The following is a 72,089-nucleotide window of genomic DNA, read 5'->3' on the forward strand; positions in this document are numbered from 1 at the left end:
TTTTGATATATGAGAAACTTGTAAAAATTGATGTTCAGAGAGACTCAGGAACACAGCAAGTTAATATGCCGATTCAGCAAGTAATTCGGGAGCCAAATGGCATATTGATCCTTATTGCAAGGGAATTTGAGTACAAATATAGGAAGTATTGTTACATCTATCCAGCATTTAGTGAGACCACATCTGGAATACTGTGTGCAATTCTGGTTTCCACATTCAAGGAAAACAATATTGTATTGAAGGTAGTTTAATACAGTGAACAATCACTAAAGTGATTCCCGGGATGAGGGTGTTGTCCAATGATGTGAGGGTGAATAAATTTGATTTGTATTATCTGAAGTTAATCAGAATGAGAAGTGATTCCATTGAGTTGTCCATGATTCTGGAAGAAATGGGAGTGTAAGCAATGAGAGCTTGTTTGCTTCTAACTGTGGAACGTAAAACATGAGGAAACTGTGTGAGTGTAGGTGGATAAATATTTATGATTGACAGTGTTGTGAATGTTTGAAATTCTCTATCCCAGGCAGTTAAAACCTATTTAATGTTGGGGTAGCCACGATTTTGGTCTCTTGGGGAATTGAGAGATATTGAGAACAAGTAGGAAAGTGGAAGTACAGGCCAAAATCAGCCATGATCGCATTAAATGGTGGAGCAGGCTCACCAGGAAGTATAGTACATGCTTAGTCCAATTCCGTAGCTCTTGGATAGCAGTGTTTGATACCCCATCAATGTCTTTTCAGGCAGGGATCTTAAATTAGAAATGTAGAAAATAGATGGAGGAGTAAGTCATTTGACCCTTTGAGCCTGCACCACCATTCAATCTGACCATAGTTGATGATGTAATTTCAGTATCACACTCTCGCTTTCTCTCCATACCCCTTGATCCTTTCAGTCACAAGGGCCGAGTCAAACTCCCTCTTGAATATATCTAATGAATTGGCCCCAACAACTTTCTGTAGTAGAGAATTCGACAGGTTCATGACTCTCTAAGTAAAGAAATTCTTCCTCATTTCAGGCCTGATTGGCTTACTACTTACTCTTAGTCTGTGACCCCTGGTTGTGGACTTACCCAATGTTGGGCACATTCTTCCCACATCCAGCCTGTCCAGTCCAATTACAATGTTATAAGTTTCTATGAGATCCCCACTTGTTCTTCTAAATTCCAGTGAGTACAAGCCTAGTCGATCCAATCTTTCTTCCTATGCCAATGCAGGAATCAGTCAGGTGAATCTTTGCTAGATTCCCTCAATGGCAAGAATGTCCTTCCTCAGACTAGGAGACCTAAACTGCACACAATGCTCAAGGTGTAGCCTCACCAAGACACTGTATAACTGCAGCAAGACATCCGTACTCCTGTACTCGAATCATCTCACTAAGAAAGCCAGCATGCCATGAACTTTCCTTACTGCCTGCTGTACCTGCATGTCAACTTTCAGTGACTATTCCAACGTGACACCCAAGTTTCATTGAACTTCATCTTTCCCTAAACTGCCATTATTCAAATAATAATCTGCCTTGATGTTTTTGCCACCAAAGTGGATAGCCTCACATTTATCTACATTATATTGCATTTGCCAGCCTGTTCAAGTCACCCTGCATTCTCTTACCATCTTCCTTATAGCATACACCACCACCTAGCTCAGTGTCTTCTGCAAATTTGGAGATAATTCATTAAATTCCTTTGTCCAAATCATTAGTATATATTGTGAACAGCTGGGGTTCCAGCACTGAATTTTGAGCACTTTACTCATTACTGCCTGCCACTCTGAAAAGAACCCATTTATTCCGATTGTCTGCTTCCTGTCTGCAAACCAGTTCTCTATCCATCCCAATACAGTACCTCTGACATCATGAGCTTTGATTTAGCTTACTAATATCTGGTGTGGGACCTTGTCAAAAAGAACTTTTGAAATTCAAATACACATCATCCACGGATTGACCCTTGTTCACTTGAGTGGTCATATCCTCAATAAATTCCAAGAGATTCGTAAGCATGATTTCCCTTTAGCGAATCCATGCTGACTGGATCAATCCTGTCACCACTTTCTGAATGCTCATTTGCATCCTTAATAATTGACTCCAGCATTACCACACCATTGATGTCAGGCTAACTGGCCTATAATTCCCCATTTTCTCTGTCCCTCTCATTTTACAAAGTGGGGCTACATTAGCTACTCTACAGTCCATTGGAACACTTCCAGAGTGTGTAAAATTGTGGAAAATGATCATCAATGTGTCCACTATTCCTGGAGCCACCTCCTTAAGTACTTTGGAATGCAGAGCATCAGGCCCTGGGGACTTATCAGGTTTTAAACCCCTCAATATACCAAATACCATGTCCTGGCTAATAACGATTTCCTTCAGCTCCTTCTTCATGCTTGACCCTCTGCCCCCTAACACTTCTGGAAGGTTATTCGTGTCCTCCTTAGTGAAGACAGATCCAAAATATTTAATCTGATCTACAATTTCTCTGTTGCCCGTTATGAATTCACCTGATTCTAACTGTAAGCGATCTACATTTGCCTTCATCAGTCTTTTTTGTCTTCATATATCTATAGAAGCTTTTGCAGTCAGATTCTTTGTTTTCCACAAGATTACTCTTGTATTCTATTTTCCCCTTCCAGATTAAACCGTTCGTCCTCCTCTGCTAAATTTTAAATTTCTCCCAGCCCTGAGGTTTGCTGCTTTCTCTGGCCAATTTATATGCCTCCTCGTTGGCTTTAACACTGTCCCTGACTTCCCTTGTTAGCCATCATTGAACCACCTTCACAGTTTTACTCCTATGTCAGAAAAAGATGTACAATTGTTGAAGTTCAAATATGTTTTCTTTAAATGTCAGCCATTGCCTATCTGCCATCAACCCTTTAAGCATCCTTGACCAGATTATCCTAGCCGATGCAAGCCTCATGCCATCAAAGTTAGCTTTTTTAAGCTCAGGGCCCTAATGTCAACTTAATTGTGTCACTCTCCATCTTGATGAAGAATTCTACCATATTAATTATTACTATCTCCCACTAACATTTATTTTCTTTGGTTTTCCACAGTTCCTCCCTTACTAGTTCAACATCATCCAAGCTAATGTCCTTCTGTACTGTTGATCTCCTCCTTAAGCAGCAATGCTACACCACCTCCCTTTCCTTTCCTTCTAACTTTCCAGAAAATTGAATAGCCCTGGATGTTGAGTTCCCAACCTTGGTCACCCTGGAGCCAGGTCTCCATGATCTCAGTTGTATCATATCCATTAATGACTGTTTGTGCAGTTAATTCATTTACTTTAATACAAATGCTCCCTGCATTGAAACACAGAGCTTCCAGGCTCATTTTTTGACATTTAAAGCCCTTTTAGAATTATAATGTAATGTGGCCCTTTTTGATATTTGTCTTTGGTTTCTCTACCTTTCACTTTCACTTTCCCCCTAACTGCCTTTTGATTCTGTCCCCACTTTTCTTCCCTATGACTTCCTGCATTGGTTCCCAATTCCCTGCCATACTAGTTTAAAACCTCCTCAACACCACTGGTAAACTCTTCCCCAAGGACATTCACTCCTAGGTGCAGACTGTCTGGTGTGTACTGGTCCCCCAAAACCCCCAAAACGATATCCAATGTCCTAGGACTTTGAATGTCTCCCTTTTGCACCATCTCTCAAGCTATATATTCATAATAGCTATCCTACCATTCCTACTCTGACTAGCAAATGGAACTGGTAGCAATCCCGAGGTTACTATCTTTGAGGTCCTACTTTTTACTTTAACTCCTATCTCCCTACATTCATGTGGAGGATCTCTTTGAGCTTTTTACCTATATATTTAGTGCTTACATGCATCAGCCTCCCTTTTGAGTATCCTCCAGCCACTCTGAGATATCCTTGACCCTTGCAGCAGGGAGGCAATATATCATCCTGGATTCATGTTTGTGGCAGTAGAAATGCCTATCTATTCCCCTTACAATTGAATCCCCTATCCCTATACTCAGCCACTCTTTTTCCTGCCTTCCCGTGCAGCACAGCAAGCCACAGTGCCATGAACCTGGCTGTTTCACCTTCCTCTGGTGGTAATCTCCCCCAACAGTATCCAAAACAGTATATCTGTTTTGGAGGGAGTTGACCACAGGGTTTTCCCTGTACTGCCTTCCTACTCTTCCTCTGTCTGTTGGTCACCCATTCCATTTCTTCCTCAGTAATTTTTACCTATGGTGTGACCAACTTACTGAACATGGTATGCATGATGCCCCCAGTCTTTTGGAAGCTTCAAAGTGAATCCAGCCATCAAGTCAGACAGGAGCTGGATACACTTCTTGCATCTGAAGGAGTCAGGGACATTAGAAGAGTCCCTGCAATCCCACATCACATGGGAGGAATACACAGGTGTGGGGTCTCCTGCCATGACCAAACCCTTAGGTTAACTTAACAACAACATGAACAACGTGAACAGAAAATAAGAGAAAAGATAAATCACTTACTAGCCACTAGCCACTCAATTACTGGCTGGCTGTGATGTTATGCTTCAATTTCTTTCCAATTCTCCTTTGCCCTGGTGTCTTCCGCAGCTGCAATATCTCATTCTTCCTCTGACTGCTGTTCCACCTAGCTCATTCACACCTTTTCGTCTGAGCCTCAATCTCCTAACTCCACTCCTCCTCTGATTCCTCCCCCACTTCTCTATACTCCCACAGTTAGTTTGACTCTCAGTGCTTCATTCTATGCTGTCAGCACTTTAGGACAGACTTTTGTACACTTGGACTGAGCTGCTCCTCTCAACTTCTCCCAGAATCCAGTGCAGTTGTGTCTCACTTGTGCCCAATGTTGAATGTTCTCTTCCTTGAGCACCAAATCCTCCTTGATCTCCATCATAGTTGTAGTGAGTGGGCTGGTTTCTCTCTACAAAGGTAAATCTGCTGTCATCCCAATTGAGGCCTGAAATGGTGAATTATAAGTCATTTACAGTCAGTTCTGGCCCAGTTTCAATTTGAGACTAACAGGAGGTGTTTGTGGGTGAGCAGGAAGTCCAAGTGTTCATTCTCCTTATGCTTCAGGTGGGAAGTAATCAACATTTCTCTCAAGATACCTTTTTCTACCTCGGGAGATCCGGCCCTGGTCTACCTTTAAAGTTCTCTGGAACATCCTCCATTGAGAGCAGTTGGTAAGATTTTTGCAGATTTTCCTACTACCTCCATTGTCAAATCCTTAGAAACCTGGGAAGTGGGCCATTTGGAACCTGTAATGTATGTGCTCTGAGCATACCCAACATTTCCACTATGCCCAGCCTCTGATTTTTCACCCCATTCATTACCTTGACTGCCTCTCCCACACCCCGCACCCCAACATCTGATATTTTACCCACACTTTTTCCTAAGTAAACCCTGGCACAAAGAACTTATTGAGTATTTCAGCTTTCCCTTTGCCTGTTAAGATATCTCATCTGCTTTACCTTAATGAACCTGACTCTACCTCTTGCTAGCTATTTAATATTTGCCAGTATTTCCTGTTTAACTGTAAACATTATTTTCTTTTATTTTTCCATATTTTTAATGAGAACAGAAATGGAAAAATAATGTCGATTTTACAGGAAGAGATTGAAGGAGAAAATTTGTGCTTTTAAAACGAAAATTACTGAAACACATTGCAAGTTGTGTTTACACTGCTGTTTTGTTCAATCTGTAGAGGAGAGTATATTTTTGAATGGCCGGCACAAAGGGTTGCATACAAACTGAGATACAGCTAGCAACAGATTACTGACTGGTTGTGGTATTGTAACTAGTTCTGATTGACAAAGATCCATCAGCCTGATAACCATCTGGTTGGCTCCTGTGTAAGTGAAAAGCTTGTGGATATGCATGATACTGACAGAAACCTTTAGACTTCTGCAAGGGGATATTTTATGTCTTTCTCTCCAATAAAATATCTAAAACCTGAAGCAAGCTAAGTTATTTTTCCTCATTAGTCAATATAAGTTGTTGCCTTTAATCAGCAACTAAAAAACTTTATGTATTAAAGTACCATTCATTTAAGCCTTCCGGCAAGAAGTAAAGAGGACCTGGAGAATAGAGATTGAAAATCAGAAGATCTTGCCTTGTAAAATGATCATCTTAGCCAACTGTGAATTAAGTTTATTTAACTGCTTATGTTTTTTTTACCCTCTACCTATAATACCAAATTATGATTGTCTGTGTCTGTCTAAGTGTAAGTGTGATGAGGGGGTGACATTGTTGGGGAGTGTGAGTTTCAACTAATATAGTTCTGCATCAACAGTTCATAATTGCTTACCTGTGGTTAGAATCTATTCATTTGTAACACTTGTTTTTTTTCTACACAAAGCAACTTGGTCTATGCTTTCTTTTAGCTTTGGACTATTTGACAAGTAAATTGTGAACTTTGGGTACTTAGATAAAGATTATAACTTTTGTAGATCTAGATAATGTGACAAGTTGGGTACCTATTTGGGAGCTAGTGCAAACACAAAGGTTAAATGGCCTCTTTATGTACTGTAAAATTCTATGTTTCAGCAGTTCTCTGATTGTATTGTAGGTTCATTAGAAATGTTTCATTCCTCCGAATTGAATGCAGGTACAAGGATTACAAGTAATGGAATTTCTGGTTGTTTGGTATCTGGTGCACAACATATCCAAAGATAGGCACAAGATAGGTCTCAGAATATTCTGATCCCTGGAAAACTGTGCACTTTTCATTATCATTCCATTTTAGTTCTGCTCTAGATTACACAATTCAATCTGTAACTTTTGATAAATGCAGCGAATTGTATTTCCTTCCAGCCATTCCCACTCAGTGCAAAAACGTTGCAAAAATCAAATAGCGAATGCTGGAAACGTGAAATAAAGTCAGAATTTATAGAAATAGTCAGCAGGTTAGGCAACATCTATGGAGGCAGAAAACTCGTCACTTGCTAATACAGTTAGGGTTTCGGCAGAAGAATTAAATGCAGCTCACAGAGAACACCAATATTATGGAAGAATGTGATTCTTCAAACTCATGCAAGAGAATAAGCTCTTTAAGAGCTTCATATGTAGTTTCAGCTTCTAATCTTCATATCCTGTGAAAATTACTTGGCTTAACTCTTTTTGAAATGTAATATTGATTTTCCCAGGTGATTTCTGTAAATTTTGAATATTTTCCTATATGTCTCATAACTAACTCTTATGTAGTCAATGTAGTTCTCTTACAGCACCATAATTTCTAGAAATCTTCTCTGATCTTGAAGCATGAATCTCCAGTGTTTAACCTGTCAACCTACTCTATATGAGCAAAATTCAGTCTAGCCTTCTAAATTCATCAGTTTCAAATATATATCAGCTCTCTTTTGAAAGCTCCTGTGTTGTCAGTCTCCAATAGTCTGCCAGTGTAGTGCATTCCAAATCCTAACAACTCACTGAGGATCTTTGTTTCTCTTCACTTTACTGCTTGATCTCTTGCTGACAATCTTGAAGTTGTGACCCCTTAGCTACTGACATGCCAACTAGAGGAAACGGAATATCCTTCTTTACCCTGTCAAAATTGTTATAATTTTGAAAACCTCAATGAAGTCACCTCTTAATATTCATTGCTCAAAGGAGAATAAGCCAATTTCTCTAATCTTTCCTAGTATCTAAAATCCCTCAATCCTGGTATTATTCTAGTAAGTCTCCTTTGTAATCTCTCCAGAGCTTTAACATCCTTCCTTAAATAAGAACTGGACACAACACTCCAAATGGTGGTGAAGGAATGATTTATAGATGTTTAGCATCACTTCCTTACTATGCCTCAATTTACGAACCCAAGGATCCCACAAGCCGGCTTAACAACTATTTCAACTTGCCTGGGCACATTCAGAAAATAATGTACATAAACCTGGAGGTCCCTCTGCTCCTATACTCTCTCAAACTTGTACCATTGAACCTGTATTGTTTTTCACTGTTTCTTCTACCAAATGCATTATCTCATGTTTCTGCGCGTTGAAGTTCATCTTCCAGGTGTCTACCCAACCAAGTTGTTAATGCCCTTCTAAAGTCTTGCAGCATCATCCTCATATTCCACAATTCTCCCTAGCTTTGTACCATCTGCAAATTTAGAGATCTTGCTCTCAACACCTAACTCTAAACCATCTATATTTATCAGAAAAAGCAAGGGTCCAAACACTGGTCCCTGGGGAGCCTCTCTTTCAACAAGTCTCCAATTTGAGAAATGCCTATCTATACCAACCCTCTGTTTTCTTTTAATTTGCCAATTTCTAATCCATGCTGCGAAGAACCCTTCAATCCCCAACAGTTCTAATTTGTAAACAACCTTCCATAAGATAGCCTATCAAATCCTTTCTGAAATTCCAAATATACATCATTCATAGCATTACCCTTATCCACTACATGTGTCACCTCATCAAATAACTCAATTTAATTTGTCAGATATGACTTACTCTTGACAAAATCATGTTGACCATCCAGTATTAACATAATTTTGTCAAGTGTACGTTTACTTTATCCTGCACTATGGCCTTCAACTGTTTCCTATTATTGGTGTTAAAATTAAAGATCTGTAGTTTCCTAGGTTACACTTTGGTCCTTTCTTAAACAACAGTGTCACATTTGGAACACTCCAGTCATCCAGGACTAATCCTGTGTTCATAAAGGCCTGGAAAATGTCTGTCAATGACTCTGTAATTTGCTCCCCTACTTCTCTCAGAAATTTAGGATGCATCTCATCCGAGCATAGTGGCTTCTCTACATGGAGTACTGCCAGCCTTCTGGAATTTTTCTCTATCTATCACTTTACTGCTCAGTTGCTCAACACACACATTTTCAACTAGGCCGTTGTCACCGTTTGGCATTTACAGGAACAAAGTACTTATTTTGTTCCTCGGCCATACGCTTTGCTTCAGTCGAATCTGCTTCAGTTCAAATTTTAGTGAACAAAAATCTACCCTTTTCCAGCATGAGATCTTAATCCTTGGCTGATTTTTATCCTTGTTCTACTTAGTATTGAATATTATTGTATTATGATTGTTATTTCCCAAATTCTACCCAACTCAGTCATTCTCCACTTGGCCTACCTCATTTCCTTGGACCAGGTCCAACACAGCTCCATCTCTGGTAGGATTGGAAATATACTGTTTCAAAAAGTTCGCATGCACACATTGCAGGAATTTCTCCCCTTCCCTATCCCACACTCTACCTTTTACCCAGTCTACCCTAGGGTGATTGAAATCATTAACTATCACAATCCTAACTGTTCTGCAGATTGCCACAGTATATCAACAAATTATCTCTTCTACTCCCTCTCCATGATTTGGAAGTTTATAATAAATAACCAACAAAGTCATTACTCCCTTCCTGTTTACCAATTCCAACCATATAGATTCTAATTCAGGAACTGTATCTCATTCATGAGCAATGATACTATCTTTGGTTCAAGACTGCTACACCTCCTCCTTTTTAACCATCCCTGCAATACTATTTACTTCTGTAGGCAGGAAATTAGTTTACACTAGCGAGTTTTGAGAAGATTCGTAGCTCAGGTTGAGTTTCTGGATGTGAATTTGCTCGCTGAGCTGAAAGGTTAGTTTTCAGACATTTTGTCATCATTCTAGGTAACATCATCAGTGAGCCAAACAGAGACATGCATGAGAATTTCTAGAAGCATGGCATTCCAACCGGAACTCCTTCAACAAACACATTGATCTGGAGCCAATCTACCATTCTCTGAGAAAAAGAACAGGAAATGACATCACCAACGTGGAAAATGACATCACCAACCCAAGAAAACTTAAACAGATAAATAGAAAGCGGGACATAACACCAGCGCTTCACCGGAGGCTCACTGATGATGTTACCTAGAATGGTGACGAAACATCTGAAAACTACCCTTCCAGGTCAGCGAGCAAACTCACATCCATTAGTTTACATTTTTTGCTCAGGTGAAGCCTATCACTCCTGAACAGCTTTCTCCATTCCCTTTCCCAAAGTGATCCGAAAGCCCCAAAAATCTGAATTTCGCCTTTCTAAATCAGCCTTAAAGCCATGCATTTCCATTCCTGATCTGCCTTTGCAAAAATGGTGAAGCTTGTGTCAGACAGTACTTCTGAGAGTACTGTACTGGAGGGCCTGCCTTTCAACTTAATCCCTAACTCATGAAACTGATCCTGCAAGTCCTCCAAGCTGTCTCTACCTATGCTGGTTCCCACATGATCCACAACTACTGGTTGTTCATCATCCTTTTCCAGAAGGTTATCCAGCTGTTCCTTTATGTCCCAAACTCTTGTATCTGGTAGGGACTGCACCAAATGGGACTCATGACCTCGGCTGCAAGCTAGACTGTCTGTTCTTCAAATACCCAGTCACCCAGTGGTAACAACTTTTAACCTGCCTACCAGCCTCCCTCTTTTCCCAGAGTAGCTTTGGATACCATGATATTGTGATTTTCGCTTAAGGCATCCATCTCTGACTCAGTCATGTTTCTCACCGAATAGGCATCCAAAATTTCATTTCTGTTAAACAGCTCCAAGGAGCCATGAATTTCTTGGACCTGCTGTCTCCTTTCCTTGCAGTGAATAATCATGTGCTCACCTGTCATTTCTACACTCCTCCCCGCCTGTCTATCATAATGGGGAAAGACTACTCTCTGGTATGACATGTTCAGGAGTAACAACAAGCTTCCCAGAGTTCCTGCCAATTTCTACCACCACTATTGGGTCTTTTATATCCCCCTTCTCAATCCAATTCAATTGTCAGATTTATTTCAGTACGCCAAAGAGTGATTTTGATCATGAGAGACTTTGGCACCATTTTTTCACTAGGTAACTGAGGTCAATACAAATAAATTCCAGCCATTTTCTTGAAAGAGTATGGATCCAAACAGCTCCTGTCTGGGTATTATTCAAAAGCCTCTGAAGTCAAACTTTAACTCACAATCTTAGCCAGTATCAGGAAAAGTGCCAATTATTATCCATGCAGGTAAACATACTGAAAGTAATGAACTGGTTGCAAGTTAAAATATTGGAATATTGCAATATACCTTGAATAGAGGGCCACGTTTCAGAAGTTAAAGTTCAGAAACCACCATTGTTTAGACAGGAGTGTAGTGGGTCATATTGGGGATGCATTGAGTTATGCATCACCCAAATCCAAATATACATGAAATGACATTAAATGGAGCAAAAACTTGACCAACTCAACACTTTTCTTGATTTACCAAGAACTTGTTAAATGGTAGAGTGGTCCAAAAGGCTGAATGCCTCTCTTCTGCTCCTATTTCTTATGATCTCAGTATAAAGAGATCCCAGAATAAAAGCAGGCTTGTTTTCCACAACCTTTATAAGTCTGTTATTGTTGAGCGAACTGACCGTGTTTCTTAAATTACAAATTGAACATGATGGGTGACAGATAGATTTGGAAATGTGCCCTTACTTTTGGATGCATTCATTTTTACTTAACAGTTAGGTGTTCTTCATCCAAACAAAGGGTACTTTTCAACTAGAAGGAAATCTGTCACTATTGGTGGGTTCAGATTTGAATTCTACTTTGTATCGTTTTCCCAGCTGACCACAATCTGCATTCTTCTCAGATTCAAAAGAATGGGGGGAATGTGAGAACAAAGATTGTCAATAGTTACAAAGAAAGGTTGGGAACTGAGATGACAGGTCACAGCAGAATTAAGGAATTAGCATCAATACATTTTAAGACCCATTATTTGCCTATGATTCATTCACAAGCTACATCTTCAGAGAGTGTCAGTAGGATATCGTGACATTCTCTTGGTGATAAAAAATTCACAAACTTTCACCTTTGTCTCTAACACTCATGAATTGGACTTTATCAAAGTTGTGAATGGTGATTTTCATGTCATTTCATTCTAATCATTATTACCTCCTTATCCATTGCTGTTCTTTACTAAATATAACAGGACAATGTTGCTTTGTTCTGATGAGTTTGCTTCATGAATACTCTCTACTGACAGATATCTCGATGTTGCAGTTTGAATAACAATGTGTATCTTTTCTCAGTCAAATTGCTTCTTTTCCCAATATTCCTTCCTGTATTAAGTGTCTGGATTTGCTTGTCATTGGCTAGCCCAAACTTTATAACCCATCTCTAATTATTCTGAAGATTATTGTGGTGAGCTGCTATCTTCAGCAGCAGTTCCAGGTTGGTAAAGCCATCCGCAGTGCTGTTGGAAGGAAGTTCTTGGAATTTGACAAGCAACAGTGAAGAGACGAAAATATATGTCCAAATCAAAATGGTGAATATCTTGGAGAGGAACTTGAGGGTGATGGCATTCCTGTAATGATTGACTGAGTTTGTCCACTGGATAGATGATTGTGGAAGTTTAGAAGGTCTGGCCATGCATAAGCATGGAGATTACACCCGTTTGTACACGTAAGATTAATGGTCTACAATTTATTATTGTCAGTGGCATCAGCCTGTATCTCTAAGTCGGTGTGATGCTCCATGAAGGATTCCTTGAGAGAATGCTCTGCCCTGTTAAGGAATGTTTAGTGCTCCCTCCTACCATAGTACTATAGAATCGCTACTGTGCAAGTAGAGACTATTTGGCCCATCGAGTCTGCACTGACTCTCTGAAGGGCATCCCACCCTATCCCCATACTTATCATAGTTACCACGCCTAGCCTGCGTGCCCTTCAACGCTACGGCGAAACTTAGCATGGTCAGTCTACATAACCTATACATTTTTTTGAATCCAGAGCACCTGGACGAAACCCGTGCAGACACCGGGTGAATGTACACGCATTTACGTGAGCCAGTGAGGAGGAACTTGAGAAATAGATTGCGGAAGCGGCTTGAGTGCTGAGTGCTGATAAATATATTAAAGCAGCAGTATTTGTTATTTACAGGTCGGCGTGTTTTGACGTGAAGCCGATCAGCCCGAATGGATTCTGTCGTGTTTATAGATAGTGACGCCAGGGAGCGCTAAAATAAACCACTTTATTTATCGTAACACAAGGCAAGGCAGAAAGTCTTGTCACTGTTAGTGTGCAGTGATAATGGCCCGGGAAGTTAATGAAATGTTAAACTATGAGAGGGGCCTCTGGTCATTGGAATCGTCTCAAAAGGAAAGGAATGGTCGAAATGAATCGCTTATCCATTAAATGGACATTACTTCAGAGTCACAGACAATGAGGCTCCGCGCTTGGAGTCGTTACGGTTTGCATACGGCTGGGAAAATTCTGAACTTTGACATTGAGACAGTGCGGAACACGGTCAGGAATACGACATCAACCTCATGTATTGAAGAGTGGACCAAGGGAATGGCACCTTCAAACAGGTGATACAAGCACAGATTTGCCGGCTGCATCAGTTTCGTCACCACTGATTTTCCTGATCTATATTAATGACCGAGACCTTTCTGTACAGCAGAAGGTTTCAAATTGCACGAGAAACAGAATTTAGAAGCACTGTGAACTGTGAGAAGGGTCGTGTAGAAGTTCAAAAACGACAGAGATAGTTTGGTGCAATTCACAGACATGTTGCAAAGCGAAGTTAATGGAATAAAATGTGAAGTGATTCAGTTTGGTAGGATTAACAAGGAGAGACAGTATAAAATAAAGCGTATAACTTTAAAGGGGCAACAGGAGCAGGGACACCTGGGAACTTGGATGAACAAATCTTTGAAGAAGGCTGGGCAGACGAAGAGAGCGCTTTATTATGCATCCAGTAAACTCGTCAATGCATAAATCACAAACATAATCACAGTGTACCAGAGAAACGAGATGATGTTGAAATTAGACACGACATTAGTACAGCATCAGTTGGAGCAGAGTCCAGCGCTAGAGCTGCGCTGCAGGAGGCTTGTGAAGGTGTTATGGAGAGTGCAGTCACGAATCTTCGAAATGGTTCAATAAGTGAGCGACCTGGTTTCTGAAGTGAAGTCAAAACTGTTTTCTTTAGAGAAGGGACATTTGAATCACAGAAGTGTCTCAGCACAGAGCCCATTCTTCCCATTTCGTTTGCACTAGCACTTTCACAGAGCATCATGCCCTCCAGCCAAACTCTTTTTGAATCCTTGCACGTTATTTATATCTAAAAGAAATCACACTAAACATGATCCTATCATTTTCTTGGGCTCCTCCACACACTTTCGAAATTGTCTTCCTATCTCTGAAACAATTTTAACCCAACTGTGAAGCCTCTTCTAAGGATGCCTACCCTGAAGAAGTTACCCTCTTTCCTCCGGAAAGACCTCAGTGGATATCTGTCTCACTGCAACTCTCTCGTCCATCCCCGCCTCTTTGACCTGTCTGTCTCCTCTCCACCTATCTTCTCCTCTATCCGTCTTCTATCCATCTCCCCCCTCTCCCTATTTGTTTCAGAAGCCCTTTTCCCTCCCCCGTTTCTGAAGAAGGGTCTAGGCCCGAAACATCAGCTTCCCTGCTCCTCTGGTGCTGTTTGGCCTGCTCTACACTATTATCACACAATCTGAGTGAAGTTCTTTTTTCTCTCACATCTCAATTACTCCTGTTACAACTCAAATGAAAACTATGTCCTACGTTTTTTGATTCTTTTCTATGTTGGGAATGCTTCTCCTGATCTAATTTATCCAGTCAGCTCATGCTTAGCCTTCTCCCAAAATTCTTCATTTCATTCTCCTAATTCTATTCTCATCCCTGGAACCATTCTTGTAAATTGCTTTTACAGTCTCCCTCCAATGCATTCATGCCCTTCTTATAACGTTGTGCCCAAAACTGTGCACAAAATTCCAGCTGATATATAACAAGTGTTTCTTGTGACACATTGGTTGAGGTGTTCAAACTCATGATGGATTTGGACAGGGCGGACAGCAAAAGACTGTTCCCATTGGTGAAAGAATTGAAAATGATGTGCTACAGATTTAAAGTACTTGGTAAATGAAGCAACTATAACTTATTTCCAAAACAAATTGCTGATACCTGCAACGCACAGTCTGAGAGTATGTTAAAGCTGAGTTAACGGCTTTCAACTGGGAATTAGATGATTGTTTGAAAATGAACAATGAGCAAAATCACGGCAGAAGGTGGGAAATTGGTACTGAGTGAGATTCTCTTTAGGAGAATCTGGGAGACAAAATGGGAATGACATCACTTGAACTCTCGTTGCCATATCAATTCATCCGGAAAAGTGGATAGTTTCTTTCTTAGTTTAACAGTATAGCCTAAACCAAGTCTCTGACATCAATTTAACTCACTTGGCATGAAACTTCCTTTTCCACACCGCATAAGCGGTGTTTATGGAGGGAACATCGTGAGGTGAGTGGGCTAGGGTCGGGGAGTGTGTGTGAGTCAAGTGGCGAGGAGGGGGCTTGTAGTCTCCGCTAACCACTGCTAAAAGCCTAAAGGCAATAGGGGCCATTCGAAAACGTGAACACACCTCACTCGCACACAGATTCTTATTAAACAATCTCTCTAACCACAGTTCAAGGGTCTGCTGGCCCAATCTTTACACAACTGAATGATCCCGAGATAGAAAGGTGAAAGATACCGATGGATGTTTCCACTTATGAAGGAGACAGTAACTCTCGGCAACGGTTTTAAGAGTGAAGTCACCATTTTAAAGCTGAGGTGGGAGATTTCAGAGGGTCGTTAGTCCTTGTGCATCTTCAGAAGTAGCACAGACTGCTTCATTGAAATGAATCAAGGCAGAATTCGATAGATTTCTGATAGACAAGGCAGTCTAAGGCTAAAGAGCCAGCAAAGTGAAACTGGACCACAGCTAGTTCAGCCTGAATTTTAAGAAATGGATGTGAAGGGAGAGAGGCAGAAGAGCTGATTCCTGCTCCTAAATCGTTCGCTGCTGAATCGGATTGGGTGAGAATGTGAAGACAGAGACGAATTTAGGCAGAGTAAAGGATTGTTTCCTGGGGAGAAAGTTGTGTGGCATTGTGTGATATTACCTCCGTGATTTTTGTGAGCTTGAACATTTCCATTCTAATACGTTTTTACTCAAAACTAGCACCAAACTCAGTGGACGTTGGGTTTAACTTAACTTTTGCAACCAACCGCCACTGGTTTGGTGGTTAGTAGAGATTTACAACATAATCCTTCGTCATTTTAATAATATCGCCATCGTGATCGCTACAAACAATATCAAATATCTATATCTGCGCGAACAGAAGAAAGTAAACAGCATCAGCACCAGGCTGGCCATTAAGTGTACCATCATCCGGAGAAATACTTCCTTGTTTACATGAACAAGCCAAACTGATTAACTAGGAAAGATTTCTCGGAGAATTCAAATCAAGGAAACAAACAACTCAGGCTTCATAGTTCATTAATTATATCTGATAATGGATTTATTATTTTGAGCGTGAATTTTTGGTTTTGTGTGAATATAGGTGAATGACAGAAGGAGATTGCACAATCATTGGAGGTATCCAGAAATAATGCATGGGAATCAAGGATTGGTGGGAACAGATGGAAAAGTGGAATTCAAAACACGAACAGATCAGCCATGATGTTATTTAACACAATGGATGTTGTCAAACTGGAAAGAACTGAGTGATGTCGTTCTGCTCCTATTTGATATGTTCAAACCTACTGGTCACGAGGTCAGAGTGAATGAGTCCGCAGATCTTTGAAGTTCAATCTGTTATAATGCAGCATCCAGTTGTGACAAGGAAACACCCCACAAACAGCAAATGAATTAATATCTAGTGCAATTGATTTTAGATACGATCGTTCAGAATATGCCGAAAAAACTCGATTGGTAGCGTCTTAGACTCATACGGCATGAAAACAGACCTTTCAATCTAATTTGTCCATGCTGACCAGCTATTCCAAACTTAACCAGTCCCATTTTCCTGCATTTGCTTCATATCCCTCTAAGTCCTTCCTATTCATGTACCAGTTGAGATGCCTTCTATATGTTGTAATTGTACTTGCCTCGACCACTTCCTCTGGCAAATCATTCCAATCATGCGCCACAATCTGTGTGAAAAAGTTACGCTTCAGGTGCTTTTAAAATCTTGTTCCTCTCACCTAAAACCTATAACCTCTAGTTTTGGACCCCTATCACCGGAAAAAGGTGTTGGCTATTTATCCTAACGTTCTCTTATAGACCTCTATGTGTGACCCGTCAGCTTCTGACTCTCCAGTGAATCCCACCCGCTCCTTGTAACGGAAATCCTCCAGACCGGGCCAAATCCTTGTAATCTTTTTCTGCACCCTTTCCAGTTTGACAACATCCTTCCCACATTACGGAGTACAGAATTGCCCGCAGTATTCCAATCGTGGCCTCGCCAATGTCCTATACAGCTGCAAGATGATGTCCTGACTCCTGAACTCAATTCTCTAGCCAACGAAAGCAAGTGTACCAAACACCTTCTTCAACACCCTGCCTGCATGCGATACTACTTTCAAGGAACAATGAACCTACACTACAAGGTCCTCCCTCGCCTTCTTCCACTGGTGATGTGACAGTTTAATGTTGAGCTGAGCGGACAGAAAGATTACACCAATGACAATATATTGTTGCCCCAGTACTGTGTGGAATTATCATCTCTAGTGCCCCAAAACTAAAATCTCTGTAAGGCCACAATCTCTGGATTCTCGGGATAACACATTTCACCAGGTTGTTGGAAATATATGAAAGCATTTTTACCAGACAGAAACTGTAGCATAATCTTCGAATGTGGAACTATTTTTATTACACTCTATTTAAAGAGTTGCAAAATGACTTTGAGTACAATTGCAAAACCGAAAGTAAAGAATGCGTTCAAATGTGTAGATGAAACTAAAGATTCAGTTGTGCTACAGATTAGTTGCAAATATTTTCGGATTAGAGTGGGAAGAGTCAGTGTGATGCAGAGGAGTACAGAGCATGGTAGTAGTTACGGTTGGTTACAGTGAAGTACTGTCGGGTAACAGTGTTATTAAAATGAGGTACAATACCATAGATTACAAACGAAAAGAACTGCGGATGCTGTAAATCAGAAATAAAAACAGAAGTTGCCGGAAAAGCTCAGCAGGTCCGGCAGCATCTTTGAAGGGAAATCAGAGCTGAAGTTTCGGGTCTGTGACCTCGAGACACCGGACCCGAAGAGTTAACTTTGATTCCTCTCTACAGACGCTGCCGGGTTCGCTCGGCTTTTTACAGCAACTTCTGTTTATAACTTAGAATAAAATGGAATACAGTGGGAAGACGTCATTTGTTATAGCAAGGCGAAGTGCGCAGTGAAATGTAATTCAGTGTAAAAATTTGCAGTGTGATGTAGTGTGATAGAGTAGAGGGGCTCAGTGCAGTACAGTGGAGTACAATGCATGAGCGTATTTCGTAGCTTTTCCAGGCTTTCCACAATCTCATTCCCATATGACGATGCTGGAGTTTCATCGGAATTGGGCGGCACGGTGGCTCAGTAGTTAACACTGCAGCCGCGCAGCGCCAGGGACCCGGGTTCGATTCCAGCCTCGGGCGACTGTCCGTGTTTGCACATTCTCCCCAAGTCTGCGTGGGTTTCCTCCCACAGTCCAAAGGTGTGTAGGCTAGGTGGATTGGCCATGCTAAATTGCCCACAGTGTTCAGGGGTGCGTCAGTTATAGGAGGATGGGTCTGGGTGGGATGCTTCAAGGAGTGATGTGGACTTGTTGGACCTAAGGGCCTGTTTCCACACTGTAGGGAATCTAATCTAATCTAATCTTGTATTCCGTTGTAGCCTCAGCTTCAGATGATTCCACTTCCATAGTGTCATTGTTTACATACGCAACCATCTGTAGAAGCTGAATCATTGTGGCGGATTACAATTCTTCTCACTGAATTAATGTCCACAGTTTATCTTTGCCACTGGCATCAGTCTGCACACATTCGTTACTTCCGTGTGTTGCACCATGAAGGATTGCGAGAGAGAATGATTTGCCATTTTAAGGAACGTGAGGTGCTGCCTTCCCTAACACAGTATTACAGAATCCCTACAGTGCAAATAAAGACTATCGAGTCTGCACGGGGCCTCTGAAGAGCATCCCAACCTGTCCCCATAGTTATCCCACATAAACTGCGCATCTCAGTACACTACGGGGAAATCTAGAATCAGAATCATGGAATCATAGAATCCCTACTGTGTGGGAACTGGCCCTTCAGCCCAACAAGTCCACACCGACTCACACAGCATCCAAGCAGACCTATCCTCCGAATCTACACATCACTGAACATTACGGGCAATTTAACATGACCAATCTACCCAGCATGCACATTTTTGGACTGTGGAAGAATGGGCAAACTCCGCACAGACCGTAGCTGGAAGTGACCCGGGACCCTCGGCACTGTGAGACAATAGCGCCAATTAGTCTTCCACCACCCCTCCACAGGGTATCATTGATAGTGGTAATTTACCGTTAGTCTCTACACTCTGACCGGTCCGATGTGGTGCAGCATGAGAGATTGCTAGAGACAGTCATTTTCCTTCTTAAAGACTGTTTTGTTCTCCCTCCTACAAGAATCAGTTGTGCTACAGCATGTATGCTGGTCTGATGCTGCATTTTAAATCCGCGCTCGTGTACATTCTATCTCTTCGCTTCCCTCCCCCCCCCCCCAACCCCCACTCCCAGGCCTCCTCCTGCCTCTGTACAATAGAGTAAAACAGTGATTGATTGGTTAAGATAAGAAGTGGGTGATTGCATGATCTGAAATTTCCTAAACTCAGGAATATGAAGTTGTAGATTCCCTAGGACAAGACCCCAAACACAACATCTCACATTGATCCGGATGGTAGCGTGCTGCTGCTGGGACAGAAACACCCTTAGCAAAATCTGTTAGCAGTTGTTATTCTCTAAGTGGAACGATGCCGGGCAGTTGCGTGCAGAGTGTGTGATAGCTTTCCTGGCCAGCAGCCCTCCCGTGGCCAGTCTGAAATTTAGGATTGCGATTACAGGTATCTTGTGGTCATTCGCTGCATGGGCACTTTGCTGATTTGACCAAACGATATTTTTCATTTCCCGAATCCTGTTAGGAATGTCCCCCTACTCCCCACCCCACTCCGGACCACTTCACCACCGCCTCCAACACTAGCCCCAGCTGGAACACTATGTCTCCCTCCAGCTACAGCACTGAGATTGGGCAATAAATGACTCAAAAACAAATGGCAGGTTTTAAGAGAACCCAAGTTTGAAATGGAAAACTGGATGCCAGTTTGGAGAATGTTTGTGCATTGTTGGCTTTAGTGAAGCAGTTGGGCCCTGAGGCCTGCACTGAGGGTTTTCTCCTATGCAGCTTCTAACAGGCACAATGCGCACGAAGATCTGGGGTAAAAACCCTTTCATATAGATAAGGCTGATTCTCATTGCCTCTTGGACACAGAGCAAGTTAAACACACAAACCAGATTCTGGCAATAGGACTCGAAACTAATTCCACCAGCTGATGGTCACATTGTTCTAACAGTGGACGCTTAATTCCGCGCAGTGTACCTTCCCAGAATGATTGGGCGTTGCAAAAACTTGATTTGTTTCTGCCTATTCGGGTATGTTGACAGCAGCTTCCGCCACACAAAACGCGAACACAGTAATCCACCTTGAAACAGAGATTTTATTTCAATGAGGAAGAGTCTCTTACTGATTGTACCTCGTCACAATGAGGATTGGTCTGCTTTTGGCGAATTTAAACTTAAACTCTAGTGTCAAATAAATCAAATCAAATCATCAGTTACATTATTTAATTTATAGTTCTGGTGCTGCCACATCTGACCGAACGTGAATGAAGTGAAGCAGACGGTTATTCCTGAGAATCAGGGAGTTAACACTTGGCGAAGTTAACGCAGTCCGTATCAGTCGATCTTGGTGCGACTGGTGGATTCTGAACGTTGCTCCGCTTCTCTGGCAAATCCTGCCCATCCAAGGTTTCGTTCTCGTCGTGGCCCAGCTCCGAGATCAAGTGGATAAGATTGTTTTTGGACAGTTCCTAAAGTAAAGAAGAGGGGCAATTAGGGCAGAGAAATCATCTGAGTTGGCGCTAATGTAATAACCAGCTGCTGGCTTTGAAAGCGTAGTTTGGTAATTTTGTCCCAATTAAAACCAAAAGAACTGCAGATGCTGTAAATCAGGAACAAAAACAAATTGCTAGAAAAGCTCAGCAGGTCTGGCAGCATCTGCGAAGGAGAAAACAGAGTTAATGTTTCGGGTCCGATGACCTTCCTCAGAATCTCCTTCCTGAGACCTGCTGAGCTTTCCCAGCAACTTTGTTATAGTCCCTGCGTCCCACCCGGTGATATTACACTCATTTCCCTTTTGTCCACTCCAACAGGAAGGGAACATCACAATTCACAATTTAATCACAAAACAACAAATACATCGTGCAACATCGTTCATATCTCGTGTGGTCATTTCAGGGGCTCAGTTAATCACAGTTGAGGTGGAATTTGGCAAAATAGAGGAAACCCTAGATCAGAGTAGAAGCACATTTTTCATTCGGGCAGCTCTAGTAGTTCTGAGGGCTGTGAATTTCCCGCTAACAGACAGAATACCTAAACCTGTTATGTTAACATCATTTCTTTGAACAGAAATTGCTGGGGGAATAGTTCCGATGAAAAGTCACTGGTTTTGAAATGTTAACTCTGTTTCCATCTCACAGGTGCTGCCAGACCTGCTGAGGTTGCTCAACAATTTCTGGTATTGTTTCAAATCTCCAGCACCCTCAGTTCTTTGTTTTGCTATCACTTACACCAATATCTCCTTCAACCAAAGGTGACTTTGTCACGAGGTTTGGATCATGCTAAGTAAGCGATTGTAAGTTCCTGAGACATCATCGATTCGATCCGAGGGAATGTGCCTGAACCAGAGATGGGAGGGGCGGGAACCCGGGAACTCCGGCAAGTTACAAGTCGTTTGTTTCCAGTCTTCTCGAAGTGGCGATATCAACTCGAAATAAGGAGGAGAACTGTCGCCCTGGGCCGGGGCAGCTCGGTGATCTCTCACGGTCAAATCAAGGCGCTCAGTGCCCTCTCCAAAACCGAGAGATCTGTGAAACTCAAATATAACTCACTCGTCGCTATTGTCATTTGTGAGCATTAAGTCCTCCTAAGCAGGTTTAAAACTGAACAATTATTCTCTCCCCTTATTCGGCTCTATTTCAATTAAACGGTATAGCCAGATTATCCGCTGTATTACATGGGGGTTTCACGTTGCAGGATTCTTACCGCTTTACTCCGGGGCTCTGCGGCAGCCACGGATGTCTGGAGGAGTTCGCGGTACCTGTCGGCTGTGGAAGCGGCGCCCGCACTCAGCATTGCCAGAGCGATGGAGAGCAGGGCGAGGGCGCACTGAGCTCGGCTGCACCACATCACTGCACAAAGTGAGGTACCTCGTCGAGGTAAGGTAGAAAACGAGCTTTACAGCGTTTGAAACTTTGCTGAGTTTCAGAACCAGCTCAGTGGACAGCTCCGCTCCTACTGAATCCTGCAAGGGGCAGTTAGAACATGGAACATAGAACAGTACAGCACAGAACAGGCCCTTCAGCCCACGATGTTGTGCTGACCATTGATCCTCATGTATGCACCCTCAAATTTCTGTGACCATATGCATGTCCAGCAGTCTCTTAAATGACCCCAGTGACCTTGCTTCCACAACTGCTGCTGGCAACGCATTCCATGCTCTCACAACTCTGTGTAAAGAACCTGCCTCTGACATTCCCTCTATACTTTCCTCAAACCAGCTTAAAACTGTGACCCCTCGTGTTCGCCATTTCTGCCCTGGGAAATAGTCTCTGGCTATCAACTCTATCTATGCCTCTCATTATCTTGTATACCTCAATTAGGTCCCCTCTCCTCCTCCTTTTCTCCAATGAAAAAAGTCCGAGCTCAGTCAACCACTCTTCATAAGATAAACCCTCCAGTCCAGGCAGCATCCTGGTAAACCTCCTCTGAACCCTCTCCAAAGCATCCACATCTTTCCTATAATAGGGCGACCAGAACTGGACACAGTATTCCAAGTGCGGTCTAACCAAAGTTTTATAGAGCTGCAACAAGATCTCATGACTCTTAAACTCAATCCCCCGCTAATGAAAGCCAAAACGCCATATGCTTTCTTAACAACCCTGTCTACTTGGGTGGCCATTTTAAGGGATCTATGTATCTGCACACCAAGATCCCTCTGTTCCTCCACACTGCCAAGAATCCTATCCTTAATCCTGTACTCAGCTTTCAAATTCGACCTTCCAAAATGCATCACCTCGCATTTATCCAGGTTGAACTCCATCTGCCACCTCTCAGCCCATCTCTGCCTCCTGTCAATGTCCCACTGCAGCCTACAACAGCCCTCATTACTGTCAATGGCACCTCCAACCTTCGTGTCATCTGCAAACTTGCTGACCCATCCTTCAGTCCCCTCATCCAAGTCATTAATAAAAATTACAAACAGTAGAGGCCCAAGGACAGAGCCCTGTGGAACACCACTCACCACTGACTTCCAGGCACAATATTTTCCTTCTACTACCACTTGCTGTCTTCTGTTGGCCAGCCAATTCTGTATCCAGACAGCTAAGTTCCCCTGTATCCCATTCCTCCTGACCTTCTGAATGAGTCTACCATGGGGAACCTTATCAAATGCCTTGCTGAAGTCCATATACACCACATCCACAGCTCAACCCTCATCAACTTTTCTAGTCACATCCTCAAAGAACTCGATAAGGCTTTTGAGGCATGAAATGCCCCTCACAAAGCCGTGTTGACTGCATTTAATCAAGCCATGCACTTCCAGATGGTCACAAATCCTATCCCTCAGAATCCTTTCTAACACCTTGCAGATGACAGATGTGAGACTTATTGGTCTGTAATTGCGGGGATTTCCCTATTTCCTTTCTTGAAGAGAGGAATTACATTTGCCTCTCTCCAGTCCTCAGGTATGACTCCAGTGGAGAGCGAGGTTGCAAAGATCTTCGCAAGTGGCGAAGCAATTGCATTTCTCGTTTTCCAAAGCAGCCGAGAACAAATCTAGTCCAGGCCTGGCGACTTGTCGATCCTAATGTTTGACAAAATTATCAGCAGATCAGCTTCCTCTATCTCTATCCATTCCAGCATGCACACCTGCTCTTCAAAGGTTTCATTCACTACAAAGTTCATTTCTTTCATAAAGACAGAAGCAACAAACTCATTTAGGGCTTCCCCTACCTCCTCAGACTCCACACACAAGCTCCCTATGCTATCCCTGATCGACCCTACTCTTTCTTTGACCATTCTCTTATTCCTCACATAAGTGTAAAATGCCTTTGTGTTCTCCCTAATCCGTTCTGCCAAGCCTCTCTCGTGCCCCCTCCTGGCTCTCCTCAGACCATTTTTGAGCTCCTTCCTCGCCTGCCTGTAATCCTCTAGAGCTGATCTTGACCCTAGCTTCCTCCACCTTATGTAAGCTACCTTCTTCCTTTTGACAAGAAGCTCCACCGCTCTCGTCATCCAAGGTTCCTTTATCTTACCCCTTCTTGCCTGTCTCAGAAGGACATATTTATTCATCACTCGCAACAACTGTTCCTTAAACAGTCTCCACATGTCTATAGTGCCTTTACCATGGAACAATAGCTCCCAGTCCATGCTTCCTAACTCATGTCTAATCGCATCATTGTTTCCTCTTCCCCAATTAAATATCCTCCCATTTTGGTAATCATCTCCTTCTCCATAGCTATGTAGAATGTGAGGCAGTTATGGTCACTATCACCAAAATGCTCTCCCACCACAAGATCTGATAACTTCACCGGCTCATTTCCGAGCACCAAGTCTAGAATGGCCTCTCCCCTCGTCGGCCTGTCAACATACTGAGTTAGGAAACCCTCCTGAACACACCTTACAAAAACAGCTCCATTCAAATCTTCTCCTCGAAGGAGGTTCCAATCAATAGGAAAGTTAAAGTCACCCATTACAACAACCCTACTACGTCCGCACTTTTCCAAAATCTGCCAACCTATGCTTTCTTCAATCTCCCTGCTGCTATTGGGGGGCCTGTAGTAAACCCCTAACGAGGTGACAACTCCCTTGCTGTTCCTAATTTCCACCCATACTGACTCAGTAGGCAGATCTTCCTCGACAATGGAAGCTTCTGTAGCTGTGATACCCTCTCTGATTAGTAGTGCTACACCCCCTCCTCTTTTTCCCCCCCTCCTTATTCTTTTTAAATGCTCTAAACCCTGGAACATCCAGCAACCATTCCTGCCCATGAGAAACCCATGTCTCTGTTATGGCCACAACATCATAGCACCAGGTACTGATCCATGCTCTAAGTTCATCACTTTTATTCCTGATACTCCTTGTGTTAAAGCAAACACACTTTAACTGATCCCTTGGTTCCTTCCCAGGAAAATCCTTCCCACTAGCTGGTCTACCCCTTGCTACTGCCTCACCTGCATCAACTCTCACCTCCGGTATACAGCTCAGGTTCCCAACCCCCCGTTTAAAAGTTCCTTTTAAAAAATCTCTCCCAACCGGAGCAAACGTCAGGAGAGCAGCTCCCAAGAGATTTACAAGTTTTTACGCACAAACCTGGCAGCACAGGAGTTGTCACTGCCACCTCACACCACCGGGGACCAATGGGACTGTCTGTGTACAGATTGCACATTCCCCCCCCCCGCCCCCCCCCCCCCCCCCCCCCCGTGTCTGCGTGGGTTTCCGCCGGCTGCTCTGGTTTTCTCCCACAGTTCAAAGATGTGCAGTTAGGTGGATTGACCTTCGTAAGTTGTCATGGTAAATTGCTCATAGTGTCTTGGGCAATTCATCAGAGATACAGCTTTACTGGTTAGGGTAGACCGTTTGGCCTGGGTAGGTCGTTTTCGGTGTGGGCTCGATGGGCTGAATGGCCTGTTTCCACATTCTAGGGACTTTGGGGCTCGATATCTCTCACGAATGAATGCAGTCATTTCAGTCAAATCTTGAATGGTTCCATTTCCTGTAACTTCATGATCTGGAGTTTCGTTGTTAGCATTTCAATACTGCGGCACTCGAGGGATGCGGACTTATGATGCTACGTTACACGGATGGCTCTTTGAGGAGATAGCCCATCCTGTATCTCCGCTTCCAACTTCAGCGTTCTGTTTTGGGGGTCTTTTCCGAGGTGTGAGGATGTAATGATTTTAATCAGATGCTTCGGTGTGTATGAAGGGGACATCGTGAGGGGAGTGGGGTGGGGTTGGCAGGTGTGTGGAAGCGGTGGGGTGAGGAGGGGGCTTGTGGTCTCCGCTAACCACTGCTAAAGGCTGGGTTGGCAATAGGGCCCATTCGGAAACGTGAACACACCTCTCTCGCACACAGACTCATATTAAAGCATCTCTCTAACCACAGTTCAATAGTCTGCTGGCCCATCCGTTACACAACTGAATGATACCGAGATAGAAAGGTGAAAGATACTGATACATACACTTATGAAGGAGACAGTAACTCTCGGAAACGGTTTAAGAGTGAAGTCACCATTTTAAGGCTGAGGTGGGAGATGTCAGAGGGTTGTTTGTCGTTGTACATTTTTTTTCCTCAGAAAGTAGCACAGACTGCGTCATTGAAATGAATCAAGGCAAAATTCGATAGATTTCTGATAGACAAGGCAGTCTAAGGCTAAAGAGACCGGAAAAGAGACAGAAACTGGGCCGCAGCTAGTTCAGCCTGAATTTTAAGAAGTGGATATCAGGGGAGAAATGCAGAAGAGCTGATTCCTGCTCCTAAATCGTTTGCTGCTGAATCGGATTGTGTGAGAATATGAAGACAGAGACAAATTTAGGCAGAGTAAAGGATTGTTTTCTGGGAAAGACTCTTTATTTCCGAATAGTTGTGCGGAAGTATGTTGCCTTATCACCGTGATTTATGTGTGCTTTAATAATCCCATTCTGATACGTATTTACCTCAAAACTCGCACCAAACTCAATGGATGTTGAGTTTAACGTATGCTTTGCAACCAACCGCCACTGAATTGGTGATTAGTAGAGATTTGCAACATATGATCCTTCATCTTTTTAATGATATCGCCATCCCTGATCGCTTCAAACGATACCAAATATCTGTAGAGATCGCAAGAACTGCAGATGCTGGAGTCAGAGACAACACAGTATGGAGCTGGAGGAACATAGGCAGCATCAGAGGAGCAGGAAAGTTGGCGTTTCGGATTGGGACCCTTCTTCAGAAAAAGAGGTTTTTTTTAATGAAGAAAGTTCTCAACCCGTAACGTCAACTTTCCTGCTACTCTGATGCTACCTGGCCTGCTGTGATCCTCCAGTTCCACACTTTGTTATCACCAAATATCTAGCACCAGGCTGACTATTAAATGTACCATCATCCGGGGAAATACTTCCTTATTTATATGAACAATTCAAACTGATTAACGGGTAAAAATTTCTCGGAGATTTCAAATTTATTGTGATGAAGCCTGAATTGTTTGTTATATTAATTTTTCCAATTGACACCCATCCCATTTGATGCTAGCCCGATTCGACAAATCAGTATTCACAGGAAATCTCATTACTGCCAGGATTTCACAGAATACCCTGGCATCTGTGCAATCTTTAAATCCTTTTGAGCTATTGGAAAAGCGCTTTCAGTCTGTACCTACTCTGCACGGTGACCAACATTTGTTGTCATCATGATAGAGAAAATAAAATTATGGCTCACTTTGCAGACAATGCAAAGGCCCTGGTGGACAAATTGATGCAGAGGAGGGCCATCCTCTTCTCCCAAGCGGTAGGGACCACAACACTAGATCCTGCCAAGTTGTGACAAATTCTGACACCCAAATCAATGTTGTCCAGGCCATCTTCAGGAACCTAAAGCATTGTAGAAGCAAGGTCAATGAAAGTCTTCACTTTGCCAGGATAGGACCCACCATCTTCAATCTGCTATCTTACACTTGATTTAAGTTTTTCTACTGCACTCATCTCCCATCAGGCCTCATGCTCTAACACTCTCACCATGCATGCAGCGTCCTCTCTCAATCATTCTCACTCACCCCAAAGTACAGCACTTGAAACCCGCTGTCTACTTACTTACTTTGGACAACTCATCACCTTTCCCAACCTAGGCCAATACTAACAGCTATGCCAGCCACTTTCACATCACTCCTGGGGAGGTGATGGCCCTAGTGGTATTATTGCTGGGCTGTTAAACCAGAGACCCCAGATAGTGGTCTGTGGACCCAGGTTTGAATCCCACCTTGGCAAATGGTGGAATTTGAATTCAATGAAATATCTGGAATTAAAAATCTAATGATGACTGTGAAACCAATCTTGACTGCCAGAAAACCCATTTAGTTCACTAACGTCCTTTAAAGAAGGAAACTGCCATCCTTACCTGGTCTGGCCTGCGTGTGACTCTAGACCCACAGCAATGTGGTTGACTCTTATCTGCCCTCTGGATAATTAGGGATGGGCAATAAATTTAGACCGCACTTGGAATACTGCGTCCAGTTCTGGGCGCCCTATGATAGGAAAGATGTGGATGCTTTGGAGAGGGTTCAGAGGAGGTTTACCAGGATGCTGCCTGGACTGGAGGGCTTATCTTATGAAGAAAGGTTGACTGAGCTCGGTCTCTTTTCATCGGAGAAAAGGAGGAGGAGAGGGGACCTAATTGAGGTATACAAGATAATGAGAGGCATAGATAGAGTTGATAGCCAGAGACTATTTCCCAGGGCAGAAATGGCTAGCACGAGGGGTCATAGTTTTAAGCTGGTTGGTGGAAAGTATAGAGGGGATGTCAGAGGCAGGTTCTTTACGCAGAGAGTTGTGACAGCATGGAATGCGTTGCCAGCAGCAGTTGTGGAAGCAAGGTCATTGGGGTCATTTAAGAGACTGCTGGACATGTATATGGTCACAGAAATTTGAGGGTGCTTACATGAGGATCAATGGTCGGCACAACATTGTGGGCTGAAGGGTCTGTTCTGTGCTGTACTGTTCTATGTTCTATGTTCTATGTTCTATGTTCTAAATGCTGCTAAGCCAGCGACAACCCCATTCCATGAATGAATAAAGGAAAAAAAACTCAATCCTTCCCTTTCTCCTGTTGCAGGGATAACAGCCCACAATAGGGCAGAGAGAGTTAAGGCAGCTTGTGAGCAGCCTGGCATTTGGCTCTTCACCCCTTTTGAGGAAAGGACCCTGGCTGTAACTGCCCCAAATTGCCAACTGACATTGACCAAGGCTGTATTTAGGGGCCCTTGAATTATTGTGTTCTGACCTCCTTAATGAAGACTGATTCTTTTGATGTGGCTGGGGATTGCTGATAACCATGACAAACCTTCAGCCTTTGCGTCTGCACTGAACATCAAAGTAAGATACAAGCAATGTGAACATGGTAGCTCTGGCTGGGGGCATGAAATGCAAAAACTTCAATGTTGAACAGGGAAAGGCAGGGATGATATAAGCATCCAAGTATGCTCAAGATGAATGAGTGCTAAGAAAATGATTAAATAAGCACAAGAGGCACCCTGATCCGTTCCGTGAGCTGGTCATGCTTCCCGACTCTGAGTGCACTGTGTCCTGCCAACAATTTTGCAATGATTGATGCTGGCGCACTCAAAAGTCAGTCCTGGAGGGCAGAAGCATGCAGTAAATGGATCAGAAATATGCCAAGAGTTCTGTGTATTATTACTTTCTCTGGAATGTTAGATTTATTATCCTTTTTTACTGCAAAGACCTACTCAAAATAATTATGCATCAAGCCTGTTCTTTCCAAACAATCATCTGTTTTTAAAGACATAATACTCCTGTTGGCAAATTTGCCTCACATGAAGGAAAGGTGGAGGAGCCAGGGATACAGAATAGTAAAGTGGGCGATAAGACCCAGGGTTATAGTGCAGTCAGGGAGGGTATAAGACATAGCTTATAGTACAATAAGAGCAGGTATAAGATGCAGCTTATAGCATTGTCAAGGTGGGTAATGGACTCATGGTTATGGCACAGTGAGGGAAGGAAGGTATAAGCACAATGAGTGAGGGTAATACACCCAGGGTTATAGCACAGTAAGGGATGTTAGAAGAGCTAGGGTGGAGGTAATGAGCATGGTTATAAGATGCAAGGTACAGTACAATGATGGAAGTTGTAAATGGGTTACAGCATAGTGAGAGAGATGGTGAATATTTGGCAAGGTAACAGCACAGCCACAGAAGGTACGTGATCCAGAATTGCAGCCAGAGAGTGATCTTATACGATCCAGGTTACAGTACAATGATGAAGGTTATGAGGCCCAAAGTCATAGCAATGTAAGGTGAGATGGTGTAGGACATTGAATTCCAGCATATTGAAGAAGAAAATTGACATGTAGGCATATCAATTTCAACATTGATAGTTCTTTGGTATTACATTTATTAGGGTGTCTCTGTACCATGGCCAATGAGATTGCCCTTTTCAAGTAGTAATCAGTTAAGCAGTTATGTCAGCACTTTTGTTTGTACTACCCACAATTACCTGACCCCAAGTGGCAATAGGAGGTGTTGGCCAAGTATTTTAAGTTGACTGGTAATGCAGAGACCCAGGTAATGTTCTGTGGATCTCGGTTTGAATCCCACCATGTATGATGTTGGCATTTGAATTCAATTTTTAAAAATATCTGGAATTGAGAGTAACGATGACCATGAAACCATTGTCAATTGTTGTAAATGCCCATCTGGTACTCTAATGCCCTTCAGGGAGGGGGCATCTGTCATTCTTACCTGTTCTGGCCTACATGTAACCCCAGACCCACAGTAATGTGGTTGACTCTTATCTGCCCTCTATGCAATTAGAGATGCACAATAGATGCCCTCATGCCATGAACAAATAAAGAAGAAAAAAGCATCACTGATCAAATCAGAGTGTTGGCAGTTCAGCCACACCCCAATTAGGATGGCTATTTCTGCCAGTGCACATAGTGCATGAGGATGCATTGTTGGCAGCACCTGTGATGATGCTCAGATCAGCTATGGGTAGCTTGTACATAATCCCAGAGCCTGCTACCTGACTTCCTAACCCTAACCCTAAGTCTAACCTCAACCAAAACCCTAACTACACAGCATCCCTTCCAAGACCCCACACCCCCTTAACTGTCCGATTATTCAGTTGTGCTCTGGGCAGATGTTTCATTTCATATAATTTCTGCTGCAGAAAAACAGCTCTGGTGGTAGAAATGTGCAATGTACCACTGAGTACTTTCCTATGCCATTACCTCATCTTTTGAACTAGAGATCTGAAATAAAAATGGGAAGAGCTGAAGAAACTTAACAGTTCTGGCAGCATCTGTGGAAGAAGAAAAATTTAACTTTTGAGTCTACTAACTTATCTCTGAAACTCTGAGTGTTTCCTACTCTTTGACCTTAGTGGGCTGCTGTGCACCTCTGGAACAATTGTGCAATTCATGTCTGTGTAAACCCCACTTCCTGTGCTCTAAAATTCAACTGAAATTCTTATTTTGCAAGTAATATATGACTTCATTTTCTTATCAAAATGTGACACCTCATAACTATCTATCTTGAATTTTACTAGATGTCCATTCTACAAGTTTATTAAAATCCTCTCGAAATACGTTCCTGTTTGCCTCAGAATGAACTACTACCTGCACCACCCAGTTTAGAAACTTCTGCAAATTTTGTTTGTGTTTTGATTTGTGTTTTGATTTTGAAGTTATTAATCTTTTTGAAAATAACATTATCTTCTTGGATGATCCATCACAGTTTCTCTCTCTCTCTGAGATGGTATATTTATCCCTATACCGTGCTGTCTATTTGCAGTCAATTTGCTATCCATTCTGCCACTTGCGCTCTGAATCTACAGAGCGACTTTATTGAATAGTTTATTAAGTGTCAGCTTTTTGAGTGCCCTTTAAAAATGTAGGTCATTACATCTACCACAATAAATTTGTCTGAACTTTCCTGGTACTTCAGAGTCCATTTGGCCAGATAACACTTTTCTTTAAGAATTGATGTTGACTGTTATTATATTTTGGTTTCTAGACATTTTCTTTCATTCTTAATTGGATTTCATTATTTTTTTCCTAAAACTCTTCCTGTCTCTAAGACGTGACCTGACCTGCTGAGTATTCTTAACATTTTCAGTTTATATTTATTGCAGCTCTTTTATAACACATGAATAATTCTGAAGATATCAGATTGATTTTTATATATATAGATCTAATAGAGGGAATAGTTGGAGCTTCATTTCAAATCTATGTGAGGTGTCTTGTAACCTCAAAACTTTTGGAAAGGCTCAGCAGGTCAGGAGTGCCCCTGAAGATGAAAAAAGTCTATATTCAGATTAATGTTAACTGTTTCTTTTTCAACTGGCCCTATGTTATGGGCTGCAGTTTTGAAATATTTTTAGTCTTAACTGATATTTGTAGGGTCCACAGTATGGCATTCAGTAAATTGATATGGTATTCATTTAATCCTGATTTCAAAGAGTCAGGTGCACATTTCAAAGTTCATTAGTTACATTTGTTTATGGGTTTATTGTTTTGACCATGAGGTTTTGGTTTGTGTGAAAGTAGGTGAATGACAGAAGATGGTACAATCACTGGGGGTATCCAGAAATAACGCATGGGAACCAAGGATTGTTGAGAAAAGATGGGAATGTGGAATTCAAAATGCAAACACGTTAGCTATGATGCTATTTAATGGAGAGATGACTCAAGAGCTAAATGTTGTCTTTCTGCTCTGACTTCAACTGTGTCAAGGCAAGACCCCACAAACAGCAAATGAGTAAATGTCTCATGCAATTATTTCTAGAAACAGTAATTAAGAATACGACATAAAAAAAGTTATAAAATCTTAGAGTCGTACAGCACAGAAACAGACCTTCAATCCAACTTGTCCATGCTGATCAACCATCCCAAACTTAACCAGTCCCATTTGTCAGTAATTGGTCCGTATCCCTCTAAGCCCATGCTATTCAAGCACACATCCAAATGCCTTTTAAATGTTATAATTGTATTCGACTCATTCCATATGTGCACCACCCTCTAGGTGAACAATTTGCTTCTCGGTAACTTTTAAATCTTGCCCTTCTCACTTTAAACCTGTGCCCTCTAGTTTTCGACTCTGCTACCCTTGGAAAAAGACCTCAGCTATTCAGCTTATCTATGCCTGTCATTATTTTATAAACCTCTATAACAGCACCCCTCCGTATTCGATACTCTGGACAAAAATATCCCAGCCTCTCCTTATAATTCAAATCCTCCATTCCAACAACATTCCTGTACATCTTTTTCTGCAAACTTTCTAGCTTAGCAATGTCTTTCTTACGGCAAGGAGACTAGACTTGTATGCAGTATTCCAAAAGTGGCCTCACCAAAGTCCTGTACAGCTGCAAAGTAATATCCTGGCTCCTTCACTCCGTTCTCAACCAATGAAGGCAAGTGTGCCAAACCTTTGCAAGCATCACTATTTTCAAGGAACTATGAACCTGCACAAGGTCCCTCTGGTCAATAACGTTCCTGGGTCTCTAGCATTAACTGTCTGGTCATCTTCAATTGGTGATGTGACATTTCCATGTTTACCTGAACACACAAACTGTCAGAAAGATTATATTAATGAAAATGCAATGTTCCCTCAGTATAGAGTGGAATTGTCATCTTAGTCCTCCATTACTAAATTCTCCATAAGGCCACAATCTGCGGATTCTCAGGATGACCAATTTTACCAAGTTGTTAGAAATATATGAAAGCATTTAATTGAAACTGTAGCATAATCTGCAAATGTGAAGCCACTTTTATTGCATCATGCTTAAAGAGTTACAAAATGACAGTGAGTATAATTGCAAAACGAAAAGTAAAGGATGTTTTCAAGCGAATAGATGAAACTGCAGATGAATTGCAACTATTGTCAGATTACAATGGAATCAATGGCAAGAGCTCATTGGAATACACTGTGGTTTAGTGTGGTATAGTGTGAAGGATTCTGTGCTTTATAGTGGAGTATAGTGGTCTACAGTGCATAACAACATGGTGCAAAGCGATACAATGCACTAGAGTGTTTTATAATTTGGTACAATGCTGTACAGCAAGGTACAGTGGGAAGGAATTAGTGTAGTACTATGAGGTACAGAGCAGTGTAACAGTGTACGGTAGGATACAATGAAGTACTGTGGTGTAAGAATGGAGTAAAATGAAGCACAGTAGAGTGAAGTAGAATACAGTGGGATTCAGTGGGAAGAAGTCATTGTGATACAGTGAGGCAAAGTCTACTGCATTCTGAAACGCACTTCAATCCAAACAGGTGCGATGAGGTACAGTGAGATAGAGTGGAGTGGGCTCAGTGCAATACAGCGAAGTGCATTCTGTCAGCATAAAGTGTAGCTTTTCCAGAAGAAGTTCTTGCAGTTTTTCCGCAGTCTCATTCCCAATTGACGATGCTGGAATTTCATTGGAGCCTCTGGAGCCTCTGCTTGAGAAGAATCCATTTCCATAGTGTCATTGTTTTCATCCGCTACTACATGCAGAATCATTGCATCCTTCAGCAGGTCCTACAAGGAAGCAAGTAAAGTTTGTCAGAAACTGAAACGTGGAATGTCAACATGTCTTCATATTACATACTGCTGACATCAGTTATCCAATGCTTAGAGTCTCTTCAGTTCCAAATTTTAATTCCGCACATTGGAAAGAAACAAATTATTTCTAATTTTGTTCCCAATAAAGTAAGGTCAGAGGGAGATGTATAGGATGTGTTGGTGAGGAGGATGGAGATGAAAAGCAAAATGGCTCAATCTGCACCACAGTAAAAACAAATCCATCATCAGAATATGCTGATCACAGTCAGGATCAGTGCGGAAGGGATCAATGCTCATGAGGTAAGAACAGCAAAAAACTGAAGTGGTTTTTTCACTTTGCAACACTATCACAGGATATCTGTGTGGATGTTAGGCAAGGACAGGAGGGCTGGCTTTATTGTAGAATCGGATCTTGGCTAAAAAATAATTGTGATCAAAATTAGAGGAGCTTGTGGCAAGAAAACATAAACTGAGCACCATCATCAATCAAGCTATCCATTTCGCCACCTCTGAATATCGACATGGATGGCACATGATTATAACTGGAATGGTAGCTCCTTTTCTTTCCTTATTTTAATTTCATTTCTGATTTCAATTCAGCAACAGATCAAAATTCTCTTGCTGAAAATGATCAGAATATTTCTCATTGTAATATGGACTGTATTGGAAAAACAAATTATTTGCAGTAACATTGTGATATTTTCCAAGTTCAGTTTAAATTCTGAATACCCTATGATGCAATCCCGATGATCAGCAATGGCTGTGAATCAGACCATAAGACATAGGAGTGGAAGTAAGGCCATTCGGCCCATCGAGTCCACTCCATCATTTAAATCATGGCCGATGGGCATTTCAACTCCACTTCCCTGCACTCTCCCCATAGCCCTTGATTCCTTGTGAGATCAAGAATTTATCGTTCTCTGCCTTGAAGACATTTAACGTCCTGGCCTCCACTGTACTCCATGGCAATGAATTCCACAGGCCTACCACTCTCTGGTTGAAGAAATGTCTCCTCATTTCAGTTTAAAATTTACCTCCTTTAATTCTAAGGCTGTGCCCACGGGTCCTAGTCTCCCCGCCTAACAGAAACAACTTCCAAGCGTCCGCCCTTTCTAAGCCATACATTATCTTGTAAGTTTCTATTAGATCTCCCCTCAACCTTCTAAACTCTAATGAGTACAATCCCAGGATCCTTAGCCATTCGTTATACGCTAAACGTACCATTCCAGGGATCATCTGTGTGAATCTCCGCTGGACATGCTCCAGTGCCAGTATGTCCTTCCTGAGGTATGGGGCCCAAAATTGGACACAGTATTTTAAATGGGGCCTAACTAGGACCTTATAAAGCCTCAGAAGCACATCGCTGCTTTTACATTCCAACCCTCTTGAGATAAACAACAACATTACATTCACTTTCTTAATCACGGAATCTACCTGCAAGTTAACTTTTAGAGAATCCTGGGCCAACACTCACAAATCCATTTGTAATTCTGCTTTATGAATTTTCTCACCGTTTAGAAAATAATCTATGCCTGTGTTCTTTTCCAAAGTGCAAAACCTCGCATTTGTTCATATTGAATTTCATCAGCCATTTCCCGGACCACTCTCCTAAACTGTCTAGATCTTTCTGCAGCTTCAGTGACCACAGTGTACAGTAAAACTTTCTATTTTGCTATTGCTGCACAAGCAATTAAATAAACAAATGATGTTAATCTGGCTGCCACAGCATGCAATTGCAAGTAGGATGTCCCTCAGGATGGTCATTGGGTTTTCCCCAAAGACGCAAACAAATATTATCTCATTTGTGGTAATTTAGTTAGCTGAATGAGTAAATTTTACAATTTGTCACTAAAAAGCATTCTAACACTACTACATGGCTATGTTAATAGAATCTGAACGGCATTTTGAATTTCTGCTTTTATTCATTCACAGAATGTGGGTGTTGCTGGCTTAGGCCAGGATTTATTAGTCATCTTGGCCTCCTCTGGGGTGCCCAGAACCACAAACGTCAGTGTTCAACCCATTAGGTTCACTCCTCACGATATCAGGAAATGGCTGAAAGCACTAGATACTGCTGTGGGCCCTGACAACATTACATCAATAATTCTGAAGACATGTGCTCCAGAACTAGCCACAGCCCTAGCCAAGCTGTTCCAATCAGTATCAACACTGGCATCTGCCAATAGTTTATGTCCATTTGTTGGTGTCATATCTGGCAGAAAAGAAGATGGTTGTGGTTGCTGCAGGTCAGTTATTGCAGCTCCAGGACATACTGCAGGAGATTTTCTGGATCCCCCATCTTCAGCTATTACATCAATGATCCATCACAAGGTCAGATAGTGGAAATGTTCACTAATGTTTGCAATGTCTGGTACTTTTGTATTTCCTTAAATATTGCACAAATGCTGTAAATTCTGAATAACATTCCAGATTGGATTAAGAAGGGGGATTCCACATTCATGTCAGGCAACAACCATTTCTAGCAAGAAAGAAACTGTCACCTTTGATATTCAGTGACATTTCCATTACTGATTGCCCCACAATCAACAGTCTGGGGGTCACGATTGACTAGAGATTGAGTTAGGCCAGCTACAAAAGCAGGTCAAAAGCTAGGAATCCTAAAGCAAAAAACTCACTTTCTGACTCCCAAAGCCTGTCCAGCACCCACAAAGCACAGGTCTGGAGTGTGAAGGAAAACGTTGACTGCCTGGGTGGTTGCAGCTCCAACAGTGCTCAAGAAGTTTGACATAATCCAAGACAAAGCAGCCTGCATGATTGGCATCGCTTCCACCACCTTGAATGTTCGCTCTATCAATGACGCAGAGTGACATTAGTGCATATGCAAGATGCACTGCAGTAACTCAGCTCAGTTTCTCTGGTAGCACCTTTCAAATCCAAAATGTTTACCTCTGGGAGAACAAGGACATGCATCTGGTAACAAGATGAATTACAAATTCTCTTTGAAATAACACACTATCCTCACTTGGAACCATTTATTATCTTTATTCTTCTGTGGAATGGGGGCATTACTGGCCAGGTCAGCATTTGTTATATGCCCATAATTGCCCTTGAGCTTTTTTCCCACTGGAGCATGGGAGGTTGTGGGGTGACCTTGTAGAGATTTATAAAATCCTGAGTGGTAAAGATAAGGTGAATAGCAGATGTTTTTTCCCTAGGTTGGGGAATTTCAAGACTATAGGAGCCGTGAGAGGAGAAATTTAAAAAAAGACATGGGGGCATTTTTTTACACAGAGAGTGGTATGTGGGTGGAATGAGGAAGTGGTGGATTTGAGCACAATTACAATGGTTAAAGGACAATCAGATAAGTACATGAATAAGAAATGTTTGGAGGGATAAGGAGGTAGGTGGGACTAGTGTAGTTTGGGCACATGGACTGGTTGGACCATAGGATCTGTCTCTGTGCTGTATGACTCTCTGAGCTGATTGTCTTGCTTGACCATTTCAGATAACAGTTAGGAGTTAACCTTTGGAGAGGGTATAAATAAACCTGACAGGTTTTAGTTTCATAGTCATCATAATTAGGAGTTCCTTCAAATATCAGATTTGTTGATTGAACTTCAATGCCTACCACTGTCATGTTGGCATTTGAACCATGCCCCTAAATCATTACATTGAACCTCGAGTTTACGAGTTCGGTGTCATTACCACTGTAATGCCACATCTCCTTACATAGGTATGCTTTCACTATACCAGGACAAATATTCTGGTGCTGTACTATCTTTCTAACAGTAGTGTTGGTGGATCTACACCAAGGGCTACAGCGATTCAAGAAACACTTCACTCCCCATTACCTCAGTAGCATTTCTTTTATTTTTCCTTCATGGGAATTGGGTGATGCTGGGTAGGCAAGTATTTAAGGCCTATTCCTAAGTCCCCTACAGAAAAATCATAATTTTGCAATTACCAATGACCTCCGTAACAATTTTTTTTAAAGTATCAGTGTTTTTCGACAATGTAATCTTTTAGTGCAGTGTGCTGTGATCGTCTTGACTGTGCTACCTGGAAGGGTGGTGGAAAAAGATTAAATCAGAACATTGTCAAGTGATTTGGATAAATATTTGAAAAGGACACTTTGCAGGGCTATGCCACAAAGAGCAGGGGTGTCAGGTTAATTGGTCATTTCTTTCAAGGAGCTAGTGCAAACACTATGGGCCAAATAGCTGCAGAAACAGAGAACTGACTCAAAAACATCACAACTGCTGCTGGTTAATAACCATGTCAACGTTGATGACTGTAATTTATGCACACTAAGCCTGGTCCTGTGTCTAAGGGCTGTAATTAGTATAAAGCCTCTCTAAACAATCGCTGTGAGATGCATGGCAAGATCCCACACTAACAGTATTCATTTGATCCACGTCAGATGGTGGAGGTGATGCAGGGAATTAAATGAAGCATAAAGCATTCTAACTCAGTCAAATGGCATCTCAGTCAAATGGTTTCTTCATTAACAGATCCTACAATAAGCTTTGTCCATCCAACCAGTTGATAAATTGAGAGGTTGAAAATTCTACCATAAAACACATATAATCCTTCTTTGTAACTGAATTGATCATGTCTTAATGAATATATGATGCTAGGAACAAGAGGAAGCCATTCAGGTCATTCAAAATGATCATAACTGACTGAACATTTCAATTCCTTTTCCTCATCCCATCTCTATAACCTTGTACACCATTGCTGATCAGAAATCTATCAATCTCTACCTTGAGCATACTCAAAGACCTGAGCAATCTGTGGTAGAGAATTGAAACACCCAAAACCCTCTGAATTAAAGAAAATTATCAGCTCAGGCCTAGATGACATCCTACTTATTTTTAAATTGTGTACCTTAGCTCTATACTCCCAGCTAGGAGAAACATCATACCTTGTTTAGCCTTCAAGTATTTTGTAGGTTTCAATTAGATCATCTCTCATTCTTTGAAACTCTTGGATACAGTCCCAATTTGCCTAATCTGTCATCACAGGGCAGTCCTCTTATCCCAGGAACAAGCCTGGTGAACACTTATTGCATTTCTTCTATGGCAACGGTCACCAAAGTTTTGAAACACAAGACCACTTTTTGAATTTAAGTGCAAGCTAGGAGCTATCCTAAGAAAGTACAGGATAAACAGTTTATTTTTAGTGCCACATAAATCTAAAATTGAGTATTTCTTTTTACTTTGTCCTGTACACACCATGTCTCAGTGTGATACCTGACACATTATCTGCCAGTGTCTCAAAGGCTATTGTCTATAGTCCATTAAATAGGTACCTGTGATGTGGGTATAATATAGAATCCCTACAGTGTGGAAACAGACTATTCAGCCTATCAAGTCCACACCTATTGTCTAAAGCGCATCACCCCCTACTCTATCACTGTAACCCTGTATTTCCCATGGGTAAACTACTTAGCCTGCACATCCCTGGGCATGATGGGCAATTTAGCATGGCCAATCCACCTAACCTGCATATCTTTGGGTTGTAGGAGGAAACAGGAGTACCCAAAGGAAACCCACGCTGACACAGGGAGAATGTGCAAACTCCACACAACAAACACCCATGGCTGGAATTGAACTCGTATACTTAGAGGACTTGATTATCTTCATTTGGGATGAATGTTATCTCACAGAGGTCATATAATCCATACAGTGTGGAAGCAGACCATTTGGCCTATTGAGACCACACTGCCCATCTGAAAATCATCCCACTCAGACTCACCCACACCACCCTACCCTATTACTGCATGTCTCCTGACTAACCCACCTAGCCTGCATGTTATGAGACTGTGGGATGAAACCAGAGCACCAGAAGTAATCCCATGCAGACACAGGGATAATGTGCAAACTCCACACAAATAGTCGCTTGAGGGTGGAATCGAATCCAGGTCCTTGGCGTTCTGAAACAGAAATGTTAACTACTGAGCCACTGTGCAAGATGCAAAATAAGCTTTCATCTTAAAAGCACTAGATAATAAAAATGATTATTTTCACTGCTTATGAGTCCCCAAAATTTGCTGTCCCTGGATTTGACTTTCAGCTCACTATCATTTTGCTTTGTAATTCTACCCATCTCGACTCCACCGCTTTATAAATCAACATCTGATGGAACAGTTAGCCAACCTACAATGTCTACTTGAAGGAATGGGTTTGAAATAAACATGATAATTTGTTCCATCGTATTTCATTCCAGACTGGGTAAGTTTTGCAGGGTTTATTTTTAATTGGGATGACCACTGACCTAGTTTCAACTTGAATGCATTCACAGCTCTGATCACATGTTGCTAAGTATCTGCCCTTCCCCTGCAGTTCACAATTGACCTTAAGTCTGTAAGGAACCTGAAATGAGCAATGCCTGTTAGCTCACTGCACACTTCATTCTGTAATTTAAGAAAAGTGACAGTTTCAAGCATCAGATCAAAAAAATTTTTGTGGGAATTTCTCTCGAATTAACTACCTCACTTCAGCACGAAGGAATAGCTCACAGTAGGGAACATGAAGTTAATTGAGTAACAATTAAGGCTATAAGATATAAGAACAGATCTAGGCCATTCAACCCATCAAGTCTGTTCTGACATTCAATGATATCATAGCTGGTCTGATAATCCTCAATTGCTCTTTCCTGTCTTTTTATTACAAGACTTGATTCCTTTAAAGATTAAAATCTCTTTATCTCAGCTTTGAAAAGAACTAATAACCCAGGCTCAAGTCTTACCTATGGTAAAGAATTCCACAGTTATAACCCTCTGAGAGAAGAATTTCCTACTCATTTCTGTCTTAAATATTAACCCCTTATTCCGAAGAAGGGTCACTGGACCCAAACTGACTTTTTCTTCACAGATGCTGCCAGACCTGCTGAGATTTTCCAGCAACTTCTGTTTTTGTACCTGATTTACAGCATCCACAGTTCTTTTAGATGTTTTCCCCCAAAGAATCTTGTAAATGTAAGTCAGACCACCTTTCATTCTTCTGTATTATAATGAGTACAGGCCCAATCTACTCAACATTGCTTCATAAGGATTTCAAAAAGTGGTGCTGACATACTCTTGCTGGAATTGAGATTACAATCTTAACAACTTTCCTTCCATGAGAAAAGATCATAACTTTACTCGCTATTGCTTGCTGGTGGATTAAACAGTAACAATTAAGAAAAGAAGGGAAATGAAGATCATTTCTGCAAACTGCAACAAAGCCCATATTTGTACAAAGCCTGGTTGATGCATCATCAGTTGTGATGGAAATCATTTTCATAATTGGAAAATTTTCCTCAAGCACAAACCTTAGTATTTGATGGAGATATCCTCACTCCTTGTTTTCTCCATAAGGGGAAAAGAATGAGAAGATCCTCTTTATTGGTTATGCCCTTAGACATCATGCACACAAAAGCAATTAGCTGGGCTGTGTCAGTCATGTTGATGAATTCTTTGAACTGCAATGAGAAGCATTTTCAGTCTTTCAGGTCCTGCTGCAGTTGCTGAAAGATGTCTTAGGAATCGGATACTGCCCTTCATCATTAAATATGAATGACTTTTTCAGGGGCATACAAGGGTCGCTGGGCAAGAAACATTAACTCTGCTTTCAGTCCACAGATGCTGCCGGACCTGCTGAGTTTCTCCAGAAATTGTTTTTGTTTCAAATTTCCAGCTTCTTCCAGTTCTGTGCTTTATTTAAGGGTATTCAAGGCAACATTTCAAAGGTTTACAGGTGACAAATTCCAAAATGTAGCAACCACTAGGGAGGAGGTTGAACAGGTTGAGGAAATGCTCAGACAGATGATGGGCAGGTAAACTCGAACAAGAATGGGTGTGAAATGCTTTGGCAGGACACATGAGGAAGATAATATAAAACAAATTATACTATTGCAGCTACAGAAACTCCAACGGGCCTAGGTACAAAACCTTTGAAGAAGCAGAACAATTTGAGATGGCTCAGAAGGAAGCATAAAGTTTCCCATTGCTCTATCAACAGGGAAACAGAGAGTAAAACACTTTAAACTTTATAAAATATTAGGTAGGTCTCACCTGGAGAATTGAGTTATTCTGAGCACTACACTATAGGAATGATAGTAAGTTCTTGAAGGCATGTTTACTTAAACATTTCCAGGGAACAAAGAATACAGGTATATGGAGGTACAAGAGAAGCTAGAATCGTCTTTTAACAGCATGAAAATTTAAGAGAAGATCCATTTGTCTTCCCGAGGGTGATGAGTTTTTGGAGCTCTCTTCCTGAAAAGATGGTGGAAGTTGAGCATTTGAGTATTTTTGGACAAAATTGGATAGCTACTTCATAGAATCCTACAGTGTTGAAATGGGCCATTCAGCCCATCAAATACCACATTGACCCTCCCATGCCATAACCCTGTATTTCCCATGGCTAACTCCTAGCCTGCACAATTTAGGAAACATAGCACGGCCAATCCACATAATCTGCACATCTTGAAAAGAACTAATAACCCAGGCTCAATTCTTACCTATGGTAAATAATTCCACAGGTATAGCCCTCTGAAAGAAGAATTTCCTACTCATTTCTGTCTTAAATGTTAACCCCTTATTCCGAAGAAGGGTCACTGGACCCAAACTGACTTTTTCTTCACAGATGCTGCCAGACCTGCTGAGATTTTCCAGCAACTTCTGTTTTTGCACCTGATTTACAGCATCCACAGTTTTTCAAAAGAAGCAGGTCATTTGAAGAGAAAAGACCTACAATATTAATAGCACAGTTTAGCAGTTTTCAAAACAGTCAAGGCAGCAAGAAAGAAATTCTGAGTGGTTTGAAAGATAGTAAGAGAAAATCTCCAGAAACAGACTTTAAGGTGCCAGAGAAAAATACATGCTACAAGACTTTTGAATACCTGAGATTAAGCAACATGCTTTACAACATAAGCAAGTTGTGTCAGCAAATTGTTTCAGGGTCTCATGAAGAAACCTTAACTGAAGAAGATGGCATCAAGTAAATACAGATGTTTGCTGAAAAAATAAAAGTTCAGCCGTATCTCATCAACAAGAAACTTTACAGTGAACCCTTAAAAATGGCTCTTCACAACCTATTCCTCATCATTTCATTCTTGATAATACATCAGCAAAGGCATTATCCTTTTCAGCCATATGAACACATTTCTTCCCAAAAGGTTGCATTAGACCACACCACCAGTACAGACTATCATTTTTAATTTTTAAACTTCCATTCAAAGACCAAATAATTATGATCAGCATATATGACAGTCATTTAATGCTCATGATTGACATGAACCTGGAAAGTTTAAGAATCTCAGAGTAACAGTCTCAGAGTTTCCTTTCCTACTGCAAAATATTTCTTTTGATAGGGTTTTATTTTCTTAGGAAAGCACGTTGCTGGCTTCTCTGCTCTTGATTCATCTTCTTGCAATACGTCTGCATCTACCTCTAAGTCACTATCATCGATTGTCATGTAAAACACAATAGCAAATCAGTGATCGACAAAAATTTATTTGGTTGGATTGCTTCCAAAGTCTCAAAAGCTACTGGTACTCTTTTGACCATATTACCATTTCCTGTTTTTACAAGACATCTAGCAGTGGGACAGCTGCCTTGCTGAAATTGGACCACTGATTTTGGTAAAAACCCACATTCCCCAAAATGTCATAATCTCCTTTTTAGCTGTAGGAATGGGGAATTCTACCAAAATGTTTAATTTCACTGTCATTGGCAACATTTTGTTATGTACTGTGTAACTTACCTGTGCTTTCATAAACCTGCCCTTGGCAAGATTTATTGCTAGGTGGGCTAACATAACTACAAATAAGGCGGTTAATTCTGTTAAGTGTTCTTCCAATAAGTTAAGGCATCATAATCCAAGTAAACAATTTTGTGTGAGTTAGGATTTGATTCATAATTTTTTGGAACATTGCTGGAGCTTGTTCAAAACTGAAAGGCTAGATTAACATTGATGAACCAATTTTGTGAAACAAAAGCTGATATCTCTTTGGCGCTTGATTTCAATTATTCTTGCCAATACTCTTTCAAATAGACGAAACTTAGTCAAGATTGGGGCCTGTCCAACTCTAAGTATGAGAGCACAGTCTTAGTAATCCTATCCTACCATTTCAGTAACAAAAACAAAGTTGCTGGAAAAGCTCAGAAGGTCTGGCAGTGTCTGTGAAGGAGAAAACAGAGTTAATGTTTTGGGTCCAGTGACCCTTCCTCAGAACACAGTTCTTCTGAGGATGGGCCACCAGACCCAAAACATTAACTCTGTTTTCTCCTTCACAGACACTGCCAGACCTGCTGAGCTTTTCCAGCAACTTTGTTTTTATTCCTGATTTACAGCAGCAGCAGTTCTTTTGGTCTTACCTACTATTTCAGTATTGGCTAATGCAACAGGTTCGCTTTGTGAGCTATCTACTCTGCTTTTACCATTCTCACTTTCTTATTCATCTTCTAATTACCCTGCATCTGATATGCTTGCACCTCCTTATCATCGTCTCTATACTGAAATTATACTGGTATGTTTTATATGGTATAACTGATTCTTCCTTATGTGCTTTGGAGAATCTACCAAATAATTCACATTACTAATCCTCATAGTTACTTGAATGGACCACCAAATATTGCGCACAGGTAGCAATGTGAACACTTCATCTTCACTAGTTTTAACAAGTCCATATGCCTATTCTTTCAACTTCGTCAATGAAGTTTTCTAACGTGGCACTGTGCATGCTGCTGTGAGCCATTTGGCAAACATGGATACATCATCTAACATAGAGGATTTATCTTTCAGCCCATACATTAATTTAAATGGACAAATCTTGGTCATCCACTTGAGGAATCTCTGGCAGCAAACAGCAAAAAATCCAAATCTTTGTCCCAGTCTTGAGAATATTCATGACAGGATGATTTATTTATTATATTAAGGGTCTGATGTTATTTCTCTGCATTTGCAGATGATATGCTGTCAACTTTAAATATTTTATAACCAATGTATGTATAATGTCCTGAAAAGTTTTAGATATGAACTTGGGAGCTTACTTTGACTGTATATCTACTAGTAGGCTAAAGTGAATGAAAAGATTGAGTAATGCTTTCCATTTTAGCTGTGAATATCCCTTCAAGAAAGGACAATGGCCTCATGCTTTTGAGACAACTAATCCAGTAATGCATCTAATGTTCTGGTGAACCAGGTTCAAATCCCACAATAGGTGGTAGAATTTGAATTCAATTAAAGAAATTTGTAATTAAGAATGTAATGATGGCCATAAATAATTATCGATCGTCAAAAAAACTTATTGACTCACTAATATCTTTCAAGGAAGGAAATCTGCTGTCCTCTTCTATTGGCCTATGTGTGACTTCAGATCCACAGCAATATATTTGATTCTGAAATACTTAGTAAGGTACTCAGCTGTACTAATCACTAAGAAGTCTCAACAAAGAATGCCACCTGGCATCGACCAAGACACCAGGAAAAGGCAATTGCAGAAACAGCTCTGTCTACCCTGCAAAGTCCTCCTTAGAATGGCCAGGGCTAATGCCAAACTTGGGACAGCCATCTCACAGACTAGTCAAACAACAGCCTGATATAGTCACAGATTCATACCCGACAGACAATGTCCCAGATACCACCATCACAATAAAAACCAAAAGAACTGCGAATGCTATAAACCAGGAACAAAAGCAAAGTTGCTGGAAAAGCTCAGCAGGTCCGGCACCACCTGTGGAGGAGAAAACAGAATCAACGTTTTGGGTCCAGTGACTCATCCTCAGAACTGTTCTGAGTAACGGTCACCAGAACCAAAACTTTAACTCTGTTTTCGCCACCATCACAATCCTTGTCAGACCGTTAGGACAGACCCAGCAGAAGTGGCAGCACAGTGGTATACCGTCAGGAGGGAGTTGCCCTGGAAGTTCTGAACATTGACTCCTTACCCCTATGAAGTCTTGTGTCTTCAAGTTAAGCATGAGTAAAGGAACCTCTTACAGGCTACCGTGTACTACCCACCCTCAACTGATGAATCAGCATACATCCATGTTGAGTAACACTTGGTGGAATCACTGAGGGTGACAAGGGTACAAAACATACTTTGGGTTGGAGATTCCAATGTCCACAACTAAGAGCGGCTTGGCATCAGTCCTACTGTTCAAGCTGGTCAGGTCCTAAAGGACACAGATGTTAGACTGGGTCTGCGGAAAGTGGTAATGGAACTGACAAGAAGGAAAAACACACTTGATCTCATCCCCATCAATCTGACCTCTGCAGCTACATTTATCCATGACAGTATCAGTAAGAATCACCACTCTAGAGTCCTTGTGAAGATGAAGTCCCACCTTCACATACAAAACACCCTCCATCCTTTGGTGTGGAACTACTACTGTGCTCAATGGGCCAGACTTGCAACAGATCTAGCAACGCAAGGCTAGGCACCCGAGATGCTGTGGGTCATCAATGGCAGCAGAAATGTACTCCAGTAGAATTTGCAACTTCATGACCATTACTGACAGACACAAGTGAGGTGTGAAAAGATTGGAGATCGGCTAAAGTTGTGCCATTATTTAAGAAAGGCTGTAAAGAAAAGCCCGGGAACTACAGACCAATGGACCTTACGTCAGTAGTGGGTAACTTGTTGGAGAGGATGCTGAGGGACAGGATTTACATGCATTTGGAAAGACAAAAACTAGTTAGGGATAATCAGCATGACTTTTTGTGTGGGAAATCATGTCTCACTAACTTGATTAAGTTTTTAAAGAGGTGACAAAGAAGATGATGAAGGCAGAGCATTAGACATTGTCTCTTTTAACTTCAGCAAAGCATTTGATAAGGTTCAACATGGTAGGCTGGTTAGTAATAATTGATCACATGGGGTCTGAGGAAGCTTGCCAATTATTTTCAAAACTGACCAGAAGGGAGGAAACAGGGGGTGGTGGCAGGGGGTTGTTTTTTGACTGGAGACCTGTGACCTGCAGTGTGCCAAAAGGATCAGTGCCGAATCCACTGCTTTTTGTCATTTATATAAATGAGTGGAATATGAGTACAGGAAGCATGAATTAGTAAGTTTGCAAATGACACAAAAATAGGTTGTGTAGTGGACAGTGAAGAAGATTATTTCAGAGTACAACAGGACATTTGTCAGATAGGCCAGTGGGCTGAGGAGTGGCAAACGGAGTTTATTTTAGATAAATGTGAGGTTTTCCATTTTGGTAAGGCACACCAGGTAAGGACTTACACAATTAATGGTAAAGACCTGGGATGTGTTACCGAACAAAGAGACTTAGTGGTGCAGGTGCATAATTCCTTGAAAGTGAAGTTGCAGGTAGACTGAATCCCATATCAAAATTATTCTGCTCACCAGTGACTAGAATCTCAACTGGGCTCACCAATGTAAACACAGTGGCTACAAGAATTGTCAGAGGGTAGCAATACTACAACGAGTAACTCACCTCCAGACTCTCCAAAGATTGTCCTTCATTTACAAGACATAAGTAAGAGAGTACTCCCCACTTGTCTGGATGGTGCAGTGCCAATAGTATTCAAGTAGCTTGAACCATCCAAGACAAAGCAGCCCACTTCATTGGCACCACATCAACAAACTTACACTTCATCTACCGCTAATACTCAAGAGCAGCAATGCGTAATATCTAGCAGATGCACTGCAGAAATTCATCATAAATCCTTAGACAGCAGCCTCCAAACCAAACATCACTTTCATCTAGAAGGATAGGGGCAATAGATATGATGGGAATACCACCAACTGCAAGTTCCCCTCCAAGTCACTCAAGAGCCTGACTCAGAAATATATCACAGTTTTTAACTGCTGCTGGGCCAGAATCCTGGAATTGCCCTCCCTAACAGCATTGTGGGTCAACTCAGAAGACATAGATGGCAGCAGTTCAAAAAGGTAGCTCACCACCACCTTCTCAAGGGCAACTGGGGATGACATTAAACACTGGGTAGTCGACAATGCTCATGTACCATGAATGAATGAAAGAAAAAGAAAAAGCTTCTGGGAGCTGAGTTTCAATATCCACAATAGTAAGAATGTATTGGTGTCTGGATTTCATTTTTGTTAACATTCCAGAGTAGTCTACCAGCATGCTGTTAAATAGTTTTCACAATCTGGTATGGGTACTGAAGGTGTATTTTCATTATATGTTGATGTTTTCTCACTACATGTTATTAATGGGGTGATTTACAAAGTTGTACCATGCCCCTATACCTGGCCACTAAAATGCTGGTTTAATAGTGCTTGACTTTTTAATATTCTGAACATCTTGCAGTAGGAAATTTATGAACTACTCACAATATCTCCTCGAAGTATCTAGGTGGCATCACAAACCGATGAACAATTAACTGCACACGTCAGAAGGCGTAAGAGAATGTCTTCACTTTCTCATTCAGAATTGCATTCTTAATACATTAACACTCTGGAATTCCCTCAGCATCAGCTTCAATAAGAGTTGATTGTGATAGCTGATTTAATTTCAGATTTGCTTTCTGGCCCTCAGTTAACTTAGACTTACTTATGAAACACTTTGTTGAATTACTCCAATCTTTGTACAAAGTTTCAGCTACTCCAATATCTGCTTGTGGTATCACTTTGATCTCAGGTGAACAAATTTATTTCAGCACTGTGCGAGTCACCAGACCCAGTGGAAACTTGTCCCTGAAACTATTTTCTCTCTTTATCCTGACTTTTACTCTGTGATTATGAGCAGAGCCACAATTTTTGCTTCAGCCTCATTATTACTGAGAGGTAAGTCAACCTCATTTACTGGTAATTTCTGAACAACACCTATTTTCACTGCTCTGGCCATTAAGATATATTCTAAGCACACTTTGTACTAAGGAAACAATATATATCCTCCACTGATACCTTTTGTTAAAACCTTGGCTTCCAATATGAACTCCAGAACAAAAATTATGCAATTCTCCAGTGAAAGAGTTTGAGTGGCTCCTGTATCCCTGACTGCCATAATAGGCTTATATGTAACATGTCAGGAAAGAATGACTACCTTTCCATGTACCTCTGAACCTCTCCTGCACTCACAACAGCATTTACCTTCAGTCCTATGCTTGCATGGGTTAATGTTACTATGTGATCCATTTGTGTTTTCATGCTTGGCTCCTTTTTCATAGTTTCTCTTACAAACACATTTTCTCTTGGATTTTCCATGCAAATTCCACAATACTGAATGACGTGTCCCATGTTATTACAGTGACAACTGTCCATGGTGTGGTAAATAGTGAGGAGGAATGCCTTAGACCACAGGATGATATAAATGGCTAGCCAGATGGAATGAACAGCAGCAAATGGAATTTGGTCTTGAAAAGAGTGAAGTGATGCAGTTTTGTTGAACTAACAGAGCAAGATAGAGCATGTTGAACTGGAGGACCTGTGGAACTACAGAGAATCAGGTAGATGTTGGTGTGCATCTTCATAGAACCTTGAAGGCAAAAAGGCAGGTAGTTAAGTTGGTTGAGAAAGCAAATTGGATACTTGCTTTTATTTGTTAAGACATTGGTTACAAGAGCAACAAAATTATCATGGTTTTGTATATAACATTAGCTAGGCCATATCTGAAATACCGTATGCCTTTCTGGTCATAACATTAAAAGAAGAATGAGATTTTACTTGAGAGAATGGAGAAGATAATCACACAACTGTTGCCTGGCCTGGAGTGATTCAGCTATGAAGAGAGACTAGATAGGCAGCGTTGATTTCCTCAAACGAGACAAAATAGAGGGAGGCACCAGATTTAGCATACAAAGTTAGGAATGGCCTAGTGAGGGTAGACAGGGAGAAACCTTACTCTTTATTAGAGGAGCCATAACCGACAGAAACAGTTCTAAGATAGATGAGGCCAGTTCGAGAGGATTTGAAGGAAAGAAAATCACTCAGAGATGAACAAAAATGAATAAAAATGTGGCAGAGGTTGGAACCCTCAAAAGATTTAACAAGTATTTGAATGAGACCTTGGAACATCATTGGATACAAGCTTTTGGGCCAAGTACCGGAACCTGGGTTTGGAATAGATGCTTGATTACCAGTGGGATATAATGGGTGGAATGGTTTATTTCTATGCTGTAAACACTCTGTGACTCTACTAATGGAAGGGTTGACGACACAAATTTAACAAAATTGGCAAAAGAAACAATGGCATGACTGGGTGGATGGGAAATGCGCTGACTGAGAATGTACTCTGGACAGGTTCAACTGAATCTTTCGGAATTGGATACAAACGGGGACATTTTGTAGAACTATGGAAAAGTGTAGGAATAGCACGAAGTTTGGAATCTTTCTTACCTGATTCACGGATGTCTGGAGGAGTTCGCGGTACCTGTCGGCTGTGGAAGCGGCGCCCGCACTCAGCATTGCCAGAGCGATGGAGAGCAGGGCGAGGGCGCACTGAGCTCGGCTGCACCACATCACTGCACAAAACGAAAAAGCACAGGTTGAAATGTCCGGCGTTTCAGCACTGGCCGTACGGACACCTTCGCCCGGCTGGCCTTTTAAACCCGCTGTCTCAGCGCGATCCGCATGTCGAGAGGCGATGTCCCAGAAATTTTCCATTTCCCTATAAATCATTTCTCTGTCTCATTGGTATCAATCACTTAAAATCATGGAAAACATTGACCTAATAACTGCAATTTCCGAACTGTGCTGATGTGGCACGTTGGATCCGTAAAAGCTTGTGAATTTGAATTTGCTATCTGGGACAAGTGTATCAAACAAACAACACTAAGACCCAAACAAGTGTTATGATAACAGATAAGCTGTAATTGCCTCACTGTAGTTAGACATATGTTGCCCCCAGTAAGTCCTAGTGCAGTCTTTGTTGCAATCCGCATGTCCCAGCATCTAGTTGAAGGACAGTCACAGTGGGCAAGCCTGATTTTTTTAATATTGCTCTGTATATTACTGGAAAAGAAACACAACGTCAAACGTTTTTAGTATGTGCATTTAGTTTCCTACAGTGCCGTATGCTACTAGAGCGGCCTTATTAGCAACCTCTTAAATAGGATCTGAGCGCTTTGTGTAATCTTGATGCTAAAATTGGGCAACCAGAGCCATACTGCAGAATAACAGATCCACTAATTACAAAATTGCTCACAACATATCGTGGAAACTCATGCCCGGTATGCCATCTGCTGAGGTCCTTTTTTGAGCTCTTTGTAGGAATAAGGTATGGTGTGGATAAAGGACAACCTTTAGACGTACTGTAGTTGAATATCCAGAAGACATTAGTGGAATTGAATGTTACCTGGGATAGAGAGAAATGTGGAATTCAAAACACAACAGAACAGCCATGATCTAATTCAGTGCTAGAGCAGCCTCAAGGGCCTAAATGACCAGCATAGACACATAGGAACAGGAGTAAGCTATTCAAACCACTAATCTGACCATGGCTAATTGAACACTCCAAAGGCTTTTACCCAGCCCATTTTCATAAGCCCTTACACCTATGGCCATCAGGATTCTATCAATCTCCACTTTAAACATAGCCAAAGACTAAGCTTCCATATCCCTCTGCTGTAGAGAATGCCCAGGTTTCAAAAGTCTTCTGAGTAAAAAAAATGAATTGCTGTCATCTTGCTCATAAATGGTATCCCACTTATTTGCAAATTGTGCAGCATAGCTCTAGATGACACATGATTGCAGCCTTCAACTGTTCCACAGTGGGAGTCTGGGAGACAGCACCAGGGCAGCAGGGCAGCCTGGGAAGGTAAGCTTTAGCTATAAAAGTAGTGCATCATGTGACTGCGGGCCTGCAGTTGTTCAGCAGAGGAGGAGTCCCACAGCAGACATGAAAGGCTGGCTGGGTAACAGTTATCTTTCACCTAATAAATTTGGGAAGTAACTAAGTGGAGATGGCAGGCCAGGTGATGTATTGTAGCTGTATGATGTGGTTGCTAGCTGATCCCATTGAGAATGGCAGTGACCACATCTGCAGCAAGTGTTGGCTCATTGAGGAGCTCCGGCTCAAAATTGATGAAATGGAATCCGAACTCCAAACACTGCGGCACATCCGGGAGGGGGAGAAATACCTGGATGCTGTGTTCCAGGAAGCAGTCACACCTAGTAGATTAACTAATATTAATTCGATCAGCGGCCAGGGACAGCAATGTGTCAAATAGTGACATAGTGGTCAGGCAGGCTATAAACAGAGAAATAGCTAATGCACGTAAAAATGGTACAGCAATTATCATGTGTGATTTTAATCTACATATCGATTGGTCAAGCCAGGTCGTTCATGGCAGCCTTGAGGAGGGGTTCATAGAATATATCCGCGATAATTTCTTTGAACAATATGAAATGGAACTTACAAGGGGGCAAGCTATCCGAAATCTAGTCCTGTTTTATGAGATAGGAATAATTAATGATCTCACAGTTAGGGATCTTCTTGGAAGGAGCGATCACAATATGGTTGAATTTAAAATACAGGTGGAGCGTGAGAAGGTTAAATCCAGTTCCAATAGCCTGTGCTTAAACGAAGGAGATTATGAAGGATTGAGGAAGGAGTTAACTAATGTAAAATGGGAGCAAAAACTTTATGATGAGTCAATTGAGGAACAGTAGAGGACTTTCAAAACAATTTTACACAGTGCTCAGCAGAAGTATATTCCAGTGATAAAGAAGAACTGTAGGAAAATAAATAGTCAACCATGGATGTCTAAGGAAATAAAGGAAAGTATCAGATTTTTAAAAAATGCAAAAAAGCAAAGAGTAGTGGGGAAACCAGTAGACTAGGAAATCTTTAAAGGCCAACAGAAAGCCACGAAAAAGTTATAAAGAAAAATAAGATAGACTATGAGCGTAAACTAGCTCAGAATATAAAAACAGGCAGCTAAAGTTGCTATAAACATGTAAAATGTGAAAGAGTGACAAAAGTAAACATTGGTCCTTTAGAGGATGAGAAGGCCAATTTGATAACTGGGAATGAGGAAATAGCCGAGGCATTAAACAGGTATTTTGCCTTCGTCTTCACAGTGAAAGACATAAATAACACATTGAAAACTGATGGAAAGAAGGTTTTAGCAGGTGAGGACCTAGAAAATATCATTATCACTCAGGGGGCAGTGCAGGGCAAGCTAATGGGGCGAAAGGTAGACAAGTCTCCTGGCCCTGATGAAATGCATCCCAGGGTACTAAAAGAGATGATGGATGAAATAGCAAATGCACAAGTAATTATTCACCAAAATTCACTGGACTCTGGGGTGGTTCCCACAGATTGGAAAACAGCCAATATGATGCTAATGTTTTAAAAAGGAAGAAGACATAAAGCAGGTAACTCCAGGCCAATTAGCTTAACTTCAGTAGTGAGGAAAAAGCTTGAATCTATCATTAAGGAAGAAATAGCAAGACATCTGGATATAAATTGTCCCATTGGAAACACCCACGATGGCTTCATGAGGGGTAGATCATGTTTAACTAATCTGGTGGAATTCTTTGAGGACATTACTTGCATGGTGGACAATGGGGGACCTGTGGATGTAGTGGATCTGGATTTCCAGAAGGCATTTGGCAAGGTTCCACACCAAAGGCTGCTACATAAGATAAAGTTGCATGGTATTACAGGTAATGTACTGGCATGGATAGAGGATTGGTTGACTAGGAGAAAGCAAAGAGTAGTGGTAAATGGGTGTTTTTCTGGTTGGCCGTCAGTGGCTAGTGGTGTGCCTCAGGGATCCGTGTTGGGACTGCAATTGTTTACAATTTACATAGATGATTTGGAGTTGGGGACTAAGTGTGGTGTGTCAAAATTTGCAGATGACACGAGGATGAGTGGTAGAGCAAAGTGTGCAGAAGACACTGAAAGAGCGATATAGCTAGTCTAAGTGAGTGGGCAAAGGTCTGGCAGATGGAGTACAATGTTGATAAGTGTGAGTTCATCCATTTTGGTAGAAATAACAGCAAAATTGACTATGTTTTAAATGGTAAAAATTGCAGCATGCTGCTGAGCAGAGGGACTTGGGTGTCCTTGTGCATGAATCACTAAAAGCAGGATTGCAGGTGCAGCAGGTAATTAAAAAGGCAAATGGAATTTTGTCTGCCATTGCAAGAGGGATGTGATTTAAAAACAGGGGGACTGTGCTGCTGCTGTATAGGGTCTTGGTGAGGCCACACCTGGAGTACTGTGTGCAGTTTTGGTCTCCTTACTAGGGAAGGATTATACTAGCACTGGAGGGGGTGCAGAGGAGATTCACTCGGTTGATTCCAGAGTTGAGAGAGTTGGATTATGAGGAGAGACTGAATAGGCTGGGATTATACTCATTGGAATTAAGAAGAATGAGGGGAGTTCTTATAGAAACATATAAGATTATGAAGGGAATAGATAAGGTGAAGACAGGGAGGTTGTTTCCGCTAGCAGGTGAAACTAGGACTAGGGGGTATAGCCTCAAAATAAAGGGAAGCAGATGTAGGACTGAGGCCAGGAGGAACTTCTTCACCCAAAGGGTTGTGAATCTGTGGAATTCCCTGCCCAGTGAAGCGGTTGAAGCTACCTCACTGAATGTGTTTAAGGTAAGGCTAAATAAATTTTTGAACAGTAAAGGAATTAAGGGGTATGGTGTGCAGGCGGGTAAGTGGAGCTGAGTCTCAAAAAGACCAGCCATGGATCTTATTCAATGGCGGGGCAGACTTGAGGGGCCGGGTGGCCTACTCCTGCTCCTAGTTCTTATGTTCTTATTTTACCTGCATCTATTTTATCTATCACTTCAAGTATTTTATTGGTTTCATTCATTTCTCCTCTCATTCTTTGAAACTCTAGAGAATATGAACCCAATTTGCCCAAACTGTCTTCATAGGATAGTACCATCAGGCCCAGGAGCAAGTCTGCTGAACCTTCATTGCAATCTTTTCATGACGACCATATCTTTCCTGAGATAAAGAAACAAGAGCTGGTCAAGGTACTCCAAATAGATGCAGCCCAAATAGATCATATATTGCCCCTCTACGACCAAAGCAAGGCTTCAAGATTACTGCTCTCAAATCCTCTTGAGATAAAGGCTAACATTCCATTAGATTCCTAATATCTAACTGCTTAATTGGCTTATGCTCTTAACTTTTATCTTGATAGAGATGTGCCAAGACTCCTTTTGACAGCATCTTCTAAATCCAACAGGCAACATTTGAGAACCTTAACTGTTTTGCTAACTTGCCATAACCACAGCTATATTTTTAGGATGTTGCCTATATTGGAACTGTTGATGATTAGTGGTTAAGTAATATATTATCTTGTTAAGCGTTTCAATAGAGTGAACTAGTGCTAATTCTCGAATAAAATGTACTTTGATTAATCCAATCACATCAGGAACACAGCACCTTACACTTACTTTTAAGTAAATAAAAAGGTTAAGGATTAGACTATGTCCTTACTATATTTTGGGGTTCCTGATCTGGTCCAGAACAAAATTGGGAGTTCTTATCTGGATTCAAAGTTTCCAATTCCAGGTTGGGTTTTAAGATTATTGAATTTAAAAACAGTGAGAGGTCAGTGTTAGCCTTCCCTTTTTAGGTTTTAGGTGGGTTTAATTAGGAAACGCCTTGTGCAGTAATGGCTCTTTCAGTGGCTAGGAGTTTCCTGGGTGTGGAAGAAGTCACTTGGTGTGGTTTACAGAAGGTGAGGAAGGCAGAGCTTTTGGAATTGGTGGACTAGCTGGAGTTGGGGAGTTTGTGAGGAAACAGGAGGTAATTGCAGCAATTATTCAGCATTTATAATTGCCAGAAATGCGATCGGAGTCGTTGAAAATGGCTAAAATTCGATTGCAAATGAAGCAGCTTGAATTAGATCCAAAAGCAAAAGAGAGAGAAATGATTTCAGTGGAAAAAAGAGCTAAAGAATTAAAGTAGCTTGAATATGAAGAGGAAATGAAGCAGTTTGAATTATGATTAAAAGCAGAAGAGAGAGACAGAGAGAGAGAACTTTTGAATTTTTGGAGTTGGAACTGAAAAGTGAAAGGCAACTTAAAATGGCAGAGATGAAAGGTGAGTTTAGTGTTAAGGACAGTGATGAAGAGCAAACCCATCTAGCCAAAGGCCTGGTGGGGATCTTTTTAAATATTTCCAAGCATTGCCAAAGCTGGACAAGAAGAACGTAGAAGCCTTTTCTATTTCACTTGAGAAAGTGGCTACAAAAAATGAAATGGCCTCATGAGTGTTGTTAATTAAAGCAAAGTTGGTGCGTATTGCTAGCAAGGTATTTGTGTTACTATCAGAGGAGGTATCTGGGTAGTGTTATAAAATGAAATTAAAAACATTTTAAGTACATATGAACTAGCATCAGAAGCCGATAGTCAATGTTTTAAGAATCTAAGGAGGGAATCTGGTCGAATGCACAGAGAATGTGAAACGATCAAACAACGTAACGTTGATAGATGGATAAGGGCATTGAAATTTAATTAAAGATGTGATGATCTTAGACTGTTGCTTTGGAGGATTTCAAAATTTTACTTCCTGAAGTAGTGAGAATTCATGCAGAAGAGCAGAAAGTTAAAGCTGCAAGATTAGCAGCAGAAATAGCAGATGATTGAGTTAGTTCATAAATCCGTTTGACATAGAAGTCAGGGAAAGGAGGAATCTTCAGATGGTAATGGAAAATAAGATTTCATTGAAGATTGCAAAGATAATTTACCACAGATGAAAAAGAAATTCCCATGGGGAGGAAGAGAAGTCAAAAAAACTTGCTTTCACTGCAATAGGTTAGGACACATGAAGTCACCATATTAGTGGTTTAGAAAAAGCGCCAGGAAGATGGATGTGAAGAAACAGCATAAGCTAATGGTAATGAAAATCATAGTGGAAGTAAAAGAACTGCAAAATAACAATCACCTAGTCAGGGCTTGGTTGGCAAGAAAGTGCCAGACATTTTTAAGTAGTTTATTTGATGGCAAGGTTTGCTCATGTGTACCAATAGGGGTAGATAAAGAAATTAAGATTTTAGGAGATATGGGAGCAAGCCAGTCTTTGATGGTGAGAGATGAGGAGAAATGTAAATCAAAAGTATTGCCAGAAAGGTGGTATTATGTGAAATTCGTGGTGAGAAAGGTCATGTTCTGTTATGTAAAATAAAGTTAGAGATTGCAGTGAAAAGTGATGAAGTGGTGCTTGGAGTATTAGAAAAATTCTCTGTTCCAGAAATACAATTTATCCTCAGTAATGGTATAGCTGGATCACAGAAGGGGCTGATGCCTACTGTGGTTGAAAAGCCAGTGGAAAATCTAACAACTGAGGTGGTACGGGAAGTATATCTTAGGGCTTACCCTGACTGTGTGGTAACAAGATCACAAAGCCACAGGTTGAAACAGGCGGAGGTATCAAAGAGTAAAGATAAGGGAGTTGAAGTTCAATTATCAGAAACTATTTTTGATTGAATGGTTGAGAGATAAAAAAACAAGAACATGTGGTGGATGAAGTGGATACTTTTACTTCAGAGAAGTTAGCTGAAATACAACAGAAAGATGAAAAAATAAAGCAGTTGTTTCAAGAAGCATACACAGACGACAAATCTGAGTGTATCCCAAACTGTTTATGTCTAGAAAATGAAGTCTTGATGAGAAATAGAGGCTATTTCATATTCTGGTGGATAGGAAATGGACAGAGGTTCATCAAGTTGTATTTCTGGTGAGTTAGAGAAAAGAGGTGTTGTGGTAGCTCATAAGTTGCCAGTTGAAGGTCATTTGCGGGTGAGGAAAACTCAAGCCAATATATGAAAATAGATTTATTAGCCTGGATTGCATAGAGATGTGTTTGAACTTTGTCAGTTGTGTTAGATAATAGGAAAACCTCAGGCAGTGACAGTACCTTTAATAACCATTCCAGCATTTGACAAACTTGATTTGTGAGAGACTTGATTGTGTGAAATCCATCCCTAAAACAAAAAGTGAGAAACAATATTTGTTCACCATAATGGATGTGTCTACTAGACTTCCAGAGGTTATTCTATGGTGCCAAGATCACCGCTGAAAAGATTGTAGAAGAGTCACTCTAATCATTTACTAGATACAGACTATCCATGGAGATAAAACCACAGATCAAATTTTACATCTAGGTTTTACAAGGAAGTTATGGATGGCTTAGGTAGAATGATTAAAATCAACGGTGTACCACCCAGAATTGCTGGGAACATTAGATATTGCTCCCATATCTCCTAAAATCTTAATTTCTTTATCTATCCCTCTTGGTACACACGGGCAAACCTAGGTGATATAATATAATCATGGCCTTTTACTCACCTCATTCCCATAAACCTTTACGCTGTTGGTAGGTACAGAAAATACCAAGGCTATTTTTATTGCTAGGGTAAGGAAAAATGGTCAAGGAGTGGTTAAAAAGTAATTCCCACATATTTTTCTGATATTGTCCATAAATCCAGGTCCTTATGTTATAATCAAATGTATTTCAATAAATAGAGCAAATACATCCTCAGCAAAAATCATTGAGCATTTCATTTGAAAATCTTTGCTCAAGAGTCTGAGGAAAATACCTGCTCGAAAATTTTTATCCGTGTTCTGTGGAAACAATTATCATCAAGTGACTCTTTTGTTAGTATTAATGTAACTCACGATCAATCTGCAAATACCAAGAAAATCTATTGATGCAGAACAGTGGAGACAATCAAACAAAAACTTAATTTTCTAAACCATTAAACAGACTCAACACACTCAATTTAACAAAAGCGGTTTGGAACAGATTCCACTCAACTCGCCTGCCGGAGTTAAATGAGTGGCTGTTCCTCTCATTAAATAATATTTCATTTACGTTTAAATCGAGCATCCCTTCATTAAAAATTTAAATGATCCGTCAAACTATCAACAGATTTAATGTGGAAAACTGGTCCACATTTACACTAATGACAGGATGGCCAGCTCTTACACTCCAAATTATTTATGTATGTTCATGCAGTTTCCTTCAGTAGCAAAACCTCATTCATGCTCAGTTACTCAAAGTGCTGGCTCTGACTGGGGTTCAGTTCTGCAAGGTGCTGATTATCACTGAAATACAGTTCCTGATGATATTAGTACTCACTTGAGACGTACATTGCACACTCTTATTAGGTTACAGTTCCTGAAGATGCTGACTGTTACTGGGATGCAGTTCCTGAAAGTGCTGACTCTCATCAGGATACGGTTCCTGAAAGTGCTGATTCTCACTGGACCACAGTAGATGAAGGTACATTTTTTTGCTTTGAGCTACTGCCCCATAATCTATCCACACTGCATTTTTTGGAGTTCAGGTATAGGAAGTATCACTACATTTATACAGCATGCGATTTTCGTTTCTACATTCAAGGAAGAACATATTGCGTTGAAGGTAGTACAGTGAAGGCTCACTAGATTGATCCATGGGGGAAGGATAATAGGAACTGCAGATGCTGGAGAATCTGAGATAACAAGGTGTGGAGCTGGATGAACACAGCAGGCCAAGCAGCACCTTAGGAGCAGGAAAGCAGACGTTTTGGGCCTAGATCCTTAATCAGAAATGGGGGAGGAGACAGACTGTCCTCGTTTTTCAAGGACTGCAACTTTCTTTCGCAGTAGTCGAGAATGCCCTCAAACATGTCTTCCGCATTTCCTGCAACTCATCCCTCACAACCCGTCCCCGCAATAACCGCCAAAAGAGAATCCCCCTCATCGTCACATACCACCTCACCAACCTCCAAATACAAAGCATCATCCTCTGACACTTCCGCCATCGGCAATCCAACCCCACCTCCAAAGACATTTTTCCCTCCAAGCCCTTGTCTGCTTTCCCGAGGGACTACTCTCTTGGTGACTCCCTAGTCCGCCCCACACCTCCCTCCAGTCCCACCACACCCGGTACTTTTCTCTGCAACCGCAGGAAGTGTTACACCCGCCCCCACACCTCATCCCTCATCCCCATCCCAGGCTCCACGGTTACTTTCCACATCAAGCAGATGTTCACCTGCACATCTGCCAATGTGGTATACTGCATCTGCTGTACCCATTGTTGCCTGCTCTACATCGGGGAAACCAAGCAGAGGCTTGGGAACCGCTTTGCAGAACACCTACGCTTGGTTTGCACTAAACAACTGCACCTCCCGGTCACGAACCATTTCAACTCCCCCTCCCAGTCCGCAGATGACATGTCCATCCTGGGCTTCCTGCAGTGTCACAAAGACACCACCCGAAGGTTGCAGGAACAGCAACTCATATTCCGCTTGGAACCCTGCAGCCCAATGGTATCAATGTGGACTTCACAAGCTTCAAAATCTCCCCTCGCCCTACCGCATCCTAAAACAAGTCCAGCTTGTCCCTGCCTCCCTAACCTGTTCTTCCTCCCACCTATCCCCTCTTCTCACCTCAAGGCCCATCCCCATCTCCTACCTACTAACCTCATCCAGCCCCCTTAACCTGTCTGTCCTCCCTGGATTGACCTATCTCCTCCCTACCTCCCCACCTACACTCACCTCTACTGGCTCCATCCCCACCTCTTTACCTTGTCTGTCTCCTCTCCACCTATCTTCTCCTCTATCCATCTTCAATCCACTTCCCCCTCTCTCCCTATTTATTTCAGAACCCTCTTCCCCTCCCCCATATCTGATGAAGTGTCTCAGCCCAAAATGTCAGCTTTCCTGCTCCTAAGATGCTGCTTGGCCTGCTGTGTTCATCCAGCTCCACACCTTGTTATCTTGGGATAAGGATGTTGTCTTTTGGCATACAGCTGCATAAATTGGGTCCAGATTCTTTGAAGTTTAAAAGAATGAGAAGTGATTCCATTGAGATGTCCACGATTGTGGTGGGAATGAGAGTGTGAACACTGAGAGTTTGTTTGTCTGTAACTGGGGAATCTAGAAGATGAGAGAACTGTGTGGGCATAAGTAGATAAATATTTATGAATGACAGTACTGCGAATATTTGAAATTCTATACTGCAGAGAGATAGAACCTATTTAATGTTGGGACAGGCAGACATTTGATTGCTTGGGGAAATGACGGATATGAAGAGTGTAGTGATTGTAACGAAATCAGCCAGGTGGACCTCATAGAATCTGGGTTCCCTGATTGGGGCCGTTAATCTGGTCCAAACAGTGAACTCTAGCTGGTAGATATAAACAGGAGTGTCAAGTGTTTTGTTCACTCTGGGAGCTGACTCTAAGGAAACTGGATCAGTTTCAAGGACACTCCCTGAGTAAATAAAGGGCAACTTGGTGATGGGATACTGGCTTCTGTGGAATTATTTCAGTCAACAAGTAGGAAAGTGGAATCAGCGCCTAAAATCAGCCATGATTGCATTAAATGGTGCAGCAAATTGAAGGGGTTCAGGCAGGGGTCTTGTAAACTTCCCAAGTAGACTTGCCACAATCTTTTCCGTGACCTCAAGACTGCCAACACTTTTTGAGGGGTTCATAATGGCCCATCTGCTCTTATCCTCAATGAGGCTCTGAAGTGGCCAATTTTCCATCACTTAGGGGTAACTTCCAGCCCAGTTTTAATTTGAGATTAACAGGAAGAGATTGCGGTGCCAACTAAAAGTCCAAGAATTCATTCTACTTGGCCTCAGTTGGGAAGCAGTGAACATTTCTCTCAAATTACCTCTTTTCCATCCCAGGAGAACTTGCCATGGTCTGAATCATTCTGCCATATTCAGGACAGTTTGTAAAATTATTGCTTGTCTTCTCATTACCTCTGTAGCCAACTCCTGTAATAACCTGGGAAGCAAGCCACTTAGACACTATAATTCATATACTCTGAACACAGCCAGCCTTTCCAGTATGCTAAGCCATTAATTTTTCACCCCAAGTGATGGAGTAGGCTATTTTTTGAATGGACCAGTACCAAGGGGTGTATATAAATTGAGATTCAGCCAGAAACATATTAGTGACTGGTTGTGGCATTGTGATTAGTTGTGGATTACAAAGGCCATTGGCCTGACAACCATCTGGTTGGTTCCTGTGTAGGAAAACAGTTTGTGGATGTGCATGCTACTGGTAGAAAATTTTGGATTTCTGCATGGACAGATGGGTACCTTTCGCTCCAATAAAATACCTTACACCTCAAAACAGCTCATGTATATTCCCTCACGAGTTGTTTTTAGCTGTGGCCTTTAACTCGCAATTACGAGACTTTGCAGTTAGAGTACCAATCACTTACTCACTCCTAGAATCACTCCTAGGAAAAAAGTGAACAGGACTTGGAGAAATGAGATTGAAGAACAGAAAATCATGGCAAATTGATCTTTTCGGAAAACGATGAGAATTAGGATCATTAATCTGTTTCCAAGTTGTTTATTTCCTCCAGCCATACCATTGTTTTGTCTGACAGTGTCTATTCACGCATGTGTGTGGGAGAGAGAGCATTATAAGGCAGTTTGAGTTTCATAATCTTAGTTATATTACAGTTTCAACAGTTTAAATATGTTTACCTGTGGTTAGAATCTATTTATTTGTAATACTTGCTCTTGCTAAGTAAAGAAACCTGGTCTATGTTTTGTAAATTGTGAGCTTTGAGTACTTTGATTAAAATAGCTAACTTTTGTGTTGACTCTGGGAATAGTAGGGCTTGACATTCAGTGCACGACCTAAGTAAACAGAACAAAGTTTGGAAGCTTGTGAACAAATATATTGTAACAGAAACAATGAAGACTTGGATGTGGTATTAGTAAATAATACAGGTGAAGAAAATTGCCAGGTTCTGCATTTGACAAATGTCACTAGAAATGAAAAAGGATACTCACAGGTGATAACATTGTCCCTGATATTCTTAAGTAAATTTTCAAAATGCCTAAACTGTCTGAATTAGTAGGTAACTTAAGAGTAGCATTGCTTGACAGAGCTAGGAAGCCAGAATTAATTGAGTTAATAGCACAGTATTTGGGTTCAGTAGAGATACAAGAGCGATCAGATACTCCAGGTCATGACACATGAGATGCAAGCAATATTATAGTCAAAACAGCTTGAACTTCAGGAGAAAATGAAGACACTCGAGATGGTAGAATACAGGTAAACTAAGTGAGGTGTAAGTAAAAAGAATGGAAATGAGACAATTAGAATTGGAATAACAAAGACAAAAATTGTGAGAAAATATGAATATAAATTTAAAGAAATGCAATTGAAACATCGGGCATTACCTGAAGACTTTGATGGGGAGAATCTAATTCATAATCTAAAATCCAGTAAGGAAATGTTTCAGTTTGTACAGGTCCTACCAAAACTTGACAAAAAAGATATTGAGGCAGTCTTCATGTCATTTGAAGAAAAAATAGTGAGACAAATGAATTGGATAAAAGAAGACTGAAGACTGCTCATGCTGAGTAAGTTGCTTCGCCATCAGAGAAGATTTCCAGAAATTATGATCCTGTAAAAGGTGTACATTGGCTGCATAAGAGTTACTGACTGAGGCAGGTAGGAACATGTTTTAAAATTTATGGAAACAACCTGAGCAATCCTGTATTGCATTTGGAAGCCTAAAGCAAGTAACTTTGACAGGTGAATATGAGCATTAGAAGATGAAAAGCCATGTATGAAGTTCTTAGAGAGATTATTCTCTTAGAGGAATTTAATAATCACTGCCTTTCATTATAAGAAATGTTCTTTGATGATACTAAACATTTTTCCTGTCATCCTCATGTGTTCAAAATGGATAGAAAATGGGTCTGTGAAAAGGAAGCAAGTAGCCAGGATAAAGAATGGATAGTTATGAATGTTCCAATGTCTCTTTCTCAGATCAGAAAGGAATATGCCAAGAGTGGACATGAAAATTGGAAGCCGAGGTATTTCCATTGTAACAAGGTGGAACACATTAATTCAGAATGCTGGAAATTGAGGCATAAATGCATAGGACTTAATGAAATTAGTAAAAATTAGTCCAAAAAGAAAACTTAAGGCAACAATGCAATAGACCTAATAGAAGCTTTAACTGCAACTAAGGGACTGGATAAAGAAGCTATTGTGAATGCAGAAAAAATACACAGGGTAGGGGAGAGATATGAAGGCATTTTTTATCAAAAGAAAAGCAAATACTTCTTCAAAGGAAAGTATCTATACCCACAACTATATGAACAGATACAGCAGTTTCTCAAACTCTTTTGCTAGATAAGAATTTAGTTTTCCCACTGGGGAATGAATCAAAAATCAAAGTTTAGTGAATGGGACAGTTGGAAAGTATAACCTGGTTCCATTGTACAAAGTCCATTTGGAGCATGACTTGTTGTCTGCACTAATGATAGTCAGGGTAATTAAGAAATTAATTGTGAACAGAATAGATTCACTCTTGGGAAATTATTTAGTATGCGTGAACGTCATAGCTTTGTTTAGGTTAAAAAGAACAGTTACAGAAACGGGTTTTGGCTATTTTGCTGTCATGTGTGGAGACTAGAGCAATGGCTAAACAATATCCATTATCGGAAGTCATAGTAATACCATGAACAGATGTTAGATCAGCTGAAACTCTATTTAAGAGTGAGGGACAGTTCAAAAGTGTTTGGCATGCCTGTGTTAACTGAAGCACAGGGCACAGCCAAAGGAGTTGGAGCAGACAACTCTCACTATGTCTGACACAGAAAGGGTTCCAGAGCAATATTGCATTAAAAATAGAGTCCTGACACTGAACTAAAACATTTTCACACATCTATGAAGCAAGAATGGACAGTTATTCATAAAATCACAGTACTGCCCAGATATCATAAGGAAATATTAAAAGTAACATGTGTAATTCTGAGGGCAGAGCATATAGGAACACAGAAAATAAAAGCATCAATAAGCAAGTACTTCACATGGCTAGGACTTCATAAAGGTATAAAATATATGATGTCAACTGTGTATCATCTGCAAACATCATCTGAAAGCTTAGGACAGAAACAATCAGACTCTCAAAATCATGATTAAGGAATACTGTCACAAATACGCACATGAATGCGATGTATTTCTTCCTACTTACAGCCAGAGATTCCCCAAATGAATGTATTTGGTCCATTTGAATTTCTTTATGGCCACATGGTTATAGGTCCATTAAAATTGTTTAAGGAGACATTCTTGAAAGAAAGTAACAAATCCTAAATGTTGGATTAAATGTTCATGTTTCTAGAAAGAGACAAAAGAGAGCATAGGACTGCACGGAAGTATTTGAAAACGTCACAACTAAAAATGAAAGAATGGCCTGGTGAACATTCAAGAACTGCAAAGTTTTAAGCAGGAGGAATAGCATTGTTATTGTTGTCTTGGCAAACTGAACATCTGAAAATGAAATTCAGCCATCCCTATAAAATAGTTCAGAGAGGTAGTAAAATGACTTATTTGGCAAATACTTCCGATCATATCAAGAAAAATTGGTTATGACACGTAAACATGCTGAAAAGGTATCATTATATGGAAATCGATAAGGAGGAAGTCAGTCAGGTGGTAACAGGAGAGAAAAATGATGGGACAATAAGAGTGAGGTAAAAAGACTGGCTATTCTCAAAGCAAACCTCCTATAATTTGATTAGCTCACACTAAAATACTTGGGCAGTTAGGAACAGTTTTTCATAATTAGAGAATGGACAATGGAATCATCTTCTAAGACTGCTTAGGAAGTATGCAGTAACCTGTGAAATACATTTAGATATACTACATTAGCTAGGCTTGTGCACACAGGAGAGTTCTGACAACACTATGATCAGTTAGGCCTATAAATTTAAGCTGTGGTGGAAACAGTGATTCAACAAAATGCTGGAAAATCAAGTTTTGAACTAGTCAAAGGATCCGGAATTCACAGGTAGTTTAATTCCTAAACCAAGTCGGTCAGAAGATTCTGTACACATTATGAAAAGGTAAATACAGCCATGAAGACAGATTCATACCAATTCCCTGGTTAGTGGATTGTATCAATAGGGCTGGCAGTGCCTCAGGCTTGTCTAAGATTTATCTATCGAAGCAGTACTGTAGTGCCAGTAACATCAGGGGTTTCAGAAATATCTGTTTTTGTAATACCAGTGGCTTTTATCAGTGTTGAGTTATGACATTTCAGTTAAGTAACTCTTCAGCTGTATTTCAGGGACTTATGAATTAAATTATAGCTGAACTAAGTAACAGTGTGGATTATTGAGATGATGTTATGGTATATAGTACCACATGGGAACAGCCCGTGAGACATGTAGAAAACATGGAACACAGAACATAGAACAATACAGCGCAGAACAGGCCCTTCGGCCCTCGATGTTGTGCCGACCTGTGACTGATCTAAGCCCCTCCTCCTACACTATCCCATCATTATCCATATGCTTATCCAAGGACTGTTTAAATGCCCCTAATGTGGCTGAGTTAACTACATTGGCAGGCAGGGCGTTCTACGCCCTTACCACTCTCTGAGTAAAGAACCTGCCTCTCACATCTGTCTTAAAACTATCACCCCTCAATTTGTAGCTATGCCCCCTCGTACAAGCTGAAGTCATCATCCTCGGAAAAAGACTCTCACTGTCCACCCTATCTAATCTCTGATCATCTTGTATGTCTCTATTAAATCCCCTCTTAGCCTCCTTCTCTCCAATGAGAACAGACCCAAGTCCTTCAGCCTTTTTTCATAGGGCCTGTGCTCCAGACCAGGCAACATCCTGGTAAATCTCCTCTGCACCTTTTCCAATGCATCCAATCCCAAAACATGTTTAACGAATTATAGTTGGCTGGGTTAGTACTAAATTCTACCCAAGTGAATTCCCATAACCAAGGTTAACTTATGTAAGATATATCATGGGATACAGAAAAGTGTTGCCAAGGACAGTGAAAATGAAGGCCTTAATAAAATCATAAATATTTGGAAAAACTCAGCAGGTCAGGCAGAATCTGTAGAGAGAAAGCAGAGTTAATGCTTTGATTGCTTCCAATAGCATTCCCTGTTCCTAAAAATAAACAACATATTATGAATTTTTTTAAGAGTGGGTAGGTTTTACCAGAAATTAGTGACTAATTTTCAACGCAATAGTAGCACCTTTAAATAATTTTATAAGAAAACCAGCAAAAGTACTATGGCCAGCAGAATACTTGGCAGGTTTTAAGAAGCTGAAAAAAATCCTAATAAATGAACCAGTGCTGATTGTTCTCGTTACTTTCCAAATCGTTCAAAATGGCAATTCATACAAGTGGCTTGGGAGTAATAGTAGAGCAGAATGGTGTCTCAGCGGTTAGCATCACCCTTGAGCAACTGTCTGTCTGGTGTTTGCAATTTCTCCGTGGGTTTCCACCAGGTGCTCCAGTTTCCTCCTTCAGTTCAAGGATTTGTAGCTTAATTGAATTGGCCATGCTAAATTGCCCGTAGTGCCCAAGGATGTGCAGGCTAGATGGATTAGCCCTGGGAAACGTGGGATAGAGGGGTGGGTTGGTGTGGACTTGATGGGCAGAACGGCCTGCTTCCACACTGTAGGGATTCTATGCTTCTAAGTGCTGTCTTATTACAGAATGAGGAGTCAGGAATACAGAAGACAGTGAGGCACTTTTCTAAGAAACTAAACCAATATCAGATTAAGCACTCTACTACAGAAAAGGGGACTTTAGGATTATTATTGGCTCTTCAGCATTTTGATGACTGTATTGGGCACGATAAAAGAGAAACATTAATACACACTGATCATAATTCACTGGTATTCGTTGAAAAGTTTAAAATTTGAAATGAGAGATTATTCAGATAGAGGCTTTTGTTTCAATCATTTAATGTGAAGATTATTCATAGTGCTGGAAAAGAAAATATAATTCTATGTGCATTGTCCCGAGTGTAAAATGAAAGAATAATTCAAAGATTTAAGAAATATGAAGATTGTATAAAGTTGCACAAGGATGAAGGAAGGATGAATGGCTATAAATCTCATGTTTCTTTTTTGTATATACTCATCTTGGGATGAAACACATTTTTGAAATGATGTTTCATCATACAACAGTGTAGCCATGTAAAGTTGGAATCTTAATATCTTTCTGTATTTCAGATTATGGACTCAATGGAAAAAGGACTGTTTTACAGTAATGGGCTATGGAAAGAGCTGCTGTCGTTTTACAAAAAGTAAGTTACAGAAACTCATTGTAGGTCTATTTGCATTGTTACTTTGTTTCAGTGAGGGAAGCTGTTTATAGATGGGTTGACAAAGAAAGATTTGGCCAGCAGCATATTGTTGATTGGTTTGTGGAGTTATAACCCATTGGAGATGGCAAAGGCCATCAGCCTGACAACAGCTTGTGAATGTGTACAATACTACCAGAAGCCTTCAGTGAGGGGAAAATGATTGATCTTTCTCCCCAGTAAAATGTCTGAAACGTGAAAAAAGCCAATTTATTTTCTCACCCATTGCTGCAAGCCAAGGCCTTTCACCAGTAACTAAAATGAACTAGAATGTAATCAATGAACTAATCATCTGTGCCTTCTGCAAAGAGGTGAAAAGGATCTGGAGAAAACAGATTGAAGAATGAAAATCCTGGCTTGCAAAAGGATTATCTCAGTGAACCCTGTGAAATAGGATCATTGATCTACCTCTCTGCTGAAATCCAAATTCCAGAAACAATTGTCACTTGTATCAAATATACACGAACAATGTGCCAGTTGGTGATGATTAATGCCATACATTAATATGCATGATATTTCATATACCCTATCTCAGCATCAAGCTTGCATGGTGAAGAAATTCCTCAGGTCCTATTTAAAGGTTGTGAATAAGTATCCCAACAGGTATACTGGAACTGTGAAGGGAAGTTTGCAGTGAACAATAGTGGAGAATTCTCTGGCCAATTTCTCAACCAGCACATTGAGGAAAGCAAGCTGATTTGATTGTTCCGTCTGAGTGAAGGGTGAGCCTATTACAATATGTAAGGAGATTCTTACAAGCATGTCCAGATTCAAATATTGCAAAACATATCATCTACATATTAGAAATTGGGAAGAACTAAATGATTTCACATCATTCCATTAAAGATATATATATATATTTCTATCAAACAAAGAATTGGGCCTGGTAGGGATTCCATCACAACGTCATCTATTTAAACATAGACAGTTGTTGAAACTGAACACAACTGCCTTAGTTGCTGAAGTTCCTAAGTTCAATGAAAATTGATTCACACAGTGGTGGCAGGTCTAGATTACCGTGACATAGCGCTGTAGTATTGATGTTAATGGCTCCTTGGTGGTACTTTGTTTAAATAGTGAGCATTGTCAAATAAGTTCATTGTTATTCAATAAAGCCAGTCACTGGTTGATTACTTAGGGCACTGCCTTGGCCAGGCAAAGTCAACGAGCCTGCTATAAATTTTCTTAAAAATCTTGATGGTTAACTGTCAATAATAAACAATTGGTGAATTTTTAATCATAACACGCCTATCAATCAGAGTCCACTTTCTAACCAAGCACTACTCTCATGTCAGAGTATAAGTATGTATTTTCTGCATAAATTTGTATTTTTGTGAATTGTCAGCAAATAAGAATAGTGGAGGATGATAGAGATGGTGGGTGTGAGGTCAAAGGAGTTTCAGACAATTCATAAACTTGCAATTTCTGAACCTCCGACTACCCATTTTGCTAATGGTGGAAGGTGTCATCCATTCTGGAAGGTGTCATCAACTGTGCTATGAAGAACCACTTGCTCAACAATAACCTGCTCAGTGCATGTGGACTGCAGCGGTTCAAGAAGGCAGCTCACCACCAAGGGCAACTCGCAATGGGTAATAAATGCTGGCCAGCCAGCAGTGCTCCCATCTCACAAATAAGTGAAAAAAAAACAAAATACAGCAACACCAGGGAAGAACAATTGAAAGTCTTATTTTAACAATCGCAGTTAGCTGATGTTGTGATAAATTTCAGAAGAGCTCATGAAAGCAGGGGTAAATTACCTGAGACAAATAAAAGGACGAGGCTGTGTTGCTGAGTATTGCAAATAGAGTTCCCTGTTCTTAAAAATAAAGGCATAATCATGAGATTGTTGGGGATATGTGTCTGCTGTTGAAACTTTGCATCAAAGTTTTGTGGTTGTGTGCATTCTACAATAGATTAGCACTAAACATCTACTAAATAGCTGCCTTCTCCCCGTCAACAGGTGCATTATAAAAACGGGCAAAGGTAATCTACCTAAGAGTGCCAGCAGTTTTTGATAACCTGAAGGAAATCCTAATAAATGAATGGTCATCCCTGACTTCACTAAATCTTTTAAAATGAAGAAGGGTCACTGGACACAAAATGTTAATTCTGCTTTCTCTCCACAGGCCTGTTGAAGTTTTCCAGCAATTTTTGTTTTTGTCTCTTTAAAATATAATTGATGTTAGTTCCTTAGAGGTGGATGCTGTCATATCACGAGAAGATTAATTGGTCATGTACAAGCTAATAAGATACTTTTCTAAGAAACAAAGTCAGAATGAAAATAAATATTCCATAATGGAAAAGGAAACTGTGGGACTATTACTGGCTTTTGAATATTTTGAAATATATGCCCATCATGACCACAAAAAAAAACTAGAAAGCTTAAGAATCAAAGTGCTAAACTGATCAGTTGGAATTCGCTCATTCAGCCTTATGATAAAATGGTTTTTACCGTTAAAAATTGCATAACATTATTTCTGGTGAAATGTCAAGAATGTAATGATGAGATGAATTGTTTGGACATAAATAAGGCTAAAAAAAACTAAACAGATTTTGCAAATATGTGGATGAAGATGATTGAACCTAAGTCTAAATCAGTGTCTTTTAAAATCAGTGTGTTTTTGTGTTGTATAAGTTCTAATGGCTACATCATAATTCAACATATTTAGAAGGAGTATGTTATTTTGCAATATTGTATGCATATTGGAAACACATATTGATATTGTTAGTGCCATAGATCATAATCCTGGATCACCTAACTATATCGTGCTTTAGTTGCATTTTTTTCAAAGAGGATTGATACAGCGAAAACTACTGCTGATGTAAATCCAATGGCTGCGTGGTGACAAAGATTCTCGAATGTCACATGAGATGAAATGTCAAGGAAGCCTCAGAGGAACAGATTTAAAGGTACATAAAAGTGAAAAATACGTTACATACTGAACAGAAATCTTGTGAAAATTACCCAAGACTGTAAACATGATAACGGGGAAGAGATAGGAAACATGTCAACAAATATGCAGCTTGCCTCATCAAGAACACATAAGGGCAAGGGTTAAAAGCTAATTCAACGTGGTCTTTATTTGATGGTGAAAGAAGGTGGCACTGTGGGTCACTGGTTAGCACTGTTGCCTCACATTACGAGGGACCCAGGTTCAATTCCACTATTGGGTGACTGTCTGCATGGAATTTGTAAGTTCTCTCTGTGTCTGTGTGGATTTCCTCTGGATGCTCCAGTTTCCTCACACAGTCCAAAGATGTGCAGGTTAGGTGGATTGGCCATGGGAAATGCAGGTTACAGAGATAGGGAAGGGGGCAGGTCTGGATCAGATGCTCTTCAGAGAGATGGCATTGATTTAATGGGCTGAATGCTCTGCTTCCACACTGTAGGGATTCTATGAAGGTACTCTGATGAACTGAAGTGCTCATGTATGCCAAGGTACTCATGTCTACTTTCTCAGTTTTGAGCACTAGTATTCTGGCGAAATCACCTTTGAAAAACCGCTCACTAGTCACACCTGTATTGCAAGTAAATGCCTCCATTTACTCAGAATATTAGAAGTCAATTAGACAGCAATCCAATCAAAAGAAAATGGACAAAATAATCTCAATTGACCTGCAAAGCCAATAGTCTCAAAAATAAACTGTTCAGCCATCAAAATTCCACTATACATTCCTCACAGATGATTCAGTGGCTGAACTATATACTAAGTAATTAT

The 72,089-nt window shown here is 40.9% G+C and overlaps 2 protein-coding genes across 2 annotated transcripts; both read right to left on the bottom strand.

The window, feature by feature from the left end:
• Positions 1-20,693: 20,693 nt before the first annotated feature.
• On the bottom strand, positions 20,694-22,236 carry LOC132210491 (somatostatin-like). Its single transcript, XM_059650829.1, has 2 exons — positions 22,093-22,236; positions 20,694-20,858 (listed from the first exon to the last, which is right to left on the bottom strand). Exons 1-2 carry the CDS (start codon positions 22,234-22,236, stop codon positions 20,694-20,696), a joined length of 309 nt encoding a protein of 102 aa, XP_059506812.1.
• Positions 22,237-33,586: 11,350 nt separating this feature from the next.
• LOC125458038 (somatostatin-1A-like) lies at positions 33,587-50,797 on the bottom strand. The gene is made up of 2 exons (XM_048542916.1): positions 50,634-50,797; positions 33,587-34,340 (listed from the first exon to the last, which is right to left on the bottom strand). The coding sequence occupies exons 1-2, from the start codon at positions 50,754-50,756 to the stop codon at positions 34,158-34,160; spliced, it is 306 nt and encodes a 101-aa protein (XP_048398873.1). The 5' UTR covers positions 50,757-50,797; the 3' UTR covers positions 33,587-34,157.
• Positions 50,798-72,089: the final 21,292 nt, after the last annotated feature.

The sequence above is a fragment of the Stegostoma tigrinum genome, chromosome 14, assembly GCF_030684315.1.
Source record: "Stegostoma tigrinum isolate sSteTig4 chromosome 14, sSteTig4.hap1, whole genome shotgun sequence".
NCBI classification, from domain to species: Eukaryota; Metazoa; Chordata; class Chondrichthyes; order Orectolobiformes; family Stegostomatidae; genus Stegostoma; species Stegostoma tigrinum.

Excerpts from the sequence above, each read along its gene's own strand:
- LOC132210491 (XM_059650829.1), bottom strand. The coding sequence starts at position 22,236 with ATGTGGTGCAGCCGAGCTCAGTGCGCCCTCGCCCTGCTCTCCATCGCT. Across the intron at positions 20,859-22,092 it reads CAGAGCCCCGGAGTAAAGCG|GAACTGTCCAAAAACAATCT; the intron begins GTAAGAATCCTG and ends TCTTTACTTTAG.
- LOC125458038 (XM_048542916.1), bottom strand. The coding sequence starts at position 50,756 with ATGTGGTGCAGCCGAGCTCAGTGCGCCCTCGCCCTGCTCTCCATCGCT. Across the intron at positions 34,341-50,633 it reads TCCAGACATCCGTGAATCAG|GACCTGCTGAAGGATGCAAT; the intron begins GTAAGAAAGATT and ends GCTTCCTTGTAG.